Source organism: Equus caballus, chromosome 20, assembly GCF_041296265.1.
Source record: "Equus caballus isolate H_3958 breed thoroughbred chromosome 20, TB-T2T, whole genome shotgun sequence".
Taxonomy (NCBI): domain Eukaryota; kingdom Metazoa; phylum Chordata; class Mammalia; order Perissodactyla; family Equidae; genus Equus; species Equus caballus.
The window spans coordinates 33,923,327-33,994,896 of record NC_091703.1 but is presented as its reverse complement, the minus strand read 5'-3'; the positions used below and the strand labels follow the sequence as shown (position 1 = coordinate 33,994,896).

Sequence of the window (71,570 nt, the reverse complement as noted above, 5' to 3'; positions counted from 1 at the left end):
CTCAGGGGTCCTGGGTCCCATCCTGGGAGACTGAGGGCACCCAGTTTGTTTTGGGGGTCCATTCTGCACCTGGGAACCAGCTGTTAGGGCCTGGAGACCTCCCTGTGCCCTGAGGCAGAGTCTACAGTGACTCATTGGGGAGGAACATCTATGTCAGTGTGGATTTGGGGAAACACTTCACACTCTGAACCCAATACGGGACAGGGGCACCCCCTTGTGTGCAGAGCCCAGTCCTGCTACTGGGGGCCCAGGGAGACACTGCAGAGGTCCTGGCTTAGCAGGAAAAAAGGCAGCTGGCTCTTCTGTCCTCAACACTGTGGCCACACGGGGGCGCCACTGCTGTGCTTTCAGATTGTGACTGACCTGCAAGGAGGGTCTGAGCTTTAAGTTGGTCAGAAATGAAGGACCTCGCGGCTTGGCATCAATGAGGGGCAGAAGCTTCTAAGCCACCCTGGACTCCACAGGTGTCAAGGTCAGGGATGGACACGGATTGAAGGAGAAGAGAGCTCCGGAGCCCTGTGCCCTCTCTGAGGTTCCCATCCCCTCCCTGGGACCCTTCTCCCAGCCCTTGATGACAACACCCGGGAAACTGAGAAGAAACATTTTCTTCCACTTTCCATTTCTTTTCAGTACTCCTCCTTGATTTAGAAACAATAACAATATCTGTATAAATTTTTCTCAGGAGGATACACGAGAAATTGGTAACATGCTCATCTCTGGCAGGGGACCTGAAGGGAGCCTGGGGAGGGAGGAAAATTTCCCACCTTACACTCTTTGGAATGTCTTGAATGATCTTTTCAAAATATGTTACACTAAGAATCTCTTTCATTTGCACGACACTTTCCAGTTAACGCTTTCAGTTTACACAGATGCGGCTGTGTGATGGGCCTCTTCCCGCCTACAAACACTGGTTCTTTACCCACCACACAAGAGCGGCCCAAGGAAAACTGAAACGCCAGGCTTATGGCAAGGAAAGGGCTTTTATTTCGGGTGACGTCAGCCGGGAGACAAGAGTGAGCCCTGATATTTGTCCTGTTTTATCTCATCTTCCCGGAAGAGGGAAGGTGAAGGGTCTTAAAAGTTTTTGAGGAATGTGGCTGCTTGTAGACAGGCAGGAGGAGTCAGTGGGCTTGCTGGTCAGAGCTTTCCCACCAGCCTGCATTAGGCCTTGGGAACTGCTCATAGGGAGAAGGAGATGATAAGGAATCCAGGTGGGCGACCTTGGCTGTTTGTCTCCATGGCAGATAGTGGATTCTGAAGCCAAGGATCCCGGGAGTAAGCAGGGAAGGAGTGCTTTGGTTTTAATCCCATATATGCTGGATTTAATGTGGGGGAAATGATATCAGGGCCGGCAACAGGCCGAGATGCAGGCCCTCCACTGTATGGTTCCTCCAGCACGCCCAGGGTGCTCACACTCAGAGCCTTCACTGCTGTTCCCCTGCCTGAAAACGTGTCTCCCAGGCAGCTCTTCCCTCCCTGACATTCTCTCCAAACGTCCTCACTCAGAGGCCCTCCCTGCACCCCCCCTGCACGTGGCACCTTCAGCCTCCCCCCACCCCTGCCCTGCTTTGCCTTTGTTCACACCCTGCTCACTAACACACATTTTTACATGTGCTTATTTAATTGTTTATCGTCTGTCCCTCCCGTAGAAAATGAGCTTCCTGAGGACAAGGATGGGGATTTGACTGTTCATGGCTGTGTTTGCACTGCCCTGGAAGTGCCTGGTTGTTGATTTTAAAAATATTTGTTGAATGACTGACTGGATGAATGTGTGAATGCACACGCAGACTGACACACTCACACACACTGCCAGACACAACACACAGACACTGTCACACACACTGACACATTCATACACGGAACACACGTACACACACATTGGCACAAAACTGACACACATTCTTACACATGCATACTCTTGAAGCCTAATCTTCATTCAATATTATATTGTGAGCATTTTTCATGTCATTATGCATTGTTATTTTAAAAATTTTCTCCAAATTATTGGTAAAAAATTTCAACCATACTTCAAGTTTGAAAGAATAGTACAATGATTGCTCTAGTTTTAATCATCTTAATATTTTCCTGTATTTTCTTAATGTGTGTAATAAATAATATGGCTATAATTTTTGCTGAAATACTTGAAAATCATTTGCCAACATCATGACACTCATCCGTAAAGAGTTCAATATCCATCTATTAAAAAATAACCTTTTCATTCATACAATATTATTATTACACTGAAGAAAATAACTATATTTCCCTAATAATGAAAAATGTCAAAACAATATAAAATTCTTTTAATTTCCTTCCGAATGTCTTTCATTTGGAGAAGAGGAGAGCTCAGGGTCGCCTGTGCTGTCTCTGAGGTTTCCTTCTCCTCCCTGCACCCCCTCTCCAGCCCCTTGATGTCAACACTCCAGAAAACTGAAAAGTGGAAACATTTTCTTCTGCCGCCTATTTCTCACTTTTGTGAATAAAATCATCTGTTATTTGAGAACATATCAGTGTCTACATAATATTCCATAGTGTGGATATGCATACTAGGACTATTGAAACTAGGAGCACAGCTGCCCTAGACTTTCTGTCCTCCCTAGTAGGACAGAAGAGTGACTCCTGTGCCAGGGGTCACACGTGGTGCCCCAGAAGTCACATCTCCAACAGCAGGTGTCAGGCAGACCTGAGACCAGGTGGGAGCACACTCGCCTCCCTCAGGGTGAAGAGTGAACATATGCCCATCCTCTAGACCCCTCCTCTCCTTCAGGCGCTCCATCCCATAATCAGGGGGTTGAGAAATGGTCCACAGACTAAAACTAAGACCCAATCACCCCGAGTCTCCTTATCTCCTTTGACAGAGTCCAAGTGAGAGCCCCAAACCGCTGCTCCTCCCCACCTTCATCTCTCACAGACTCACCCCCATCATCTGCCTTGAATCCACCAGGACTAATATCACTATGTCCTTTTCTCTGTTTGTGTCAGTCACTTCTGGTCCCCCAAATATCCTTCACTCTCACCTCCACAAGGCTCTGCACATCCCTATTCTGTCTCCTCTCACACCCCCTCGCCAGCTCCTGAAACCTGTGCACTGCGCCCCCTGCAGTTCTCAGCCCATGATCAGCAAAATCTCCAAAGACATCTCATGATGTTCCCTTCACGTCTCAGCTCTGACAGAAACCTGGGTCTCCATGAGGACATGGTTCCCTCTGGAGTCCTCTCCCACGAGGTGTTTCCTCTCCACAGGCCTTGCATCCCTGGACCTGGAGATGAGTGGGGCCCTTGCTCCTCATTGCTGCTCTCAGACCTTTGTTCCTCCCTCTTTTCCAAACATCTTCAGATGTGAATCTTCTGTCATCAGATCAGCGCCCCCAGTCCCCTCACTGTATGTGTTCCCTATGGACTTCCAGACCATGCCCCTCATTCCTCCTCTCTTAGGTCCTGGCTCACTGTGACTGTCTCCAGCAGTGCTATTGCCTTGATCCTTGATGGTTTCAACACAAGATGTGTTAAGCTGAATAGTGCTCCCCAAAGATGCCCATGCCCTAATCCTTGGAACTTATGAATAGGTTGCCTTACATCTCAAAAGGGATTTTGGCAATGTAATTAAGGCTAAGCCAGCCCTGGTGGTCAAGTGGTTAAGATTCGGTGCTCTCTGTGATAGCCCAAGTTCATTTCCCGGTCAGGGAACCACACTACCCGTATGTCGGTTGTCACACGGTGGCAGCTGGATGTTGCTGTGATGCTTAGAGTTATGCCACCAGTATTTCAAACTCCAGCAGGGTCACCCATGGTAGACAGGTTTCTGCAGAGCTTCCAGACTAAGACAGACTAAGAAGAAGGACATGGCCACTCACTTCTGACAAGAAGTGCCCACGAAATCCCTATGAGTAGCAGTGTGAACATTGTGTACTACAGCACCAGAAGGTGAGAGGATGGCTCAAAAAGACCAGGCAGGGTTCTGCTCTGCTGTACGCAGGGTTGCTAGGAGTCAGCCCAACTTGATGGCACTAACAACAGCAAATTCAGTTTAAGGACCTTAAAATAGAGGGATTATCCTGGTAGGGAGATTATGGTGGATTATCTGGGTGGGCCCAAACAAATGACATGAATCCTTAAAGAAGAGAATTTTCTCTGGGTAAAATCAGAGGGATGCTCTAGAGGAGATGTGGCAGAGGGGAAATCAGAGAGGTCTCAAGTGGGAGAAAGACTGGTGTGCTGTAGGGGCCTATGTTGAAGGACTGAAGAGATCCTCTATGGGCTAAGGGTGGCTCCAGCTGACAGCCAGCAAGGAAATCAGACCTCAGCCTTACATCTGCAGTGAAGTGAATTGAGAGAACAACCTAAACCAGCTTGGAAGTGGATTCTTCCAGAGCCCCCAGTAAGGAACACAACCTGCGACACCTTGATCTCAGCCCAGTGAGAACCTGGACTTGTAACCTATGTAACCATGAGATAATAAATGGGTGTTGTTTAAAGCCACTAGGTCTGTGGGAATCTTTATGGCAGCGATAGAAACCCACACAGCAGAGAGGATGCTCTCACTCCCTGGCCTCTCGGTTCCTTGAACTCCTCTCTTCCATGACCTTCTACTCTGCTCTCCCTGGGCCCCCACTCCCTTGTACCTCCTAGACCTTGTCATTGCCAATAACCCAGCCCTTTCAAGGTCTCCACTTCATGCTTCCCGCTCCCTGACCTACATCTTTCCTACTCATCTCCTTGCAGGGTGGCCTAAGGTCTGGAAACACTGATACTATTAATATATTGCCCCAGAAATTGCATTGATATCCACAGCATCAATCATGTCCCTCATTACAGTGGGGCCTATAGAGGCCAGGTAATAAATGGAGTCCTGGACAAAGTGTGGCTCAGAATGGGACCTCAGGGTCCATGGACCCACCAGCAATCATCCCCCTTCCACGAGTGCATAATTGGCATTGATATGCTTGGCAGCTGGAGTAACCTCCATGTTGGGTCCTTGGTCTGTGTAATAAGGTCTCTCTTTGTGCTGAAGACCAAGGAAACTTCTGAAACTGGCCCAATCCCGGTCAAACCAGAAACGATACTGTGTCTCAGGGCAGGTATTGTAGAGGTTTTGCAGTTATTTAGGAGTTAGCACCACCACTAGAGACCTGACAGATGCTGGGGCCGTGGTGGTGTTGCCTATTATCTCCAGTTAATTCAGCAATCTGTCCCTGCAGGAGCCTGATGTGGTCTAAAGGATGCATGAGCTACTTCAGGCTCAACCAAGTAGTGGTCCTGATGCTGCTGCTGTGCTGGATGTGATGTCACTGCTAGAGCAGGTTAGTAAGGACTCAGGCACATGGTATGTGGCTGTAGATTTGGCGAGTGTGCTCTTTTTTATTCCTGTTGGAAGGTGGAGGTGGAATGATTAGCATCGAAGGAGCAACATTTATATATGGTTTGCCTCAGGGCTTTTTTAACTCTCCACTCCTCTACGATATCGTCTGAAGAGATCTGGACCTCCTGGACATCACATAGAATATCACGTTAATTCATTTCATTGACAACATCATGTTGACTGGGATGGATGAGCAATAGGTGGAAAGTATGCTGGAGGGCTCGGTGAAACTCGTGCACTCCAGAGGGTGGAAGGTAAACCTGACGGAGACTCAGGGAGTGGCCGCCTCAGTTCGGTTCTAGAGGTCCAGTGGTTAGGGGCATGCAGGGATGTCCCCTCCAAAGTCAAAGACAATCAGGGCATCTTGAATCCCTCACTGCAAAGAAGGAAGCACACTGCCTGGTATGCCTATTTTGGGTTCTGACAACACATTCCACACCTGGTTATATTGTGTGGTCATGTTCTGGGTGACATAGAAGGATGCCAGCTCTGAGTGGGGCTTGGACATGAAAGGACACTGCAGCAGTTCCAGGCTGTGGTGTAATCAGTCACCGTCCATCAGACCCGATGGTGTTGGAGGTGTCAGTGGTGGACAAGATGCCGTGTGGAGCTAAAGGCAAATCCCAGTGGAAGAATCACATGCTGGCAGCTGGGATTCTGGAGTAAGGCCATGCTATCCACAGCACAGAAATGTTACCATCCAATCCTTGGTTTCTGGATCACATAAGTGTTAGAGGCCGTTGGCAAGTGAAGAAGCCACAAGGGGAATTCCCCAGGTGGAAAAATAGAGAAAGCAAAAGCCACCAGACAGCCCCAGGGAAAAATCCCAAAACCACCTCCTCCAAGTTGACTAACCACTGGCAGAGGCTAGGGTCCCATCTGAGTCTCCAGAATTGATACTGAGCAATGGGCCCACTCTGCTCACCACAGTCTGAGCCAATTAATGACAACGAGTTAGGGATCGAGAAACAGAGACAAATTAGATTAGATTAGCCAGCAAAGCAGAAGAAGGTAAGTAATGTCTCAAAAACCCATCTTCAAAGATTCCAGAATCTGGAGGCAGTTATATAGGGGAAATGGACAGTAATGAAGGGATTTCCTTCAGGCAGGACAGAACAAAGTTTTAATTTATGAAGCTATTGGGGAGTATGTATGTAAGTGGAGGCCATGAATCAGAAGAGCCTGTGAATTTGCTTGGAGTAAGTGCAGAGCAGGGAGTAGTCACACAGAGGAGGGGCTGGGGCCATTCAGCATAACAAGATGGCCTCACTATGCTCACTTACATGACCAGCAGGTGAGGAGAGCAGTCACATCTTCTGAAGGGAGAAGTAATGGACCCTGATCCACAGGAGTGGGTGGGCCTGTGTCAAACATTGGGGCCGGAGGAATACCTGTGGAAGCCTAGTGATAGACTTTGGCACCTCCTGGTTCTCCCTCTGCTGTAACTGGACTGAACACGTGCAGGCCCCAGCCTGAGAAGGGTTTGAGTTCCAAGAGCCCAGATCCCTCAGGTAGGCGGTTTCAGGTCACATCCCCCAGGAAAGCCACAAAGGCCCCCTCCTGGGCTCTGAAATCCGTGGCAGCATTTGCACAGAGGCTCTACTTCCCATGGGCTGTTTCCAGAATGACTAGTCACAGCAGGGACACTAAGGCAGGCTACTGCTTGGAGACATGGGGCTCCTCTGAGAGCTGAATGTGGCTGAGGACCCCCTGCGGCCTTGCTCCATTCACTTAGATTGCCTAGTGGTCTAGGATAGCCCAACAAACCCTCTCTCCTTCTGACCATCACTTGGGACCAGACTTGCATCTCAGTCTGCTGCCTCTCCCAGCATTTTCTGGCTCCCTCTCCATATTCTCTCCTGGATGTTTCTAATAATAAAATACTGTTTAGTTTAATCCCATCTTGGTGTCTGCTTCTTGGAGGACTGGACTAACAAAATCATTTTCATCTGTATACCGACAACCCATTACTTATTCCATCTTGTAAAATCCTCTATCCTACCTTTATCTGCTCTGTTTTGATTGTCTTTGTATTATCTCTTTGAGGTAACAGATATTTATTGTTGTTAAGTCACTAAATTCTGGAGTAGTTTGTGGCACAGCAATAGATAACTAATAACTCTCCCTTAATTTCTATTACTCTACATCCTTTGATTTCCTCGGAAATGTCCTCTCCCTTTGCTATGTCTAATTCCTCCCCTGTCCTCTGTTTTCTTTTGTCTTTTCTCCTTCTCTCTCTCTCTCCTCCTTTTTTTCTTTTTATTATGGAAGAATTCAAACATATAAAACAACACCATGTGGTTATGCCGAAAGGAAGAATTATCTGGACCTATATGCTAAAAGTATAATGCCAACATACATGGAATAAAAGTAAATAAGGTTATTAATAGAATCTGAAAAAATGCCTAGGTGATTCTGCAGCCAAAGCAGTTGCTTTCAACTTTTTTCTGTTTTTAATGTTTTATTGGGCCAGCCCTGGTGGCCGAGTGGCTGAGTTTGGTGCACTCTGCTTTGTGGCCTGGGTTCGGTTCCTGGCACCGACCTACACCACTAGTCTGTCAGTGGCCATGCTGTGGTGGTGGCTCATGTACAAAATAGAGGAAGATTGGTGACAGATGTTAGCTCAGGGCAAATCCTCCCAAGCAAAAATGAAACAATAAAAAAAATTTCTGTCAACAATCTTCCTCTGTTTTGTATGTGAGCTGCCACCACAGCATGGTACTGACAGACTGGTGGTGCAGGTCCATACCAGGAGCCCGACCCAGGCCACCGAGGCAGAACATGCCAAACTCAGTCATGAGGCCACTGGAGGCTGGCCCCGCTTTCAACTTTTAATTCCTCCTCTTCAGCTGAGCTTTTTATTTTCAGAACAATCACATTAGCAGTGTGAACTCCTACATTCCACATAAAAGTTAAATTGGCACAAGCACTTTGGAAATCAAATTAGCATTATCTCTTGTGGTTAAAGTACACACCTCATATAATCCAGCAATTTTACTCATCATCATACACTCTGGGGAATTGCTTGTCTATGTGCCCCAGGAGACACGTTCACTAATGTTTACAGCAAAAACTGGAATAACACAATATGCATCAAAGGAAAATAACAAAACTGTGGTATAATCATAAAATGTAAAACTTCAGCAGTAAAAATAGATGAATGACAGCCTCACACACGAGCGATAACTCTCCTACGTAAATCTGAGTCATGAAGAGTCTATGCAGCATGAGTTCACTGTACAGGCAGTTCAAAACTAGGCAAAACTAAACACTATTAGGTTTGGGGATATATACACTTATTGTAAAATCTTTAGAGAAACTCAGGGGAATAGTAAACATGAGGGTCAGGGTAGAGGTTACATCTGGGGGATGGGATTGGGGACATGGTGACAGTGGCTTCACAGGTTCTGTTTCATACAGCACTGATGGGCGCCCAGGTATTTGTCTGGTCATAACTCTGTAAACTGGCATTTTTCAAATTGCAGCTTGGGAACCATTTCTGATTAATTTTTTTTAAATGAAAGAGAAAAGAAAATACCAAAATTCATTGAAAGGATCCTTAGCAAGAACACCTACATTGGAACAAAGCCACAGCCAACATTATGAGCTGTGTTGAGAGAGAGGGCCAAGATTCCATAAAAAATTAGCACCAGCTAGAAATAGGCCATTTGATCTTTTGCTCACTGGCATCTCTGTAGATTTTCTGGTCTACTGCGTCCAACCTGATGTCAATGTAATTCTATCTTGAGAAGGATTTGATGTGTTACATTTAACCTCACATATAACTAAATAAACTAATTTTACAGAAATGGAAAAGCACATTGTTGATCAATATAAACTAAACTGGAAAACCTTATAAAGGGATACCCAACCAGTGATAGAACAGAAAGAAACGTGAATGGAAGACACAATGGAGCTGCTTTAAAAAAAAATTAGAGGCACATATGAACGGTGCTTTTTAGAAGGACGTTGGTGTCCAAATCACTTGTATCAAATCTCATTCCAAAACACAGGGAAAGACGTTAAATTTCTTATAGGATGCCAACTGAACAGCCAGTGTTTAGAAAACCTTGTTCCCAGATTGAAGTGAAGCATTTCTGCCTACTGCATCCCACCAACATTGTCGTCATGATGCTAAGCTAGATGTACAGACTGAGGTATGAGATTCACATTTTTCTAACTGAAAAGCAATTTCATTAGGAAACTATATTTGAATATGATCTTGAGGAAGAAAGTCGGTATTTTAACCAATATTTTTGACATTCTTAAACTAATTTGAAACTTCTAAGGGAAAACAAAGATATTTATTATTTTAAAGGTGTTATTATTACAGCACTCACTTCTCAGAAGTACAGTATTTGGTGTAACTACTATATGTTCTTAACTTTGTTGCAGCTTATTGAAGGGAACACTATTATTAAAGGTATTTGGAAGAAAAACTTACAAATATTTTTGTATCTCCTTTCTCTGTGTCAAACTTTTAATCATTATTTTCCAAAAGAGAAATGTAAAGCATTAAAAAAAATCAGATAAAAGAAGTATTGATTTACAAAATTCTGAAAAAAATATCTAATTTAAATGTTGGTATTAACATGTATGTAAACTCATTGATATTCCTCTCTTCTAGAGGTGGAGCTTAATTCCTTCCTTTTGAGTGTGGGCTGCACTTAATGACTCATTGCTAACTGGTAGAGTAAGGCTGATGGAATGACGTGTGACTCTGGGTCTAGGACATCAAATACATGGTAGCTTCCATCTTGGTTGCTCTCTCTCTTGGATCACCTGCTTTGAGAGAAGCAAGCTACGTAGTCATCAGCCACCTTGTGGAAAAGTCCACATGGCTAGGAACTGAGGCCTCCTGGGAGCATCCAGCAAGGAACTGAGGCCTGTTCCACCAGCCATGAGTGAGCCATGTTTCATGGGAATGTCCCAGCCCCAGTCAAGCCATCATCTGATGCAGCCCTGGCTGACAACTGGACTGCAACCTTGAGAGAGGCCCTGAGCCAGAGGCACCCAGGCAAACATTTGCCAGACTGCTGACCCTGGGAAATTGTGGGAGATAATACCTGTTTGTTGTTTTGCGCTGCTAAATTTTGGGTAATTTCTTATCCAGCAATACATAACTCATACTAAGTCCAAACAGAGAGTGAATTATTGCACTTTAACTTTTGCTTGCTCTAAATTAATTACACTAGTTCCCTCTCATCTGCACTTTTGCTTTCCACAGTTTCAGTTACCTGCTGTCAACTGTAGTCTGAAAATATTAAATGGAAAATTCCAGAAATAAACAGTTCATATATTTTAAATTGCATGCCATTTTGAGTAGCTTGATGACATCTTGCAGCATCCTGCTCTGTCCTGCCTGGGATGTGAATCATCCCTCTGTCCAGTGTATCCACGCTGTGTATGCTATCCGCCCATTACTCACTTAGTAGCCGTCTCATTATCAGATCAACTGTCCTGGTATCACAGTTCCTGTGTTCAAGTAAACCTTATTTTACTTCATAATGGCCCCAAAGTACAAAAGTATGCATAGGAAAAAACACAGTATATGGGGTTTGATACTATCCCTGGTTTCAGGCATCCACTGGGGGTCTTGGAAGGTATCCTTGTGGATAAGTGGGACGACTGTATTAAATAGTAAACCCACCATTTGGTTTTAAGATTTAAGAAAAATTTCCCTGGTTAATAAACAGGATGCATTTTATTACCATTCACAACAATCTATTTATTTTAACTGCAATTTCCAACCATGACCCAATGAAACACAAAGGAATAACCAGGCTGTGCTAGGCTGATTCCATGATGGTCCACAATCACCATCTTCTGGTTACTCTCCTTCCCCCCAGTTATTCAAGCAAACACTAACATAGATGCTGCTGAGAAGGGATTCTGCAGATGTAACTAAGATCTCAAATCAGTTGATCATAAGACAAGGGGATTGTCCTGGGTGGGACTGTCCTCATCAGGTGAGCCCTTAAAAGCACTGGGTTCTTCCTGAGCAAAGAGATTCAAAGGTGAGAGAGATTCAGTGTGAGGGGTTTTCTCCATTGTGGGCTTTGAACATGGAGGCCGCATGGCAAAGAATGCTGGTGACCAGTAGGTGTTGGGAGCAGTCCTGCTCTGGCTCCTCACTGACAGTTGTCAAGGAAAGAGGGTCCTCAGCCCTACAACTGGAAAAAAGTGAGTTCCACTAACAAGCTCTGTGTAAGCTTAGAGGAAGATCCTGAGCTCAAGATGAGAAAACAGCTTTCCGAGACCCTGAACAGAGAACCCACACACACCACGCATGGATTTCTGACTAAGGAATTGTAAGCAAATAAGTGGGTGTTGTTTTGAACCACTAAGTTGTGGTTTTGTTACGCAGTAACAGAAACTAATACGCAAGCTCACTGTGCAACAGATAAGCATATAGCACTTTTTCCAGTGGCATGAATTTATGAACTGATAAGCCTGCTAGTCCCATAAAATAAAATCTTTTCAAATTTTTTTCTATTTTTCATTTTATCATTTTGAATAACATAATTAAATTTTAAAACAATCAGTTTATTCAATGACAGCTAATTTAATCCCTACTATGTATAAGAATGGCTGTATATGCTGGGGATACCGCTTTGACCTAAACAGCACAAAGCCCCTGTGCTCATGTGTCTTACATTCTAGAGGCTTCCCAAGAGTGAGACGGAGCCAGTGGAGTGTTTTAGTGAAGAAATGACGCATCCTGACTCACACTAGCAGGATCCCTGACCCCTGTGGGGAGAATAGTCCATGGGTGGCAGGTGCCACAGTTTAGGCCTGAGAGGGTGGTGGAGACGAAGGGGAGAAAAGGGGTGAGAGGGACAGAGAGAAGGGCTGGAGAAACAGGCGTAGGAAAAGAAGCAGAGGGAAAGAATTCTAAAGCAGTGGAATCCTCAGACTTAAACATACGTATTGTTTCATAGATGTTTAGTAAACATATCTACAAGCCCAGCAGGGTAGCCTTTGCATTTGGTGTTGACTATATTTTGTGGTGCTGCCTAAAAACTAATGCCCCTTATGTTAATCAGTTTAAAAAATAAGTGTCCCAATAAAATATTCACACTGCTCACATGTGAAGAACTCATAAAAAGAGGCAGTGCAGGGGCTCTGGTGAATGGCATTCTGACTGCACGAGCACTTGCAACTTTGAGAAAATTAATGCACAGTAACAAACTGTGCTTCCTCGTGCTTCGTTGTACTGAGGACATGTCAGGGACTCACAGGGAGAAACGAGGGAATGAAGATCATTTTAAAATACAACAACCTGGAGTCACAGATATACTGACTGGAAAGTAACAGGAGCTTTGTGAGTCTGACTGCGGGGCTGTGCAGAGACATTTCTGTACGAAGGGGCCCAAATCACTGCTTTTACAGACTGGATTTCTGATGTTCAGGGTTTTCAAGATCGTGTTACCCACTGTGGCTAATAAACAGAAAGGAAGCTGGTCTCCATGAGAACCTCTATCTGGTGTTTTTAGGCACAACTTCTCCAGGTTTAAAGAGAAAACCCCAGTCCCTCCCCCTCCATTCCCCAGGGCGAGCTCACTCTCTGGCATCAAGTTCCCTGGGGCTGAGTTTTCTTCTAGAAGAGTCCAGGGGAGAGGTGAGGGGTGGGAGTCAGCGAGTCCATTTCAGGGGGAGAGATTCCAGTAAGAGGAGGAAAAGGGGCTGAGCCCAGCCTGGGGGTCTCTCCCTGGTTTCCTCTGACAGCCCCTGGGCCAGGACTCAGGGAGACGTTGTGACAAAGAGCTCTCGTGCAGGAGGAGAGGGGTCAGGGCAAGTGGTTCTCAGGGTCTCAGGCCCCGAGGGCGGAGTCTGGGGCGGTTTCTGCGGCTCAGTGTTGGGGCGACCCTGTCTCCCTGAGATTCACTTCTCCCTCTCACAACCTGTGTCAGGTCCTCCTGCCTGGAGATTCATGACGGGGCCCCAGTTGTCACTCCCATTGCGAGTCCAGTTTCTAGGGAAGCCCATCAGCGTGTCTGTCGTTCCTGGTTATAAAGTCTCCACCACCCTCCGGGGCTCAGGTTCTCCTCAAACCCTAAGAATAAGGGTCATGGCGCCCGGAACCCTCCTCCTGCTGCTCTCGGGAACCCTGACCCTGACAGAGACCTGGGCAGGTGAATGCGGGATCGGGAGGAAACTGCCTCTGCGGGGGGCGGAGCGAGGGGACCACGCGGCCAGGAGCAGGACCCCCAGGGAAGGGGCGCCTCCGTGGACCCAGCCCAAACACGCTCACCCCGCCCCTCCTCGGCCCCGCCGCGTCCTGACCCATTTCCTTCGCTCCCCAGTCTCCCGCCCTCTCCTCTTACCCACTGGGGTCTCCCGCGCTACTCCGTCCGCCGCCTCTTTTCCGTCTCCAGAGCCCCTCCCCTCGCCCCCTCCTGGCCCCATCATCCTTGGACCCAGACCCGCGCCGGGAGGAGGGTTGGCCGGGTCTGAGCCCCTCCCCGCCCCCAGGCTCCCACTCCATGAGGTATTTCTACACCGCCGTGTCCCGGCCCGGCCGCGGGGAGCCCCGCTTCATCGCCGTCGGCTACGTGGACGACACGCAGTTCGTGCGGTTCGACAGCGACGCCGCGAGTCCGAGGATGGAGCCGCGGGCGCGGTGGATGGAGCAGGAGGGGCCGGAGTATTGGGAGCGGGAGACGCGGACCGCCAAGGGCAACGCACAGACTTTCCGAGTGAGCCTGAACACCCTGCGCGGCTACTAGAACCAGAGCGAGGCCGGTGAGCGACGCGGGCCCAGGTCGCGACCCCCTATCCCCACGGACGGGCCGGGGTCTCCCCGAGTCTCCGGGTCCGAGATTCACCCCAAGGCTGCGGGACCCGCCCGGCCCCCGACCCGGGAAGAGCCGGCGGGGACTTTTCCGCGGTTTCATTTTCAGTTTGGGTTTAATCTCTGTGGGGGGGGGGGGGGCGAGTGGTCTGGGCTGACCTCGGGGCGGGGTCAGGGTCTCACACCCTCCAGGAAATGTATGGCTGCGACGTGGGGCCAGACGGGCGCCTCCTCCGCGGGTACTTTAAGTCCGCCTACGATGGCGCCGATTACATCGCCCTGAACGAGGACCTGCGCTCCTGGACCGCGGCGGACGCGGCGGCTCAGATCACCCGGCGCAAGTGGGAGGCGGCCGGTGTGGCGGAGCAGCGCAGGAACTACCTGGAGGGCACCTGCGTGGAGTGGCTCCTCAGACACCTGGAGAACGGGAAGGAGACGCTGCAGCGCGCAGGTACGAGGGGCCGCGGCGCCTCCTGATCTCCCAGTGGGCCGAGCCTGCCATCCCGCAGAGAGAGGAGGGAAATGTGATCCACCCCTGAATGTGCCCAGCCCATGGGTCGGCAGACTGAGTCTGCCAGGGTTTTCAGATGCAGTGCCAAAGAGTGACTCCCCAGAGGGCTTGCCTTTTTCTCAGGGACGTTAAGGGGTCCAGGCTCTCCGGGGATGGAGGGAGAAGCTGTCTCTGAAATGACTGACAGGGTTCCCTCTGACTCTGGCGGCAGCTCTGGGACTTTCTCTCTCAGGCCTTGTTCCAGGCCCCACACCCTAACCGTGTTTGAGGTCTGACCAGGTTTTCTGAGTCATTTCGCCTCCACCCAGCTCAGGACCAGAAATCCCTTTACTCTTCTTCAGAGACCTGCCTCCTACCCTGTGCTGACTCACTCTGATTCCAGAAATTTCCAAGGAGTGGAGTTATTTCAGGTTCCTGTGTCCAGGCTGGTGTCTGAGTTTTGTGAGCCCTTCCCCCACCCCAACTGTCCCGTCCATTCTCAGGATGGTCACGAGTGCTGCTTCAGTGGTCCAAACGGATGCAAAGTTCCTGAATTTTCTGATCCTTCTCCTCAGATCCCCCAAAGACACATGTGACCCACTACTCCATCTCTGACCGTGAGGTCACCCTGAGGTGCTGGGCCCTGGGCTTCTACCCTGCGGAGATCACCCTGTCCTGGCAGCGTGATGGGGAGGACCTGACCCAGGACATGGAGCTTGTGGAGACCAGGCCTGGAGGGGACGGGAACTTCCAGAAGTGGGTGGCTGTGGTGGTACCTTCTGGAGAGGAGCAGAGATACACATGCCGTGTGCAGCATGAAGGGCTGGCTGAGCCCATCACCCTGAGATGGGGTAAGGAGGGAGCCGTGGGCTCAGAGCCTCTTCTCAGGGAAATCAGGAGCCCTTCTGGAGACCTGCAGCAGGGTCAGGGCCCTCACCTTCACTTCCCTTCCCAGAGCTGCCTCCTGAGTCCACCATCCTCACTGTGGGCATTATTGTTGGCCTGCTTCTCCTTGGAGCTGTGGTGGTTGGTGTTGTGATCTGGAGGAAGAAGCACTCAGGTAGGGAAGGTGGTGGTCTGAGATTTCTTGTCCTGTTGGGGTGTTTCAAGCCCAGATAGAAGTTTGTCCTGCCTGGTCAATGGGAAGTCCCATCCACAGGCACATGTGCTTTCCTAGTCTGGGACCCTGTTTGCTAACACTTACTCTTTAGTAAAGCACGTGTGAGAATGAAGGATAAATTTATCACCTTGATGAGTCTGGTGATGGGGACCTGATTCCCAACAGTCACAGGACAGAAGAGATGGTGAGGGGAAGTCACAAGTCACAGGTCACGAGGTGGTTGGTCCAGTCTCCACACATGTGCTTCCCTCGTGTTTCCTGATCCTGCCCTGGGTCTGTAATCACAGTTCTGGAAACTTCTCTGGGCTCCAGGACTAGGGGGTTCCTTTAGGACCTCATGGCCCTGCTTCCTCCATGGTTTCTCACAGGATGTTTTCTTCCCTTAGGTGAGAAAGGAAGGAGCTATTCTCAGGCTGCAAGTAAGGATGGAGTGAGTGTGTTGCCTGGGACCCTTGTAATAGTGTAGACGGGAGCCCATGGGGAGCTCACCCACCCCATAGTTCCTCCATTAGTCTCAAATCCTGTGGGCTCTGACCACATCCTGTTTTGTTCTACTCCAGACAGTGACAGTGCCCAGGGCTCTGATGTGTCTCTCAAGGCAGGTGACACTCTGGAGGCCTCAAGTGGGGAGATTTTTGGGTGGAGGGGCCTGGACTAGGTTATGGATACTCTTTGATTGGGACATTCTTAGCATGTGGTGGGCTGTTCAGAATGTCATTAATTATAGCGAGTGCCTTAAATTATTCATAATTGTTTTCTGCTATAGCGTGAAACAGCTGTCTCGTTGGAGACAGTGTGATGCAAGATTTGTTCCTGTCCTGCTCCCATTATGACTTCAGGAATCTCTGACTTCTGTATCTGCAAAGGGCATCTGAGGGTGTCTGTGTTCCTCTTGGCATAATGTGAGGAGATAGGGAGACTAGTCTCCCCCGTGACCCCCTCCCACACTGCCTTGTGTTCTGTCCCCTGATTGACTTTCCTGTCCCAGCAGAGGTGGGGCTGGTTCCATCCCTGTCTTAACTTCGTGTTGCCCTGAGCTGCAGCTTCTTCCTTCCTTATTGAGAATAAACATCTGCATATGAACTTGTTTTTTCAGATTCTTGCCATGAGGGATTGATGGGTTAATTAAAGGAGAAGATTCCTAAAATTTGAGAAGGGAAATAAATGGAGGTCTGAGAACTTTCCAGAATCTGCCTGTTCACTGTGCTGAGTCTCTTGCAGGTGGGGACAGGAGAAGGCTGTGAGGAGCTGAGCATAAGACTGAGGCCTTTGCCAGTCGATGTTCAGTGCATTGTGGTCTTTGACATGGTGACTCCTTGGTGGGGACACCTTCTCTGCTTCTTTGGCCTTGTCCTTTCAGGAGACTCTTGTCCCACCAGGATCTATGACCGCAGGGATTCGGACATCACCTGGGCCTTGTGTCTCCAGGACAGCGTGCAGGGGGTGCTTCATGTGGCCGAGTCAGCCTGGGCTCAGGCCTGGGTCCGGCCCTCAGCCCCCATTTGGGTGTTTATTTGTTGTTCCTTTGTTTCTATAGCGGATTGTGCCTGTACTTGTTCTTCTGTATAAGTTCTGGTCATTCTCCTCTGGGTGTCCCCCATCTCTGACAGCAGCAGGAGTCATTTGGTCTGTCATGGTCCCCACAAGGCCAGGTGGCCCTGCACACAGACATCTGTGCTGTCCAGAGATGAATTTTCAGACTCGTCCAGTTCTGTCCTTCTTCTAGGGCTTGATTGTCATTTCTACCTTCCCCAACCTTCTCAAGGGAGCCAGATTCTGGAATTAGAGAGGAGAGACCCTGTAATTTCCCATCCTAGGCAAGTTCCTGTTGGAATTCTACTCTGCGGCCTGCTCTCCCTCCCCGCCCTTAGTGCTGATTCTCCCAGTGCTGGCTCCAGTCTGAACACACGATGTATAAAGCAGAGTCTAGGTTCATACTTGGTTGTAAAATAGGACTCAAGTTAAGGATCATTGTTTTCTGAAGAGAGAAATGTAATTGTGTGCTGGGGTGTGCAGGAGGGTTGTTGTGGGAAGGAGAGATGGAGGGAGGAGCGGGGAGAGCAGCCTTGTGAGAAAAGTGCAGGTGGTGTTGATGTCAGGATGAGTGGACATTTTGCTGTAGCTGCCACAAAACAACATGTGGCCTCAGGTTACATTATTAAAGATGCTGTGTCTAGAAAAGGGAGATGCTGTACGCTGAACAGTCATTCAACGATACTGGTTGTGTGCTGGTTGTGTAATATACTATTTTTGTATCTGGGTAACATCATTGAAGTAAAAACAGAAACGTTGCTGGACTTGTGGAGCGTATGTTGTAGTGGGAAGAGACAGGCTATATACTACGAGCATAGTGAATAAGGACAGTGTTTATGATAGAAGGTGGTAAGTGCTATGGAAAAATTGCAGTGGGCAAGGTGATCCAGAGAGTGCAGGTGGGGCCAGGGAAGATGGCTGTTTTAATTTGGGTGGTTGATGGGGGCCTCCCTGGGAAGGTGCCTCTGAGGAAAGATGTGAAGGACATGGGGAATTATCCACGAGGATGTCTGGGGAAGTTCTTTGCAGGCAGAGCAACCTCCAGTGCAAATGATCTAGGGCAGGAGTGTGTCTCTTTTTTTCTGGGAAGAGCAAGAAGGCTGGTGTGCCTGGAGCAGAGAGCAATCGAGATGAGATAGAGGTGCGGCCAGACCAGGTAGGCCTGGAGGATGTTAGAAGGGTTTTGGCCTTTGCTCTGAGTGAGATGGGGAGTTACATGACAGTTTAGAGCAGGAGAGGGACATGGTATGACCTCTCCTTTAAAGGATCACTGTGGCTGCTGTGCTGAGAGCAGAACTTGGAGGCAAAAGGTGGGGGAGGCCCTAGGGAAGCAGCAGGAGGCAGGGCAGGGTTCCAGGCTGGAGGAGGCCATGGCTTCCACTGGTGTGAGCGGTGGAAATAGTGGGAAGAGATTGGATTCTGGAGACATTGTGAAGATGGACTTTCCAGCATTTCCTAATGGATTAATCTGGGAATGAGGGAGAGGAATCAAGGAGGACACCCCACATTTTGGACTGTGGGAATAGAAAGATGGAGTTGCTGTCAGCCAAGATGGGCAAGATTCTGGAAGGAGCATATTTACAGGCATTGACTTTAAGAACTGTTGGAGCTGAGATGTCTATTAGAAATGCAAGTGAGATAGCATATTGGCAGTTGGACAGATGAGTCGAGATTAGGAGAAATGTCTGGGCTAGAGAAGTAGATTTGGGAGATAATATCATATAAATGACATTTAAAGCCTTGAAAAGAGATGAGATCACCAAGGGAGTGATGGCTACTGAAGAGAAAGGAACAAGGACTGAATCCTGGACCCCCCCAGTGCTAAGGGATCTGATCAGACTACCTACCCAGGGCAGACACACTTCTGGTTCCATGTCTAGAAGGCATGGAGACCAGAGAGTCCCAGACTTCCTGTGCACAAGAATCCCCTGCACATCTCATTAAGATTCAGAGAATCTTGAACAGAGCATGAAAGTCTGTTTTAATAACAAGGTTGGTACTGATGCGGTCTTCAAATCACACATTTAGTAGCAAGAATGTAGACCAGAGGGGCTGGTCCAGTGTCATAGTGGTTAAGTTGCATGGTCTGCTTCAGTGGCCCAGCATTTGTGGCTTTGGATCCTGGACCTGGACAAACACACCACTCATCAAGCCATGCTGTGGCAGTGTCCCACATGTAAAATAGAGGAAGATTGGCAGATTTGCCGAGACGTTAGCTCAGGGACACTCTTCCTCACCAGAAAAAAAGGAATGTAGATCAGGATTCCCTCATAGCTGGGCATCAGCCTTACCTGTAGGGCTTGTTAATTAAGTGATTCCTTGGTCTTGTGCCTAATATTCTGAGATGATGGGTCTTGGGAGAGGCCTGAGTATTTTGTAAGAAGCCCCACAGCACTGCTGGTGCTCAGCCCTCATCACTGGGGTCTTTCTAGTGACCAGCCCCCATCCTGAAGCTATCTGGGACTCCTCAGACATCTCATTAGCATATGAAAATCACTCATCACTCAGGAGATTCCAAGGGTTTTAGGAGCTCTATGCCAGGAACCAGGGACAAAGACTAAATATTTTTTGATTATACTACAGGCTACTCTCTGCTCTTTGACCACAGATCCCTTATAGCAAAAAGAGCATAAGAGTTAGAAGATGCTGGCAGATTACTGGTTCCCATTCAGTCATGAACAATTAGTCCAGTCTGTCATCCTCTTGTGTGAGAATGTCTCCCAGGGTGAGGTCACTCAGGTTTGCAGGCTTCCATTTGATCTTGTCAGGTTCCGGAAGCAGAAATAGTCTCAGCAATATATGGCTACACCTTTTCAGACATCTGGATAATTGAGCTAAGAGACACTATCATCTGTTGTTCACGCCTCTTTTGTGGTGTTAATGTAATATTGTGTTTCTCTCATTACGTAACCCATATATTCATTGCTTTACCTTCAGCTGCTATTTTTCCTTCTCTCCATTTATACCTAACCTTTCCACCTTTGGAAGGGACATTAGGTTTGGCTGCGGTGCTGGTCTAGACGCAGGCAGCAATACTAGTGTAGCAGTCCCTCCTCCTCAGTGCTCTCCCTTTCATAGAGGGGTCGCATAGGTACAGAACTGGTGGGCTAACTGACAACAAGGCAATATTGCTGCATTCACTGTCAGCCCCGATTTGCCAGATGGGGTGAAGGCACTCTCTGCCCCTTCCGGCCCTTAGGAATTCTGACACAGGGGTTAAAAATACAGTTACGGTTTCTTGCTTCGGAATCATTCCTGTTTCTGGCACTTGTGGGCATCCCAGACCTGAGACCACTGCATCAGGCAGGAAGAAAGAGAGTCGAGGTGGATATAGTCATACCAACTTCCTCCCCATTTCCGAAGAATTGTACAGTCATACCAGAATTCTCCTCCACCCCTCCTTCGCACATCTTCCAGGAAAAACAGAGGAAACTTTCTAGCAGGGACATTCCTTTAGCCCCACTCATGTTGAGTGTGAGCACACACTTGTGAAGATGTGTAAGCCAGCCTTTTGTGCCTCTTTATCCCCCACCACCCCATTTTAGACAACCAGTGTTCCAATGGTGCATTCAAATTCTCTATCACACTATTCCCCTGAGGAGGATGTCTCTGCCCATTGTTGGACTTTATGGGCTGTAAAGTTTGTTCTTTGGCCTAAAGAAATGTGACTCAGCAGTGCAAATTGGTGTACTATCTTCTGTTCTGGTTCTTTTATAGCGCTCTGTGCATTTGTATCTACCCCTGGGTAAGCAAAGCCTGATCCAGAGTCAATATCTACTCCTGTCAAGACCCATTTGTAGCCCACCCTGGGCCACCAGCATCAGTCTGATTTGCCAGCTATGTTCAAGGCATTGCCACCAGGCAATCTGTCACATAGCCCTCTATGGTCTCTGGTTGGCGGCCAGAACAGTTCTTTTTGTTTTTTTTTCTTCAGAGGATGCAAGTGGAATATGTCTAGACTCAGCCCGTCTCTGCGTTGCTGCAGCCCCTCAATGTCCACTTATTTCATGGATCCAGGTAGCCACATCAAGGGGGACAACAGATTACCCGCTCATTGATTCCAGTCTCTTCCCAACCCAGAGGGGTTCTTGTGATGGGCATCAAGATGTCCTACTTTACACACCCCTGAAATTCCCATAGTGATTTCCATAGGACTGTGCTCCATATGGGCATTCCTTTAAGAGACCAGGTTTCCCTTGCCCTTTGCCTAACCATATGGCCTGGCTGTTGACTACTGTCCATGAGTTTGTAAAAATCAAACTATAAGGGCTTTATCATTGTTCAATTCTTCCATCACTGCTAGGAAATCTGCCTGCAATTCAGCTCATTGGGCTGATCTGTTTTGACCTTCCTTGATCAGAGAGGTGATGTTCCAAACAGGATGTTGTCCGCTCACCTTGGAACTGTCATCCGTAAACCAAGCAGCTCTTCGTAGGTCAGTTGAGAACTGTTTATAGGACATTGTCCAAGTGACGAAACAATGCAGCAGCTCCTCCTGCAGTTCCAAAGTTAGTCCGAGGGGAAGAGTCAATGCCCAGTGGACTCTGGAAACTTTGAGATTCTCCTTCATGAAGAACAAAAGGGAAATACTGTATATTCATAAATATGATGATGATGATGCTGTGTGTTTATTTTCTTAGTTGGCAAAAGGAACTCAGGTGGCTTATGTTACAATGCATAATTTAAGTGGGGCAGTTAAAAATGAACACAACAAAAGTCAACATATTATAGCAAAGATCTAGATGCCCTATTTATGTGGGATACAGTCAAGCCTTATGTCCAGTAGTGATCGGGTCCTCAGCTTTCTGCACCTCAGCCCGTAAGAGAAACAAGTGGGGAATGTGCTAAACCACCTGGAGAGAAAAACAAATTCTTATGATGTATTTAAGGAAGAACTTATCATGTACAATTGTGTGCAAATGTCCTAGCTTACAAAAATGAAAATTATTGATAGGTGTAATCTTGAAAAGATACAAAATTGGCTTTTAAATGTCTACTTGAAATACCTCCTAGAGGAAGATTGAGATCAAATAATTAACAATTTAAAGAAGCCCTTTTCCTGCAGATCTAAGAAAATGTGGCCTGGGAAAATCCCTTTCCGATAGTCTAAACAAATACACAGGAAAGGGAGCTTCTGGAGGGGAGAGTGCCTAGAGGAATGGGCAGTTTCATGGAGAGCATCTCTCCCACTGACCAGGAATCCTAACCAAGAAAACTGCGGAGCTGCCAATCACTTGTGAAAACCCTATATGTTCATCCATATTCTTACCCAGAATAAATTTTCACTATATTTGGGGGGAAGAGAGCAAAACAAGGGAGCCTGAATGTAGGGCTGAGTTTTCATTAAATATCCTTGTCTGGGTTAATGTTCAAACACAGCTTTAGATCCCAGACTCCAAGTGTCAGAGGCGCATGGCTGTGTACAGAATATTTCCCAATTAATTGCTTTACCTGGAAATTAAGCTGAGCAGCCCCAGCTCAGGACCTTTGCACTTGCTACTCCTCTTACCTGGGATGCTTCCACCTCACTGCTTTCATGTCTTTGTCCTCAGTGATGCCTGCTCTGTTTAGACTTCCAACCCCCGGCACCTACTACCCTCCACACACTTTCCCTACCTCTACTTTCTCCATAGCACAGATCATAACCTGACATGCCACGTAATTTATTTATTTAACTTAATGTCAGTCTCCTAAAAGTATAATGAAAATTTCACGACAGCCTATATTTTTGTCATTTGCTGTTTGTCACTGCTTCTACTCAGCACTCACACTATTTCTTGGCAAATTGTAGTTTTAGTAAATATATGTTGAATGAATGAATCTGAATATATTTTTATTTTTATTAAAGTCACATTCTACAGGACCCATCCAGATAAATAGCTATAGAGTATATCTTCAAATTTGCTAAACAAGTTAGTCTCTTTCAGTGTAAGAGATCTCTTTGGTTTGTTTTTGTTGAGTTCAATTATTGGTCATTGTTGCTGTTGATGATGCTGCTACAAAACTGTTTACAGACTCCCTTGAACCTGCTTCAATTCATCCTTCATTAGCCTTAGACACACTCCTGAGAGTCCCCTGTATCCATGGTCTCCCAATACCATCCATTTTCTATGTCTTCAGCCCTCAGAGTTCTGACTTGATCTTCATGGTTAAGGCCAGAGATACTGAAGTCCTGAGCTCTTGTGTGATGGTGCTTGGCTGCCCTCAGTGTCTCCTTATTCCCATGCTCTGTGGGAGGGGCAGAGTGGAGCACCTAGAACACAGAAAGGACCTCTCTCTTGCTAATATTGATCATCTCACAGCAGAAACTGCCTATACTCCACAATGGGGGTGAGGTATAACAGATGTGGTAAGAGGCTGACAAGGTGCTTGTCATCATTTGGGAGCTCACTCATCCCTGCCTTGTCAGAGAACATTTGGATTGGAGCAAGCTGTGAACAGAGAGTTATTGAACCACCTTAGAAATGAAAAAGTGTAAATGAGAGCAAGAGGGAGAAAGTCCATGTAGAACCAATCAGTAGACAATATTGAGAAGACGGCAAATAATAGCTCTAGAAAATATCTTTCAAGTTGTTGATAAGTGGATTCTTGACTGGGGAAGTAGAATAATGTAATTCTATTCATTTAAAGGTTGGGAAGTGGAATGCATATTAGTTTCCCCACAGGTGATGTGTGGACAGGCCCAAGTGCCATCTGCAACCCAGGGCAGAGCAGCAATTGTCACAGGAGAGTGGGTAGCAACCCCGACATGCTTCCATTGAAGATTGTTATGCCAGAGCTGGGCCGTCTTGTCTTACAGTGTAGTTTTCTTCTGTTGTTGTTATATTGTTATTCTATTTCATTTTTATTAGACAATAGTTTCAAATTTTCAGAAGTTTAATACTACCCAAAGCATACTGTGAAAATATTTTCAAAATGGTCTCCCCTTCTCACAGTTCCTACTGCTCTCCCCTTAGAGACCATTATCACTAAGTACTTGGATGTCTTTCTAGGCATGTAGGTGCATAGGGGTGTGTACACACCTATGTACATAAATTCTTGTTCCCCTCTTAAGGAAAATATAGCGTAGTATACACAGTTCTGCAACTTGATTACTTTTGTTAATAATTTCATTTGGAGATCTTGTCAACACGTGAAGAAATTCCCCTTTTCCTTTTTTAATAGCTTTATGGTGTTCTACTATGTGGATGGATTTAACTGGTCCCCTATTTATTGACACTTGAGTAGTTTTATCTTTTGCTATTAGAATAGTGCTGCAATGCATAATCTTCTTCTCTATGATTTCTAGGCATGATGATCTACCTGTAGGATAAATAATCAGAAGTGGGATTGTAACATGGATCAATATTTTACCTCCACGGGAGTTATAAGGAAGTGGGTTGATCTTCATTATACATTTGGGCAAATTTGGAGAAGTGTTGGTTCCACATCACTGAGAATCAGACTTCTCAGTTCCTCACCTCAAACCTAGACAGAGCAGCCACTCCTAGTTCACAGTCAGGGAGGGCGGTTCCTAGTTGCAGGTGGAGACTTGGGATGAGCAGAGCTGCTGTATCGCTAAAGGAATAATAGGCTCGGCTCAGGTTTTGAGCAAAAGACAGCCCGGCTGTACTTCCCTCTCCAGAAACTAATGAGTCAGCCTTACAGACTGAAGGAGAGACAGTAGAGGACTCTGGCAATGGGAGGATAAGGTCCATGACGGCAGGGGTGTGTTCACACCTGTAGCAGCAGAGCCTGATGCACTGAGAGATTCAGACATATCTGTTACATCTTGCCATTGGGTGGTTTCACTGCTCCTTTTCCTCCCTGTAAAGTTCCCTTCCCATGACAGTTTTCAGCTGGGCAATCTTAAAACTCAACTGATAGGAAGGAAATTACGTCTAATGTGGAAGAGACCACATAAAAATGTAGGTACTTCGGGGGGTGGGGAGTGGTGTTCAATCTTTTCTCTTCCCCCATCTCCCCCCATGGGGTGTATTGGAGATCAACTTCCTCCACCCCACCAAGGTCACACCCCCCCACTCAGCCCTCCTCCTTTCCCCCACCCCCTTCCTCCCCCTACTTCCCCCAGCCAATGGAGATCATGGATGATGAGACGAAGCTGAGGCTGCATGGGTTGCAGCAGTGCTACATGAAACTGAAGGATCAGGAGAAGAAGCAGAAGCTCTTTGACCTTCTGGATGTCCTTGAGTTCAATGAGGTCAGTTGTTCAACGTCCAGTAGGGGGATGAACATATCTCCAGCTGTAGGAGAAACCTGTATTGTACCCTTTTATTGAGAAAACCATGTATGTGATTTGAGAGAGAATGGTGGAGAAATTCTCTTACATGTAATTCTTTTAAATGAGAAATTTAAAGGTCTTTATTGGGGCTGAGCATGAACAAGGTGGAAACTGCTTTTGTGTTCCATGGCTGGCGCCAACAGGTACTCAATAAATAAGAACCTCAATAAATAAACCTCAAAATATGAAAACCCTTGAGGGGTTTAGTAAGTTCGTAAAAGTCCCAAAATATCTTGGGGCTGTTAGGTCCTTAAATTTGTTTGTTTTCTCTTGTGTTACTGAGTGAGGAAAAGCCTTCCATCACTGTACCTGTTGTGTGGTTTATCATTACTAAAAACTACTTTCTGGAATAGGGTAGGTTGCTTATGTTTGGTATTTTGATGAGCAGGTATATTGGTCATGGTCTTTCTAGACTAGTTCTAATTTTTACTACTTCTTTGAGAGGTGTCCTCATCCTTGTCTCCACCGTATCTGGTAATTTCGGTTACTGTTCTCTGCATCTTCGCTGTAACGTGTCTGCTCCTGAAAAATCAGAGCCGAGAGAGAGAAGCTAAGTTATATTTAGAGAAGAAGAGGAAATATGTGATGGAGACTAAGGGGAATTCCTTTAGAAGAGTGTAATCACTGAAAACTCTCTCGCCCATAATCTCTCTCATACACCCATGAACATACATCCCCCTTCTTACTCACACACACAAACACCCCCACACACACACGCACACACACACGTGGTGATCTTGTGAAGTCTATGCAGCATTGCATTGCCTGACCCAGTGCCTGGTGGAGCAGAACTTCCCAGCCATTGCCATCCACTGAGGAATGCCCCAGAAGGAGAGGTGAGTCGGATATGGGGAAAATGTTTTGTGTCCTTGGAAGGAAAAGAGGCCCTGGAGAGAAGGGACTTTCAACATTTTTCTAATTTCCTTTCTCATGAAGGCTTTCTCGGTATCAGCAGTTTAAAGATTTTCAATGATGAATTCTTGTGGCTACCAACCTATTCAGCTGAGGCATGGACATGGAGCAGGTGAACATTGCCTTTAACTGTGACAGCCTGAGCATTCTGACACCCACCTGCATCGGGTAAGCCCCACACCAAGAAGAACACCCCATTGTCCTCCCCCAACCCTCTATTTTCTGTATCTTTGCAACCTTCCTTCTTCATCCCTCCTTTTGGGTGTCTTCCCTTTTTGGGGGTCTTCCAGTTCTATCCTCTGTGTCCTTCCAGGTGGCCACAGCAGGCCAGTTTGGCCCCTAAGGCTCGGCCATCACATTTGTGTCACATGAGAATGATGCCAAGATCCTCAGTGATGTGCAGGATCGCTTTGAGGTCAATACTAGTGAGCTGCCTGAGGAGATAGACATCTCCTACAGTGAGTACTGAAACTGGCCTCCCCAACTCTTTAGATTCCCCTTGTTCTTTTGTGTGTTTGTTATAAATCCTATTACTTAGCAAAGCCTCTCCTGCATATTGGACACTTGACAGGTTCATGGCCCCCTGGTCTTGATGCCCTGTTGGGATGTTAGTTGACCTCTATATTGGGTGTCTTTCTTTTCTTGTCACATTTCTTTTTCCCACCCTCAAGTCTATCCTCTGAACCCACACACCACATAAACAACTGCATGTATGGGTGCATGTGTCTCTGCCAACCTCACTTTTTCTTTTCTGTGGCTTATCCTAACCATGCCCTGTTTTCTCTTCAGTTGAACAGACGTGGTAGAGGACTTCCCCACCCATTCTGGAATGTGACAGCTGTCCCTCTTCAGGAGCTAACACCATGAGTAGTACCAAAGGAGACACTCTGGCCACGTACCCCTGACAACCCCCAACCCCCATCTCATGGCTTCCCTCTTTTGCGTCACCACCACTCCTAAACCTCCATTTCCTGATTTGTCAGAACTTTTTTTGAACAAAACTAAAAAACACATGCGTCTGTGATGTCTGTAAATACTCCATCTCTTTATTGGATTTGGGGTGAGGTTGTTTTAGGGCATGATCCAGGGTATATTCCTGCAAGGACTGTGTTCCCTGCTGTGGGGCAGAGGTCAGTGGGAGGGGTCAAAGTGGGGGATGTGACTAAAAAGACTGCAGAGACCATGGCTCCCCACTACTTTCCAATTTCTGGCCCTTTGTGGAGGTGTGTTCCGTTTTTCTTAGTGGCCTGGGAGAGGCTGGGATGTTTCTGATTAAGAGCTCAGGGGTGCTGGTCATAATATTTCCATTGTTGGAGGGTGAAGTGGGAATTGGTGGAAAGCTTAGGCATCTCCTCTCAGGCTCTCTCTGTGTCTCCTCTTCTGTTCCCTCAGCTTCTGGGTCTTGAGCACCAGGGCATGGGCTTCCCAGGCCCCTTGTTGCCCTTCCAGTAGGGCCTGGGACAGCTCCAGCTGCTGCTCCAGCAACTCCTCAGCTTGGGTCAGCTCAGCTGAGGGGTGAGGCTGGGGATCCTGGATGAGGGGAGCATTGGGGACGGAGCCAGGGCAGGGGGTTGGAGCTCACTGTAAGTCAGGAATTAGGCCTCTCCCATTTTTGGACCCTATTTAAGGTCATCTGTACCATGCTGCCAAGCTAGCTTCCTGTCTTAGGTAAGGGCCTCTGGTGGACAGAGATCCCTGGCCCATGGGCTGTGACTGGCCTTGGACAGGATATAGGGCTACGGGAAAGAAAAGACTAGTTGTCCCTACCCCCTAAGAAACAATGACCTCTTAGATGGGAACTCTTCATGGACTGTGCAGGGAGGGAAGCTTGTGGGAAGAGGGAGCCCTGAGGCCTGGAGTGAGGCCTGGGTGGGGAGCTGAGAGTTGGAACTAGGCAACAAACTCCAGGAGTGTAGGAGGGTGGTATCTGCAGGCCTGTGATGCAGGATAAGTTTGAAGGGATCCCCTCACAGTACAAATAACCCCCACATGCCCCTCACAACCTCCACCCCCACCCTTGGGGCTGCTTACCTGAGGGCATGACTTCATCTTTCACCAATACCACACTGTGTTGGTTACTGTAGCTTTACAGTAAGTCTTGAAGTCCGGCTGTGTGAGTCCTCTGACTCTGTTGTCTCATGGTCTGCTGGCTACTCTGGCTCTTTTGCCTCTCCAGATAAACTTTAGAATGAGTTCATCAATGTTCTTGCTGGGGTATTGACAATATCAGCTGTCAATATCTAAAATAACCTGCTGAATTTTAATTTGGATTCTGTTGAATCTAGAGATCAGGTTGGGAAGAACTGACATCTTGACAAGATTGAATTTTTCTGTCCATGAACATGGAATATTCTTCCATTTATTTAGTTCGTTGATTTCTTTCATCAGAGTTTTGTAATTTTCCTCATATAGATCTTGTACATATTTTGATAGATTTATACCAAGTATTTAATTTTTTGTGTGCTAATGTAAATAGTATTGTGTTTTTAGTTTCAGCTTCCAGTTGTTCATTGCTGATCTGTAGGAAAGTGATCGACTTTTGCGTATTGCCCTTGTGTCCTGCATTTTGCTGTAATTGCTTAGTTGTTATTCCAGGAGTTAGTGGTTGTTGTTGTTGGTTCTTTGGATTTTCTACAGAGACAATCAAGTCGTCTGCCATCAAAGAAAGTTTTACTTCTTCCTTCTGCCTCTGTATACATTTTATTTCGTTGTTTTTTTTTTTTAATTTTTGATCTTATATTAGCTAGGACTTCCAGTCTGATGTTGAAAAGGAGTGGTGAGAGGGGACATTCTTGCCTTGTTCCTGATCTTAGCAGGAAAGCCTCTCGCTCTCACTTCTCACTATCTAGTATGATGTTAGCTGTGGGTTTTTGGTAGATTTTTTAAAAATCAGATTGAGGAAGTTCCCTCTCTATTCCTGGTTTGCTTAGAGGTTTTATCATGAATGAGTGTTTGATTTTGTCAGATGCTTTCTTGGCATCTATTGGATGGTCCTGTGAATTTTCCTTTTGAGCTTGTTGATGTGATGGGTTACATTAATTGATTTTCTAATGTTGAACTAGCGTTGTATACTTGGGAGAAACCCCAGTCGGTTATGGCATGTGGTTGTTTTTATACCTTGTGAGTTATATTTGCTAATATTTTGTTGAGGATTTTTGCGTCTATGTTCATGAGATATTGGTCCATAGTTTTCTTTTTTCGCAATGTCTTTGTCTGGGTTTGGTATTAGGATAATATTGGCCTTTAGAATGAGTTAGGAAGTATTCCTTCTGCATTTGTCTTCTGGAAGAGATTGTCGAGAATTGTTATAATTTCTTCCCTAAATGTTTGGTAGAATTCACCAGTGAACCTATGTGGGCCTGGTGTTTTAGAATGTTATTAATTACTGATTCAATTTCTTATGTAGATCTAGATCTATTTGGATTGTATATTTCATTTCAGTTTTTAAAATTATGTTTTGAATAATATTAGTTTGCAGAAGAGTTGTAAAGCTACAACACAGATTTCCCATATACCCTTCACCCAGCTTCCCTTCATGTTAATATCTTACAAAACCATGTCAAGACGAAGAAAGTAAGAAACTAACATCGGTGTAATACTACTAAGTAAACTATAGATTTTATTTGGACTTTACCAATTTGTGCACTATTGTCCTTCTTATTTTTTGTTCCGTGATCCATCCAGGGTAGCTTAATACGCATGAAGTTATCATGTCTTGTTAGTCTCTTCTGATCTGCTGAGTTTCTTACCTGTTTTCATAACCTTGAAAGTTTTGAAGATTATTGGGGAGATAATTTGTAGAATGTCACTCAGTTTGGGTTTGTCTGATGTTTTCTCATGATTAGACTGGGGTTATGGGTTGGGGGAAGAATGCCATAGAAGTGAAGTACCCTTCTCATCACATCATGTCAGGGGGAGCATGATGTCAACATGACATTTATCTCTGATTAAATTACGTCTGCCAAGTTTCTGTAACTTTTCCCTCTCCATATTCTATTCTTTAAAAGTGAGTCGCCATGTCCAGCCCACTTTCAAGGGGAGAGAAGGTAAGCTCCACCTCCTGGCAGGAGGATCCTCTTGCATCTATGTTCATGAGAGACATTATTTGGAATTCTTCTGTAAGGAAGATTTGTCCCTTCTCCCCCATTTAAAAATTTTCAATCACTTATCTATTTCAGTGTGAACTCAATATTTATTTAATATTTTTGGTTATAATCCAAGACTATTGTTATTTTACTGCCCAAATTTTTCCAGCTTTGTTCATAGGGAGCTCTTTCAGGTCAGCCCCTGTGACCCTTTGACCTGCACCATTTTGGGGAGTTGCACTTCTCTTCTGGCTTTATAAGATGTTCCAGGTTCATCTTGTGTTGTTTCTGTCTCAGCTCTAGGATCAGCTGTTTATCTAAGGATCCCTGCTTCCTTTTATTGGAGAACGATAGTTAGAGACTAAGATCTGGACACTGGGTGATGATTTCACTTTCTAAAGGGGACACAGAGGTTCTAGAGCCGTCCAAGCTCACACAGGCAAACAGGTGGCTCTCACTTCAGCACCACGTTCGAGTTTCTTCAGTGCAGCCTAAGGACCCAACACACTATGGCCAGTTCTCCATACATGCCTTTCTTTGTTAAAGCTGCTGTTTTTTCAGTCTGCAGTGCTGAGACATTAACAATTTAATTTCTTAATATTTGGAGACTTTCCTAAAAGAAAAACTTTGATCTTACAAAATTGACTAGAATAGGCAAGAGAAATAAAAAAGCATACGGAGAAATGTCTTGTATTTTTCTTCCATGTGGAATATTTTCCTCTTCCTGCTGCTCTTTCCATGTCCCTGGGCCTGGGGGAAGGATGGCTCCCTTGGATCATGAGAGAAAAATGATGATGTGGAAACATGTTCCTTCATTGCCTCCCCCAGCTCTTCAGCTTCTCCTCTGGCTGTGCCCATCCTCACCCCCACCCCTGGCCCAGGAGCCCTTCCTGCCTTCAGCCTCACCTAGAGCCCAGTCTCTCCCCTAGAGCTGCCCCTCAGTGAGACGTGAGCCATTCCTACCGCAGGAGGGCAGAGGAGGAGAGAGAGAGGTCAGAGCCTGGGAGTGCAGGAGAAGGAACAGCAGGAAAGAAGGAGGTTAGAGAGAGAAGGACTTCTGAATGAGGGTGAGATGTGAGTGATCAGAACGGGACTGAGGACATTGCTGGCATCTCCATTTAGGAGGGAAGCATTGGGTACAGGGGCACGGAGCATGCGCAGGATCTGGATGAGATTCACCCCCACCATCACCCCTGTCCTCTCAAACCCCAGGTCACACCAGGGGGCCCTTTAGGCCCAGGTCATCCATCAGACAGGTGTATCTCAGCTCCTCTCTGGGGAGGACCCCCACAGCTCCCCAGCTCTGGTGTGTCTTGTCCCCCCCGTGTCAGCTTCCCCTGGGTCCTGAGTCCACAGTTAGCTCCTTCCCTTCCTGCAGCCAGGTCAGCATGGTGTTGGCAGGTAAAGAGTCAAATGCTCAGCCTCCACAGTGTGATGGCCCTCAGAATCTTCCTTGTCAGTCATCACGACCTTGGAGGACACTGGTGAGAGACAGTAGAGAGATGGAGTGAGGTTGGGCCCCACCTTCGCTTCCTCCCTCTTCTCCTAGTCTTCCTCCACAGCAGCGCCTCCTCCCTCCCCCAGCCCCAGGACTTCTGAAAGCCCAGGCAGGGAGGGGGGAAGCCCACTTCTGTGCCAGGAGTCTCTCCACAGTGTGCGCACTTCCACTCCCACTCCCACTGCAGTTGTAGGGCCTGCTCACTGCAGAGCCCCGGGTACTTGCAGAAGGCGATCCAGGAATGTTCTTCCTTCAAATATCTGCATGGCTCAGTGCCTCACCTGTTGCAAGTCTGCACAAGTGTCATCTCAATGAGGCCCGTCCTGACCGCGTCATTTAAAAGTGCCACCTCTCCCATCACCTTGCATCACCTTGCATTGCATTGTCGACTTCGCATTGTTTTTTTTCTCCCTCTCTCTTTTATCACTTTCTAACACATGAAGAAGGTTTCTTTTTCCAAGGATGGCCTCAGCGTTATCCCCCATCCCACATGCTCCTTTGCAATGTGACCTGGCAATCTCCTCTCTAGAAGTGGGGCCTAATTCCCTTCTTCCTGAATCAATGTCCAGCTCTGACGACTAGAACATGGAATGGTGACATTGCTTGAGTTCTGAGGTTCTGATGTGAGAAGCCTTGTGGTTTCTGACTGGTCCACTTGAAACACTCCCTCCTGGACCCCAGGTGCTGAGCTGAGAACAGCTAAGCCACATGGAGAAGCAGGCGGAGGAGAACCTAGGTCACCCTGTTAACAGCCCCACTGAGCTCCCAGCCAACAGCCAGCATCACCTGCAGCTCCATGATGGAGCCCTCTTGAATGTTCTGGATCAGTTGGGCCTCCAGATGACTGCAGTCCCAGCCCATGTCACATGGAGCAGAAGAGCTGCCTGACTCAGCCCTGTCAACCCACAGAATGAGAGAGAACAAAAAGGTTATTTGTGTATTTTAGGATTGTTTGTTACCCAGCAATAGATAAGGGGAACACATTTCATATAATGTATTACTATTATGATGTTTTCATTTATTGTCTGTCTGTCCTGTCAGACTATAAGCATCCGGAAAGCAGGTGTTTTGTCTGTTCTGGTTAAATGATCCCCAGGCCTGGAACAATGCCTGGTACAGAGGTACTCACGGAATATTTGCGAGGGAATGAGGAAATGCTGGGCCCACGTTCCTTAGAGCTGAGTCTGAGACTGAAAGGGAGAGTTTATGGTGTTGGTTTGGAGGTTGTCTTCCTCTGCTCCAGCTGCTGTAACAAAATACCACAGACTAGGGAGTTTAAACAGCAGAAGTTTATTTTCTCACAGTGCTGGAGGCTAGGAATCCAAGATCAAAGTGCCAGGAGATTTGGTTTCTGATGAGGGCTCCCTCTTGGATTGTGGATGGCTGTCTTCTTCCTGTGTCCTCACATGGCCTTTCCTCTGTGTGCAGAGAGAGATCTCTGGTGTCTCTTTCTCATAACCACCAGTCCTGTCAGACAGGGCCCCACTCTTATGACCTCATTTAACCTTAATTCTCTCCCTAAATGCTGTATCTCTAAATACAATCACATTTGGGGGTAGGGCTTTGACATACAAATTTTGGGGGACACAACTCAGTCCATAACAGGGGTCTCCTGTGATGTGTGTGTGTTTGGATCCTACCAATTGGTCTTGGTTTCTGGAACCCCTGGACAACACAGTGCTCAACACTGCCCCAAACTCATGTCTCACCACAAGAGCACAGCAGATGGGAGGTGCCTGGCCACCAACTGTTCCAGATGTCTCTTGGGCCAGAAGGGGTCTGTCTAGGTTGTGGGGTCATGGCTGACTGCTGCCCAGATCACAGCTATGGCTTAGCTGCGGCATGTGGGGCTCTGAGACACCCTCCCCTGGCTTGTGGAGCCCATGTCTGTCAGCTGCTCTAACAGAATACCATAAATTGAGCAGCTTATAAACAACAGAAAATTATCTCTCACAGTTCTGGAGGCTGAGAAGACCAAGATCAAGGTGCTAGCAGCCTGGGTGTCTGGTGAGAACCCTCTTCTTGGTACATAGATGGCCGTCTTCTCACTGTGTCCTCACATGGTGAAAGGGACTGTGGGATGTCTTTTATAAGGATGTTAATCCTACTCCTGAGGGCTCCATTCATGACCTAATCACCTCCCAGAGGCCCCACCTCCCAACACCGTAACATTAGGGATTACGTTTCAATATATAAATTGTGGGGGGAACACATTCAGTCTATAGCACCCCCAAATTCCTGGGTAAGTTGTCGGGGTAGAAATGAGATTTAGGGCTGGGGCTGCAGAGCTCCTAAGTTCAGGATTTGGGGCAGCAGAGAGCAGGGCCAGAGGAGTCCAGTCTGAGGATGTGGGTGCTTGTGTCACCAGAGAGGAAAGGGATGGGATCCCCAGAGTCCTTGGCCAGGGAGCTGCAGAAGGTGTACTGGCCACTACTGGAGATGGGTAGTTGGTTGCCTGGGTCCTTTTGTTGAGATCCTTGTAGCCCCACCACATGTTCATCAGCTGGTGCTCAGGGGCCCCTTGGCCTGGTTCTCAAAGAGGAGGAAGGGACAACTGAAGGCTGGAACCACTGGCTGCTCTGGGCTGAGTTCAGACATGGCTGTGATGTCCTAGCGCAGGGAGTGAGAGCCTGGAAATTCTGGGAATTTGGGATCAGGGCTGGTCCCTAGAGGGGCAGCACAGGCACTTGTTCTTTGCTCTCTATGGTCCAGTACTCAGAAAACCCTCTCCACACACAACCCCACAGGTGTCCCCTAGGCCAGTCCTTCCCACGCCCCTCCCTTCCCTGGCTCCTTCTTCTCCCCTCCTTGTAACCTCTACCCCTCTGATGTCCTTATTTCTGCCCTGTCCTCACTTCCCCAGGAACATCCTCTCATTCCTGGACCTAACGCACTGGGGCTTCTCTCCCCGACCCCATCCCATATCGTGAGACTCACTGGACAGAGTCCAGCCCCAGAGGCAGCTGCAGGAACAAGTCATAAGGACTCAGGAGTCCTGGGTCTCATCCCGGGAGACTGAGGGCACCCAGTTTGTTTTGGGGGTCCATTCTGCACCTGGGAAACATCTGTTATGGCCTGGAGACCTCCCTGTGCCCTGAGGCAGAGTCTACAGTGACCCAATGGGGGAGGAACATCTATGTCAGTGTGGATATTGCAAAACACTTCACACCCTGAACCCAACACGGGACAGGGGCACCCCCTTGTGTGCAGAGTCCTGTCGTGCTACTGGGGGCCCAGGGAGACCCTGCAGAGGTCCTGGCTGAGCAGGAGAAAAGGGAGCTGGGTCTCTGTCCTCAGCACTGTGGCCACATGGGGACGCCACTGCTCTGCTCTCAGATTGTGACTGACCTGCCTGGGAGGGTCTGGGCTTTAAGTTGGTCAGACATGGATGACCGCGAGTCTGGGCATCAATGGGGGGAAGAAGCTTCTGAGCAGCCCTGGACTCCACAGGTGTCAAGGTCAGGGATGGACAGGGATTGAAGGAGAAGAGAGCTCAGGAGCCCTGTGCCCTCTCTGAGGTTTCCATCTCGTACCTGCCTCCCCTCTCCCAGCTCTTGATGACAACACCTGGGACACTGAAAAGTGGAAACATTTTCTTCTACTCTATTTCTTTTCAGTACTCCTCCTTGATGTAGCAACAATAACAATATGTGTATAAATTTTCTCAGGAGGATATAGGAGAAAGTGGTAACATGCTCATTTCTGGCAGGGAACCTGGGGGAGCCTGGGGAGCGGGGAAAATTTCCCACCATAAACCCTTTGGAATGTCTTGAATGATCTTTTCAAAATATGTTACACTAGGAATCTCTTTCATTTGCCCGACACTTTCCAGTTAACGTCCAATTTACACAGATGCGGCCGTGTGATGGGCCTGTTCCCGCCTACAAACACTGGTTCTTTACCCACCACACAAGAGGGGCCCAATAAAAACTGCAACGCCAGGCTTATGGCAAGGAAGGGCTTTTATTTCAGGTGACGTCAGCCGGGAGACGACAGTGAGCCCTCATATTTGTCTCTTTTAGTCTCATCTTCCCGAAAGAGGGGACATGAGGGGTTTTAAAGGTCTGTGAGGAAGGTGGCTGCTTGTAGACAGGCAGGGGAGTCCCTGGCCTTGCTGGTCAGAGCTTTCCCACCAGCCTGCATTAGGCCTTCGGAGCTGCTTGTAGGGAGGAAGAAGAGATGATAAGGAATTCAGGTGGGCGACCATGGCTGTTTGTCTCCATGGTAGATAGTGGATTCTGGAGCCAGGGAGCCAGGGAGTAAGCAGGGAAAAAGTGCTTTGGTTTTAACCCCATATATGCTGGGTTTAGTGTAGGGGAAATGATATCAGCCAGCATCAGGCCGAGATGCAGGCCCTCCACTGTGTGCTTCCTCCAGCACGCCCAGGGTGTTCACACTCAGAGCCTTCACTGCTGTTCCCCTGCCTGAAAATGTGTCTCCCAGGCAGCTCTTCCCTCCCTGACATTCTCTCCAAACGTCCTCACTCAGAGGCCCTGCCTGCACCCCCCCTGCACGTGGCACCTTCAGCCTCCCTCCACCCCTGCCCTGCTTTGCCTTTCTTCACACCCTGTTCACTAACACACGTTTTTACATGTGCTTATTTAATTGTTTATCGTCTGTCCCTCCTCTAGGAAATGAGCTTCCTGAGGACAAGGTTGGGGGTTTGACTGTTCACAGCTGTGTTTGCACTGCCCTGGAAGTGCCTGGTTGTTGATTTTAAAAATATTTGTTGAATGACTGACTGGATGAATGTGGGAATGCACATGCAGACTGACACACTCACACACACTGCCAGACGCAACACACAGATACTGTCACACACACTGACATATTCATACACAGAACACACATACACACACATTGGCACACACTGACACACATTCTCACACAAACATACTCTTGAAGCCTAATTTTCATTCAATATTATTTTGTGAGCATTTTTCATGTCATTATCCATTGTTATTTTAAAAATTTTCTCCAAGTTATTGTAAAAAATTTAAAACATACTTCAAGTTTGAAAGAATAGTACAATGATCACTCTAGTTTTAATCATCTTAATGTTTTCCAGTATTTTCTTTATGTATGTAATAAATAATATTGCTATACTCATTACTGAAATACTTGAAAATCACTTGCCAACATCATGACTCTCATCCCTAAAGAGTTCGATATTAATCTATTAGAAAATAACCTTTTTATTCATACAATATTATTATTACACTGAAGAAAATAACTATATTTCCCTAATAATGAAAAATGTCAAATAATATAAAATTCTTTTAATTGTCCTCCGAATGTCTTTCATTTGGAGAGGAGGAGAGCTCAGGGTCACCTGTGCTGTCTCTGAGGTTTCCTTCTCCTCCCTGCCACCCGTCTCCAGCCCCTTAATGTCAACACTCCAGAACACTGGAAAGTGGAAAGATTTTCTTCTGCTGCGTATTTCTCAGTTTTGTGAATAAAATCATCTCTTACTTGGGAACAACATCTCAGTGTCTACATAATATTCCATAGTGTGGACATGCACATTGGGACTATTGAGACTAGGAGCACAGCTGCCCTAGGCTTTCTGTCCCCCCAGTAGGACAGAAGAGGGACCCCTGTGCCAGGGGTCACACGTGGTGCCCCAGAAGTCACATCTCCAACAGCAGGTGTCAGGCAGACCTGAGACCAGATGTCAGCACACTCGCTTCCCTCAGGGTGGGAAGAGTGAACATATGCACATCCTATAGGCCCTTGCTCTCCTTCAGGTGCTCCATCCCATAATCAGGGTGTCAAGAAATGGTCCACAGACTAGAACCAAGACCCAATCACCCCGAGTCTCCTTATCTCCATCGACAGAGTCCAAGTGAGAGCCCCAAACTCCTGCTCCTCCCCACCTTCATCTCTCACAGACTCACCCCCATCATCTGCCTTGAATCCACGAGGACTAATATCACTATGTCCTTTTCTCTGTTTGTGTCAGTCACTCCTGGCCCCCCAAATATCCTTCACTCTCACCTCCACAAGGCTCTGCACACTACTATTCTGTCTCCTCTCAAACCCACTCGCCAACTCCTGAAACGTGTCCACTGCGCCCCCTGCAGTTCTCAGCCCATGATCAGCAAAATCTCCAAAGACCTCTCTCACGATGTTCCCTTCATGTCTCAGCTCTGACAGAAACCTGGGTCTCCCTGAGGACATGGTTCCCTCTGGAGTCCTCTCCCACGAGGTGTTTCCTCTCCACAGGCCTTGCATCCCTGGACCTGGAGATGAGTGGGGCCCTTGCTCCTCATGGTTGCTCTCAGACCTTTGTTCCTCCCTCTTTTCCAAACATCTTCAGATGTGAATCTTCTGTCATCAGATCAGCGCCCCCAATCCACTCACTGTATGTGTTCCCTGTGGACTTCCAGACCATTCCCTTCATTCTTCCTCTCTTAGGTCCTGGCTCACTGTGACTGTCTCCAGCAGTGCTATTGCCTTGATCCTTGATGGTTTCAACACAAGATGTGTTAAGCTGAATAGTGCTCCCCAAAGATGCCCATGCCCTAATCCTTGGAATTTATGAATAGGTTGCCTTACATCTCAAAAGGGATTTTGGCAATGTAATTAAGGCTAAGCCAGCCCTGGTGGTCTAGTGGTTAAGATTCGGTGCTCTCTGTGATAGCCCAAGTTCATTTCCAGGTCAGGGAACCACACTACCCGTATGTCGATTGTCACACGGTGGCAGCTGGATGTTGCTGTGATGCTTAGAGTTATGCCACCAGTATTTCAAACTCCAGCAGGGTCACCCACGGTAGACAGGTTTCTGCAGAGCTTCCAGACTAAGACAGACTAAGAAGACGGACATGGCCACTCACTTCTGACAAGAAGTGCCCACGAAATCCCTATGAATGGCAGTGTGAACGTTGTCTACTACAGCACCAGAAGGTGAGAGGATGGCTCAAAAAGACCAGGCAGGGTTCTGCTCTGCTGTACGTAGGGTTGCTAGGAGTCAGACCAACTTGATGGCACTAACAACAGCAAATTAAGTTTAAGGACCTTAAAATAGAGGGATTATCCTGGTAGGGAGATTATTGTGGATTATCTGTGTGGGCCCAAACAAATGACATGAATCCTTAAAAGAAGAGAATTTTCTCTGCCTGAAATCAGAGGGATGCTCTAGAGGAGATGTGGCAGAGGGGAAATCAGAGAGGTCTCAAGTGGGAGAAAGACTGGTGTGCTGTAGGTTCCCATGTTGGAGGACTGAGGAGATCCTCTATGGGCTAAGAGTGGCTCCAGCTGACAGCCAGCAAGGAAATGAGGACCTCAGCCTTACATCTGCAGTGAAGTGAATTGAGAGAACAACCTAAACCAGCTTGGAAGTGGATTCTTCCAGAGCCCCCAGTAAGGAACACAACCTGCGACACCTTGATCTCAGCCCAGTGAGAACCTGGACTTGTATCCTACGTAACCATGAGATAATAAATGGGTGTTGTTTAAGCCACTAGGTCTATGGTAATTTTTATGGCAGTGGTAGAAACCCATACAGCAGACAGGACGCTCTCACTCCCTGGCCTCTCAGTTTCCCGAACTCCTCTCCTCCATGACCTTCTACTCTGCTCTCCCTGGGCCCCCACTTCCTTGTACCCGTAGACCTTCTCATTACCAATAACCCAGCCCTTCCATATTCTCCACTTCATGCTTCCCACTCTCTGACATCCATTTCTCCTCCTCATCTTCTTGCAGGGTGGCCTAAGGTCTGGAAATACTGATACTATTATTTTATCATATATTGCCCCAGAAATTGCATTGATACCCACAGCATCAATCATGTCCCCCTATTACAGTGGGGCCTATAGAAACCAGGTAATAAATGGAATCCTGGACAAAGTGTGGCTCAGAATGGAACCCCTGGGTCCACGGATCCACCTGGCAATCATCCCCCTTCCATGAGTGTATAATTGACATTGATATGCTTGAAAGTTGGAGTAACCTCCACACTGGGTCCCTGGTCTGTGGAATAAGGTCTCTCTTTGTGCTGAAAACCAAGGAAACCTCTGAAACTGGCCCCATCCTGGTCAAATCAGAAGCAATACTGTGTCCCAGGGCAGGTATTGCAGATGTTTTGCAGGTATTGTAGGGGTTAGCACCACCATTAGAGACCTGACGGATGCAGGGGCCGTGGTGGTATTATCTCCAGTTAATTCAGCAATCTGTCCCTGCAGGAACCTGATGTGGTCTAAAGAGCTACTTCAGACTCAACCACGTAGTGGTCCTGATGCTGCTGCTGTGCTGGATGTGATGTCAATGCTAGAGCAGGTTAGTGAGGCCTCGGGCACATGGTATGTGGCTGTAGATTTGGTGGAGTGTGCTCTTTTTTATTCCTGCTGGAAATGTGGAGGTGGAATGATTAGCATGCACATAGAAAGAACAACATTTATTTACGGTTTGCCTCAGGGATCTTTTAACTCTGCATTCCTCTCAAATACTGTCTTAAGAAATCTGGACTCCTGGACATCACATAGAATATCACGTTATTTCATTTCATTGATAACCTCGTGTTGATTGGGCTGGATGAGCAATAGGTGGAAAGTATGCTGGAGGCCTCAGTAAAGCATGTGCACTCCAGAGAGTGGAGGATAAACCTGACAGAGACTCAGGGAGCGGCCGCCTCAGTTCAGTTCTAGAGGTCCAGTGGTTAGGGGCATGCAGGGATGTCCCCTCCAAAGTCAAAGACAATCGGTGTCATCTTGCATCCCTCACTGCAAAGAAGGAAGCACACTGCCTGGTAGGCCTATTTTGGATTCTGAAAACCCATCCCACAGCTGGGTATATTTTTTGGCCATATTCTGGGTGACGTAGAAGGATGCCAGTTCTGAGTGGGGCTTGGACATGAAAGGACACTGCAGCAGTTCCAGGCTGTGGTGTAATCAGCCACCATCCATCAGACCCAATGGTGTTGGAGGTGTCAGTGGCGGACAAGATGCAGTGTGGAGCTAAAGGCAAATCCGAGTGGAAGAATCACATGCTGGCAGCTGGGATTCTGGAGTAAGGCCATGCTATCCACAGCAGAGAAATGTTACCATCCAAACCTTGGTTTCTGGATCACTGAAGCGTTAGAGGAAGTCAGCAAGTGAGGAAGCCACAAGTGGAATTCCCCAGGTGGATAAAAAGAGAACGCAAAAGCCACCAGACAGCCCCAGGGAAAAATCTCAAAACCCTTTCCTCCAAGTTGACTAGCCTCTGACAGAGACTAGGGTCCCATGTGGGTGTCCAGAATTGATACTGAGCAATGGGCTCACTCTGCTCACCACAGTTTGAGCCAATTAATCACACTGAATTAGGGGTAGGGAAAGGAAGTTTAACTAGATTAGATTAGCCAGCAAATCTAACCACCAGCCACCAGCCAGAAGATAGGTGACTAATGTCTCAAAAACCCATCTTCAAAGATTACAGAATCTTGAGGCAATTATATAGGGGAAACGGGCAGTAATGTAGGGGTTTCCTTCAGGCAGGACAGGGCAAAGTTTTAATTCATCAAGCTATTGGGGAGTACGTATGTAAGTGGAGGCCATGAATGAGGAGAGCCTGTGAATTTGTTTGGAGTAGGTGCAGAGCAGTGAGTAGTCACACAGAAGACGGGCTGGGGCCATTTAGCATAACAAGATGGCCTCACTTATGCTCACTTACAATCCCCACCCACCCCCATCTGTAGTAATCCATAATCTTATGGTCAAGGGAGAGACAGGGCATCATACTTTCTCTAGCTACTTCCTGCTGAATGAGGATGTTGTAGGGGGACCATAGCGTGGAAAAGAGTTACTTTGCTTTTGAATCCATCAGAGGGGTCCCTTAAGGGGAGCTGTTGTGTCGTTGACTTGATCAATTTGGAGTTTATGGAAGATAGGCATTTAAGAAAGATTAATATCCAACTGTAAGAAGAAGGGTTAGATAGAAGAGATCAAAGATTTTTTTTAAAAGGCATATTTTAGTTCTCAAAGGGGTTCTGCCACTCACTTTCCCCTCAATCCAGGTGGGATACTTTCCTGTGAATTGGGGGCTGCCTTGATCCGGGAGTGATGTATCCAGGGTTTTATGCCTGTAAGTTTAGTGACGAGTGAGTGGTGAGAAGAATCTCAAAGGGGCCCATGCATTTGAGTGACAACTCTTTTCCGGGTCCCTGGTCTCTCCAAGTTTTCAGCAAAATATGATCATTATATTGGATGTGTAGAGGGATATGAGACAGATATGCAGACCTATGAGAAGCAAACTCGTGGATAGAAGTTAATACACAGCTTAATGATTGAACATAATTAGCAATCATGACATTCCTTAAAACGTCCAGAGATTCAGTCCCAGGGGAAGATGCCTGAAACAGTCTCTCACATACAATTTTGAACGGACTCAATGTAAGTTCACTTCGGGGAGCTGCTCTAACCCATAGCAAGGCAAGGGGCAGAGCCTTATCCCAAGTTAGTTGTGTTTCCTAACAGACTTTGGCAATGGTCTTCTTTAAGGAGTGATTTATTTTCTCCATCTTTCCAGTTGATTGAGTATAATATCTATCTAAGCTTCCAGACACTTGTTGGGTTATTTGGAAGACAAAGCTGGTCCATTATCACTCTGCAAGGTATCAGGCAGACCAAACCTAGGAATGATTTCTTTTAGCAACATGTGAGTGACTTCTGATCTTTTCTCAGTCTGAGTGGGAAAAGTTTCTACCCACCTGGTGAAGGTGTCCACAAACACTAATAAAAACCTAAAATTCCTAGATGCCCAGGGCATCTGGATAAAGTCTATCTGCCAATCTCCAGCGGGCCAATGTCCTTTGTGCTGGGTGCCCCGATGTGGGATCTGGAAGTGGTCTTGGGGTTGTTCTTCGTAGAGAGGATATAATTTTTAGTCACCTGTTATATAGTCCTTGGTAAGTGAGGCCCTATGATGTATGTTTGGACCCATTAGATTTTCCCTCTGGTGGCCAGGGCAATGTGTGATAGCTACCTGAGCAGGCTCATTAATAGCACCAAGCAGTTTCAAGATTTTAGGGCCGTGTCTGATTTCCTTTTTTCCTGCTGTAGAGGCTCCTTTCTTTCCTTTCAGATTGCCCCGAGAGTATGACACTTTTTTCTCCTTGAGATAGATGTAGAGCCCGCACGAGGGTGATTATTTTTACCTTTTAAGCCGATGACGCTGTGAGCAGGGCTTTGCCTCTAAAGTCTCTTGTGAAGTTATGACTGTGTACCCCACACATTGCTCACCTTGATCCATGAAGCTGCTGCCATCTGTGAAGAGTTCCAAGTCAGGCTCTTCAGGCAGACAGTCCAACAAATCAGCTCAGCTAGCATACAGTGTCTCCATAACTTGTAAGCAGTCATGTTCTAAGTGTTCTGATGTCTCATTAGGGAGCAAGGTGGCGGGGTTCAGGGAGGATGATACTTGCATCCATACATTTGGATTGTCCAAAAGCATGGCCCGGTATTTGCGCATCCTTCCTGTAACGAGCCAGTATCCTCCTTTTTATTCCAATAATGTCAGTACTTGATATGGCACATATACTGTGGTGGGTTGGCCCAGGGTAAAATTTTCAGCTGTCTGCAAGATGTCACAGGTAGCAACCATTATCCTGAGGTGGTGGGGGCAGTGTTGGGGGGAGGCATCCCTTGACAGTCTTATCCAATTGCTTGGAAAAATAAGCCATTGGTGGTGGTGGTGGGGGGTGTCATGCCAGTTTTTGAGTTAAAACCCCCAAGCTTGTTCCCTGCCTTCCATGTACTTATAGGCTGAAGGACTTGTCCAAGTTAGGAAGCCCCAAGGCTGGGGCTGAAAGTAACTTTGTGTCGATGATATCAAAGGCCACCTGACATTCCTTTGTCCATTCTAGTGGCTCCCGTTCTAGCCCTTTTAGAATCTCATAGAGGGGTTTTAGTATGAGACCATAGTCAGAATCCAAATCCCACAGAAACCAGCCATGACCAAGAATCCTCGCAGCTGTTGCCAGTTGGTGGGAGGGCTCAGCATGCCATAGCCCTGTCTTTGGTCTGGCAGCAGTTCCCTCTGCCTTTTGATAATGCAAACCCTAAGTATGGAACTTTTTGTTTGGAGCTCTGTGCTTTCCTTTGTGAGACCTTGTACCCACATTCAGCCAAAGGATTTAAGGTCTTTATTGTGTTGGCCAGACACTGCTCACAAATGGTGCTCACTATCAGCGTGTCATCCACATACTATAACAGTAATCCTTCTTATACTCGTAAGTGGCTCGGGTCTTTAGCTGGGGCCTCCCCAAATAGTGTAGGGGAGTTTTTGAAGCCCTGGGGCAGCACTGTCCAACAATATTGTTGAGTGGCCTGATTATCTGGGTCACATCACACAGAGGGAAAGAGTTGTTGTGATTCTTCCACGAGCGGTATGCAGAAGAATGCATCTTTTAAGTCAAAAACTGAAAACCAGCCAAATTCACCCAGAATGTTGGTTAGCAAGGTATAAGGGCTGGGCACCACAGGGTGTAGGTCCTAAACCAACTCATTTGTGACACAAAGGTCCTGAACAAACCGATATTTGTCTGAATTGTTTTTTGTTTGTTTGATCGGGAGATTAGGAGTATTATGTGGAGACTGGCAAGGTCTCATCAATCCTGCCACCAGGAATTTCTGCAGAACTGGCTGAATGCTTTTCTGAGCCTCCTGTTTTTAGTAGATATTGTTTCAGGCTATATGAATTGCCGGGACATGCTTTGTTTTCCCAGGCTTCCCCTCTGCCCACCCATCTGGTCTTACCTCCTTGAGAATCTCCGGTGGCAGTGGGTCAGGCAGCGTGTCTGAACATCTAGCTGGACCATCTGGAACCGTAAAGATGATTGTTCTGGTGACAGTTGCACCACTAGCTGGCCTGGAGCCAAAGTCACTTGAGCATTCAGTTTACATAGAACGTTTTGTCCCAGAAGAAGAACATGACATTCAGACATACAAATTTTTTTTCAGTTAAAAAGATCTGAGATACAGAGAGGAGAGTGCATCCCAACAAAGCCAGCCAGTTGCCCTTGTCCCTTTATGCCTATGGGATATTGCCACAGTGGAAAATGCCCTGCTCCGGGAAGGGCCCCTGAGTGAAGTGTGTCCCTTCCTGGGTTTGAGAAGGAGAGAGTCCCTCTCTTAGACCTGGCAATCCTTCAGGCATTTCCCACCGGGCAACCAATGGGCCTGGGAAAAGAGGGAGGAGGAGGCGGAGCCCGGGGACTCCTCGGTCCATTGTCCCTCCTTCCCTGATCTAGACAGAGCAGCATAAAGGTTTGCACATAGGAGACTTTACCTTCCTTTCCTTCCTTCTTGTAGAACAATTCTAGCTGCAAGACAGTATCCTAATTGAGTGATCCGTTTGGGGGCCTCTTTTCTCCTGACGCCAGTGTATACTTGGGCCAGGCCACATCACAGTAAAAAATCCTTTCTTTGTCATGGGCTCATAACTGAAGCCAGCCCCATTTGCCAGCATGCCCCCTAGTGGACCTTTTTATGCGGGGTGATGGATGGAGTGGTGCCCGTGGAGAAAAACTGGCACACAGTCAAATCCCACTCCACCCAAAGGCACAGTTTTGCTCTAGTGCAAAACAAGCCAAAGAAGCAAGAGGTAATGGTTTAAGGTGGGCTAAAGATCTAATTTCCCAACTGGTTATCGGGGGTCAGGTGCCTGGCAGAAAGTTTTTAAATCTTCTATTTTGCAAAAAGCCCAAGTCTGGTTTACTTTAAGCTCAAACATAACTTCCACACAATGACAGCAATGAAGGTACTGGACAAGACAGAAAAGCGGGGGGAAAGGATGATCGGGCTGTGTTCATGACTTCCTCCCAAGGGTTAGCACACAAACAGCAGTGCCCACATTGAGGCATACAATTCCATGTTGACACTTGACAGTAAAGCTCGCAAACTTCACGTCCCCACAGATGATGTAACAAGCCCTGGAGGCTGTGGGATTCTGACACAGGCAAGAACTGGCACACAGACTAGTGGAATGACACACACACTCAGGAGAACAGACCATAGAGGTGTGCACAGCACGGAAAAACCAGAGGCTAGTCTTCCAGATAATATGCTAGGCAGTCTGTACTTTCCTTTATTCTTAAACAATGGCACCTAAACCAGATGGATCCTGGCCTGACCAAGGCCCCAAGACAAGGAAAAAGGAAAAAATAGTACCCAGGAGTGCACTTTGTACACCTCACCTAGCTGCAGACACAAGCTCGTCAGTTTACCATTCAATCCTTGGTTTCCGGATCACTGAAGCGTTAGAGGCAGTCTGCAAGTGAGGAAGCCACAAGGGGAATTCCCCAGGTGGAAAAAAAGAGAAAGCAAAAGCCACCAGACAGCCACAGGGAAAAATACCAAAACCACCTCCTCCAAGTCGACTAGCCTCGGGCAGAGGCTAGGGTCCCATCTGGGTCTCCAGAATTGATATCGAAGAATGGGCTCACTGTGCTCACCACCATCTGAGCCAATTAATCACACTGAATTAAGGGAAGGGAAAGGAAGCTTAACTAGATTAGATTAGCCAGCAAATCAGAGGATGGTGTCTAATGTCTCAAAAACCCATCTTCAAAGATTACAGAACCTTGAGGCAGTTATATAGGGGAAATGGGCAGTAATGAAGGGATTTCCTTCAGGCACGACAGAACAAAGTTTCAATTAAGCTATTGGGGAGTACGTATGTAAGTGGAGGCCATGAATGAGCAGAGCCTGTGAATTTGTTTAGAGTACGTGCAGAGCAGGGAGTAGTCACACAGAGGATGGGCTGGGGCCATTTAGCATAACAAGATGGCCTCACTTATGCTCACTTACAAGACCAGCAGGGGAGGAGAGCAGTCACATCTTCTGGAGGGAGAAGTAATGGACCCTGATCCACAGGAGGGTGGGGCTGTGTCAAACACTGGGGCAGGAGGAATACCTGTGGAACCCGAGTGACAGACTTTGGCACCTCCTGGTTCTCCCTCTGCTGTAACTGCGACTGAACACAGGCAGCCCCCCAGCCTGAGAAGGGTGTGAGTTCCAAGAGCCCAGATCCCTCAGGTAGGAGGTTTTAGGTCACATCCCCCAGGAAAGCCACAAAGGCCCCCCTCCTGGGCTCTGAAATGCATGGCAGCATTTGCACAGAGGCCCTGCTTCCCATGGGCTGTTTCCAGAATGACTAGTCACAGCAGGGACACTAAGGCAGGCTACTGCTTGGAGACATGGGGCTCCTCTGAGAGCTGAATGTGGCTGAGGAGCCCCTGCGGCCTTGCTCCATTCACTGAGATCGCCTAGTGGTCTAGGACAGTCCAACAAACCCTCTCTCCTTCTGACCATCACTTGGGACCAGACTTGCATCTCGGTCTGCTGCCTCTCCCAGCATTTTCTGGCTCCCTCTCCATATTCTCTCCTTTCATAAAATATTGCTGAGTTTAATCTCATCTTGGTGTCTGCTTCTTGGACGGCTGGACTAACAAAATCATTTTCATCTGTATACCAACAACCTATTACATATTCCATCTTGTAAAGTCCTCTCTTTATCCTCTATCTGCTCTGTTTTGCTTGTCTTTGTATTGTCTCTTTGAGGTACCAGATCTTTATTGTTGTAAGTCACTAAATTCTGGAGTAGTTTGTGGCACAGCAGTAGATAACTAATAACTCTCCCTTAATTTCCATTAGTCTAGATCCTTTGATTTCCTCGGAAATGCCCTCTCTCTTTACTATGTCCAATTCCTCCCCTGTTCTCTCTTTTCTTTTATCTTTTCTCCTTCTCTCTCTCCCTCATCCCTTTTTTCTCTTTATTACGAAAGAATTCAATACATAAAAAACACCATGTGGTTATGCTGAAAGGAAGAATTATCTGGACCTATATGCTAAAAGTATGATGCCAACATACATAGAATAAAAGTAAATAAAGTTATTAAGAGAATCTGAAAAAATGCCTAGGTGATTCTGCAGCCAAAGCAGTTGCTTTCAACTCTTTTCTTTTTTAAATGTTTTCATTGGGCCAGCCCTGGTGGCCGAGTGGCTGAGTTTGGTGCACTCTGCTTTGGTGGCCTGGGTTCGGTTCCTGGCATGGACCTACACACTAATCTGTCAGTGGCCATGCTGTGGTGGTGGCTCGTGTACAAAATAGAGGAAGATTGGTGACAGATGTTAGCTCAGGGCAAGTCTTCCACAGCAAAACTAAAAACTAAAACAATTTTCTGTCAAGAATCTTCTTCTGTTTTGTATGTGACCATGCCACCACAGCATGGTCACTGACAGACTGGTGGTGTAGGTCTGCACCAGAAACCCAACCCAGCCTGCTGAAACAGAACATGCCAAACTCAGTCATCAGGCCACTGGGGGCTGGCCCCACCTTCAACTTTTAATTCCACCCCTTCAGCTGAGCTTTTTGTTTTCAGAACAATCACATTAGCAGCGTGAACTCTTACATTCCTGGTAAAAGTTAAATTGGCACAAGCACTTTGGAAATCAAATTAACATTATCTAGTATGGTTAAAGTACACACCCCATACAATCCAGCCATTCTACTCGTCATCATACACTCTGGGGAATTGCTTGCCTATGTGCCCCAGGAGACACGTTCACTGACGTTTACAGCAAAAACTGGAATAACCCAATATGCATTCAAGGAAAATAGCAAAATTGTGGTATAATCATAAAGTGTAAAACTTCAGCAGTAAAAATAGTTGAATGACAGCCTCACACACGAGGGATAACTCTCCCACATAAATCTGAGTCACAGAGGAATCCATGCCGTAGGACTTCACTGTACAGGAAATTCAAAACCAGGCAAAACTAAATACTAATTGGTTTGGGGATATATACGCTAATTATAAAATCTTTAGAGAAACTCAAGGGAATAGTAAACATGAGGCTCAGGGTAGAGGTTACATTTTGTGGATGGAATGGAGTTGGCCATGGTGGCTTCACAGGTTCTGTTTCTTACAGCACTGATGGGCGCCCGGGTATTTACCTGGTCATAATTCTGTAAAACCGGCATTTTTCAAATTGCAGGTGGGAACTATTTCCGATTATTTTTTTTTAAATGACAGAGAAAAGAAAATGCCAAAATTTATTGAAAGGATCCTTAGCAAGAACACCCACATTGGAACAAAGCCACTGCCAATCTTATGAGCCTTCTTGAGAGAGAGGGCCAGGATGCCATAAAAAATTAGCACCGGCTATAAATAGGCCACTTGATCTTTTGCTCACTGGCATCTCTAGATTTTCTGGTCTACTGTGTTCAATCTGATGTCAACATAATTCTATCTTTAGAAGGATTTGATGTGTTACATTTAACCTCACATAGAACTAAATTAACTACTTTTACAGAAGTGGAAAAGCACATTGTTGATCAATATAAACTAAACTGGAAACCCTTATAAAGGGATACCCAACCAGTGATAGAATAGAAAGCGTGAGTGGAAAACACAATGGAGCTGCTTTAAAAAAAACCTTAGAGGCACATATGAACAGAGCTTTTTAGAATCATATTGGTGTCCGAGTCACTTGTACGAAATCTCATTCCAAAACACAGGGAAAGTCGTTCAATTTATTATAGGATGCCAACTGAACAGCCAGTTGCTAGAAAACTTTGTTCCTAGATTGGAGTCAACCTTTTTGCCTACTGCATCCCATCAGAATTGTCGTCATGATGCTAAGCTAGGTGTACAGCCTGAGGTATGAGATTCACATTTTTCTAACTGAAAAGTAATTTCACTAGGCAACTATATTTGAATATGATGTTGAGTAAGAAAATCAGTATTTTAACCAACATTTTTGACATTCTTACCAAACTAAACTTGAAACTTCTAAAGGGAAACAAAGATAGTTATTATTTTAAAGGTATTATTATGGCACTCACTTATTAAAAGTACAGTATTTTATGTAGCTACTATGTGTTCTCAAATTTGTTGCAACTTATTGAAGGGAACACTACTATTAAAGGCATTTGCAAGACAAACTTACAAATATTGTTGTATCTCCTTTCTCTGTGTCAAACTTTTAATCATTATTTTCCAAAAGAGAAATATAAAGCACTAAAAAACATCAGATAAAAGAAGCATTGATTTACAAAATGCTGAAACAATATCTAATTTAAATGTTGGTATTAACACGTATGTAAATACTTTGATACTCCTCCCTTCTACAGGTGGAGCTTAATTCCCTCCTTTTGAGTGTGGGCTGCACTTAATGACTCATTGCTAACTGATAGAGTAAGGCTGATGGAATGATGTGAGACTCTGGGTCTAGGACATAAAACACACTGCAGCTTCCACCTTGGTTCCTTTCTCTCTTGGATCACTTGCTTTGGGAGAAGCCCGCTACCTAGTCACTAGCCACCTTGTGGAAGAGTCCACATGGCTAGGAACTGAGGCCTCCTGGGACCATCCAGCAAGGAACTGAGGCCTCTTCCAACAGCCATATGAATGAGCCATGTTTCATGGGAATGTCCCAGCCCCAGTCAAGCCATCAGCTGATGCAGCCCTGGCTGACAACTGGACTGCAACCTTGAGAGAGGCCCTGAGCCAGAAGCACTCAGGTAAACCTCTCCTGGATTGCTGACCCTGGGAAATTGTGGCACATAATACCTGTTTGTTGTTTTGCGCTGCTAAATTTTGGGTAATTTCTCATCCTGCAGTACATAACTCATACTCAGTCCAAAGAGAGAGTGAATTATTGCACTTTAACTTTTGCTTGCTCTAAATTAATTACAGTAGTTCCCCCTTATCTGCACTTTTGTTTTCCACGGTTTCAGTTACCTGCTGTCAACTGTGTTCTGAAAATATTACATGGAAAGTTCCAGAAATAAACTGCTCATAAGTTTTAAATTGCATGCCATTTTGAGTAGCTTGATGACATCTTGCAGCATCCTGCTCTGTCCTGCCTGGGATGTGAATCATCCCTTTGTCCTGTGTATCCACGCTGTATATGCTATCCGCCCATTAGTCACTTAGTAGCCGTCTCAGTTATCAGATCAACTGTCCTGGTATCATAGTGCCTGTGTTCAAGTAAACCTTATTTTACTTCATAATGGCCCGAAAGTACAAAAGTATGTGTAGGAAAAAAACACAGTATATAGGGTTTGATACTATCCCCGGTTTCAGGCATCCACTGGGGGTCTTGGAAGGTATCCTTGTGGATAAGCGGGACGACTGTATTAAATATTAAACCCATCACTTGACTTTAAGATTTAAGAAGAATTTCCATGGCTAATAAAAAGGATACATTTTTTCTTATTACAATAGATTTTTTTACTTTTTATTAAGATTATGATAGTTTACAACCTTGTGAAATTTCAGGTGTACATTATTGTTTGTCAGTCATGTTGTAGGTCCACCACTTCACCCTTTGTGCACACCCCTCACCCCCTTGTTTCGCCTGGTAACCACTAATCTGTTCTCTTTGTCTACATGTTTAACTTCCACATATGAGTGGAGTCATACAGAGATTGTCTTTCTCTATCTGGCTTATTTCACTTAACATAATATCCTTAAGGTCCATCCATGTTGCTGTGAATGGGATGATTTTATCCTTTTCTATGGCTGAGTAGTATTTCATTGTATATGTATATGCCATATCTTCTTTATCCAATCATCAGTTGATGGGCACTTAGGTTGCTACCACGTCTTGGCTATTGTAAATAATGCTGAATGAACATAGGGGTGCATGGGACTTTTGGAATTGCTGGTTTCAAGTTCTTTGGATAGGTACCCAGTAGTGGGATGGCTGGGTCATAAGGTATTTCTATTTTTAATTTTTTGAGAACTCTCCATACTGCTTTCCATAGTGGCTGCACCAGTTTGCATTCCCACAGCAGTGTATGAGGGTTCCTTTTTCTCCACAACCTCTCCAGCATTTGTCACTTTTTGTTTTGTTTATTTTTGCCATTCTAATGGATGTAAGGTGATATCTTAGTGTAGTTTTGATTTGCATTTCCCTGATGATTAGTGATGATGAGCATCTTTTCATGTGTCTCTTGGCCATCCATATGTCTTCTTTGGAGAAATGTCTGTTCATGTCCCCTGCCCACTTTTTGACCAGGTTGTTTGATTTTTAGTTGAGTTGTGTGAGTTCTTTATATAGTATAGAGATTAACCCTTTGTCAGATATATGACTTGCAAATATTTTTTCCCAATTGGTGGGTTGTTTTTTTGTTTCAATCCTGTTTTCCCTTGCCTTGAAGAAGCTCTTTATTCTGATGAAGTCCCATTTGTTTATTCTTTCTATTGTTTCCCTTGTCTGAGAAGACATGGTGTCCGAAAAGATCCTTTTGATACTGATGTCACAGAGTGTACTGCCTATATTTTCTCCTAGAAGCCTTATGGTTTCATGGCTTACCATTAGGTCTTTGATCCATTTTGAGTTTATTTTTGTGAATGGTGAAAAAGAATGGTCAATTTTCATTCTTTTACATGTGGCTGTCCAGTTTTCCCAGCACCATTTGTTGAAGAGACTTTCTTTTCTCCATTGTATGCCCTCAGCTCCTTTGTCAAAGATTAGCTGTGCATAGATGTGTGGTTTAATTTCTGGGCTTTCAATTCTGTTCCATTGATCTGTGCACCTGTTTTTGTACCAGTACCATGCTGTTTTGATTACTGTAGCTTTGTAGTGTGTTTTGAAGTCAGGGATTGTGATGCCTCCAGCTTTGTTCTTTTTTCTCAGGATTGCTTTAGCAATATGGGGTCTTTGGTTGCCCCATATGAATTTTAGGATTCTTTGTTCTATTTCTATAAAGAATATCATTGGGATTCTGATTGGGATAGCATTGAATCTGTAGATTGCTTTAGGTAGCATGGACATTTTAATTATGTTTGTTCTTCCAATCCATGGGAATGGGATATCTTTCCATCTCTTTATGTTGTCATCAATTTCTTTCAGGAAAGCCTTGTAGTTTTCGTTGTATAGGTCTTTCACTTCCTTGGTTAAATTTACCCCAAGGTATTTTATTCTTTTTGTTGCGATTGTGAATGGGATTGTGTTCTTGAGTTCTTTTTCTGTTAGTTCATTGTTAGAGTATAGAAATGCTGCTGATTTATGTATGTTGATTTTATACCCTGCAACTTCGCTGTAGTTGTTGAATATTTCTAATAGTTTTCCAATGGATTCTTTGGGGTTTTCTATATATAAGATCATGTTGTCTGCAAACAGCGAGAGTTTCACTTCTTCATTGCCTATTTGGATTCCTTTTATTTCTCTTTCCTGCCTAATTGGTCTGGCCCAAACCTCCAGTACTATGTTGAATAAGAGTGGACACCCTTGTCTTGTTCCTGTTCTCAGAAGGATGGTTTTCAGTTTTCCCCCATTGAGTATGATGTTGGCTGTGCGTCTGTCATATATGGCCTTGATCATGTTGAGGTACTTTCCTTCTATACCCAGTTTATTGAGAGTTTTTTTTTTATTTTATCATAAATGGATGTTGGATCTTGTCAAATGCTTTCTCTGTGTCTATTGAGATGATCACGTGGTTTTTGTTTCTCATTTTGCTAATGGGTGTATCACGTTAATTGACTCGCAGATGTTGAACCATCCCTGTGTCCCTGGTATAAATCTCACTTGATCATGGTGTATGATCTTTTTAATGTATTGCTGTACTTGGTTTGCCAGAATTTTGTTGAGGATTTTTGCATCTATGTTCATCAGTGATATTGGCCTGTAGTTTTCCTTCTTTGTGTTGTCCTTGTCTGGTTTTGGAATCAGGGTGACGCTGGTTTCATAGAATGCGTTAGGAAGTGCTCCATCTTCCTCAATTTTCTGGAATAGTTTGAGAAGAATAGGTATTAAGTCTTCTTTGAATGTTTGGTAGAATTCTCCAGAGAAGCCATCTGGTCCTGGACTTTTATTTTGGGGGAGGTTTTTGATTACTGTTTCAATTTCTTTACTTGTGATTGGTCTATTCAGATTCTCTAGTTCTTCCTGCTTCAGTTTTGGGAGGTTGTAAGAGTCTAAGAATTTATCCATTTCTTCTAGGTTGTCCAATTTTTTGGCATATACTTTTTCATAGTATTCTCTTATGATCTTTTGTATTTCTGTGGTATCTCTTGTGACTTCTCCTCTTTCATTTCTAATTTTATTTATTTGAGTCTTCTCTCTTTTTCTTAGTGAGCCTGGCTAAGAGTTTGTCAATTATGTTTATTTTCTCAGAAAACCAACTCTTTGTTTCATTGATCCTCTCTATTGTCTTTTTTGCTTCAATTTCATTTATTTCTGCTCTAATGTTTATTATTTCCCTGATTCTACTGACTTTGGGCTTTGTTTTTCTTCTTTTTCTAATTCTGTTAGGTGTCATTTGATATTGTTTATCTGAGATTTTTCCTGTTTACTGAGGTGAGCCTGTATTGCAATGAATTTCCCTCTTAGGACTGCTTTTGCTGCATCCCAAATGAGTTGGCATGGCATGTTTTTATTTTCATTTGTCTCCAGATAATATTTGATTTCTTCTTTAATTTCTTCAATGATCCATTGGTTGTTCACTAGCATGTTGTTTAATCTCCACATTTTTGCCCCTTTCCCAGTTTTATTCTTGTAGTTGATTTCTAGTTTCATAGCATTATGATCAGATAAGATTCTTGATATTATTTCAACCCTATTGAATTTGTTGAGGCTTGCTTTGTTTCCCAAGATATGGTCCATCCTTGAGAATATTCCATGCGCACTTGAGAAGAATGTGCAACCTGCTGTTTTTGGATGGAGTGTTCTATATATATCTATTAAGTCCATCTGGTCTAGTTTTTCATTTAATTCTACAATTTCCTTGTTGACTTTCTGTGTGGATGATCTATCCATTGGTGTTAGTGGGGTGTTGAGGTCCCCTATTATTATTGTATTGTTGTTGATATCTCCTTTTAGTTTTGTTAATAGATGCTTTACATACTTTGGTGCTCCTGTGTTGGGTGCATATGTATTTATAAGTGTTATGTCATCTTGCTGGAGCGTCCCTTTTATCATTATAAACTGCCCCTCTTTGTCTCTCTTTAACTGTTTTGCTTTGAAGTCTACTTTGTCTGATATAAGTATGGCAACACCTGCTTTCTTATGTTCATTATTAGCTTGGAGTATCGTCTTCCATCCCTTCACTCTGAGTCTGTGTTTGTCTTTGGGGCTGAGATGTGTTTCCTGGAGGCAGCATATTGTTGGGTCTTCTTCTTTAATCTATCCTGCCACTCTGTGTCTTTTGATTGGAGAGTTCAATCCACTTACATCTAGAGTGAGTATTGAAATGTGAGGGCTTAATGCCATTTTATCGCTTGCTTTCCAGTTCTCTTGCATTTCCTTTGATTCTCATCTCATGATTTTTGGACTACCAATTCAGGTAGGTAGTTTTCTATATTGGCTTTTTTCTTGTTTGGAATTTGTGTTTTTATTCTTGTTATTTGTTTAGTGGTTACTGTGTGGTTTGTATAAAATGTCCCATAGATGAGATAGTCCATTTTCTGCTAGGCTCTTATTTCCTTAGATTGAGTCATTCGAACCGGATGCATTTTATTACCATTCACAACAATCTCTTTATTTGAAATTCTCTTTCCAACCATGACCCAATTAAACACAAAGGAAGAACCAGGCTGTGCTAGGCTGATTCCATGATGGTCCACAACAACTACCTTCTGGTTATTCACCTTCCCCCCAGTTATTCAACCAAACACTAACACAGATGCTGCTGAGAAGGGATTTTGCAGATGTAACTAAGATCTCAAATCAGTTGATCTGAAGACAAGGGGATTGTCCTGAGTGGGACTGTCCTAATCAGGTGAGCTCTTAAAAGGACTGGGTTCTTCCTGAGCAAAGAGATTCAAAGGTGAGAGAGATTCAACGTGAGGGATTTTCTCCATTGTGGGCTTTGAAAATGGAGGCCGCATGGCAAGGAATGCTGGTGACCAGTAAGTGTTGGGAGCAGTCCTGCTACAGCCTGTCATTGACAGTTGTCAAGGAAAGAGGGTCCTCAGTCCTACAACTGGAAAAAATTGAATTCTGCTAACAAGCTCTGTATAAGCTTAGAGGAAGATTCTGAGCTCAAGATGAGAACCTAGCTTTGTGAAACCCTGAACAGACAACCCACACACACCATGCATAGATTTCTGACTAAGGAACTGTAAGCAAACAAGTGGGTGTTGTTTTGAGCCACTAAGTCATGGTTATTTGCGACGCAGTAACAGAAAGTAATACACAAGCTCGCTGTGCAACAGATAAGCACATAGCATTTTTTCCAGTGGAATGAATTTATGAACTGATAAGCATGTTAGTCCCATAAAATAAAATCTTTCCAAATTTTTTGCTTCTCATTTTATCAATTTCAATAACATAATTAAACTTTAACACTATCATATTTCATTCATTTATTCAGTGACAACTAATTTAATCCCTACTATGTACCAGGAACAGCTTTATCTCCTGGGGATACAACTTTGACCTAAATAGCCCACAGCCCCTGTGCTCATGCACTTTACATTCTAGAGGCTTCCAAAGAGTGAGACGGAACCATTGGAGTGTTTTAGTGAAGAAATGACGCATCCTGACTCATGCTAGCAGGATCCCTGACCCCTGCAGGGACAATAGTCCATGGGTGGCATGTGAGTGGGTGGCACTTGTGCCACAGTTCAGGTCTGAGAGGGTGGTGGAGACGAAAGGTAGAAGGGGGTCTGAGGGGTGAGAGGGACAGAGAGAAGGGCTGGAGAAACAGGCGTGAGGAAAGAAGCAGAGGTAAAGAATTCTAAAGCAGCGAAATCCTCAGATTTAAACATATTGTTTTATAGATCTTTAGTAAATATATCTACAAGCCCAGCAGGGTAGCCTTTGCATTTGGTGTTTACTGTATCCTATGGGGCTGCCTAAAAACTAATGCCCCTTATGTTAATCAGTTTAAAAAATGTGTCCCAATAAAATATTCACACGGCTCAGATGTGAAGAACTCATAAAAAGAGGCAGTGCAGGGGCTCTGGTGAATGGCATTCTGACTGCACAAGCACTTGCAACTTTGAGAAAATTAATCCACAATAACAAACGGTGCTTCCTCATGCTTCATTGTACTGAGGACATGTCAGGGACTCACAGGGACAAACGAGGGAATGAAGATCATTTTAAAATACAACAACCTGGAGTCATAGATATACTGACTGAAAAGTAAAATTTACGAGCTTTCCAAGTCTGACTGCTGGGCTGTGCAGAGACATTTCTGTACGAAGGGGCCTAAATCACTGCTTTTACAGATTAGAATCCGGATGTTCAGGGTTTTCAAGATTGTGTTACCCACTGTGGTTATTAAATCAAAAGGAAGCTGGTCCCCATGACAACCTCTATCTGGTGTTTTCAGGCACAACTTCTCCAGGTTTAAAGAGAAGACCCCTGTGCCTCCACCTCCATTCCCAGGGCGAGCTCACTCTCTGGCATCAACTTCTCTGGGGGTGAGTTTTCTTCTAGAAGAGTCCAGGGGAGAGGTCAGGGGTGGAATGTAAGGAGTCTATTTCAGGGAGAGGGATTCCAGTAAGAGGAGGAAAAGGGGCTGAGCCCAGCCTGGGGGTCTCTCCCTCGTTTCCTCAGACAGCTCCTGGGCCAGGACCCAGGGAGACGGTGTGACAAAGAGCTCTCGGTGCAGAAGGAGAGGAGTCAGGGGAAATGGTTCTCAGGGTCCCAGGCCCCGAGGGCCGTGTATGGGCGGTTGTCTGCAGCTCAGTGTTGGGGAGTCCTTGTCTCCCTGAGACTCACTTCTTCCTCACATCTGTGTCAATCCTCCTGCCTGGAGACTCATGACGCAGCCTCAGTTCTGACTCCCATTGCGTGTCCAGTTTCTAGATAAGCCCATCAGCATTTCCATCGTTCCAGGTTATAAAGTCTCCACCACCCTCTGGGACGCAGATTCTCCTCATACCCTAAGAATGAGGATCACGGCGCCAGGAACCCTCCTCCTGCTGCTGTCGGGGGCCCTGACCCTGACCGAGACCTGGGCGGGTGAGTGCGGGGTCAGAAGGAAACGGCCTCTGCTGGGGGAGGAGCGAGGGGACCACGCGGCTGGGGGCGCAAGACCCCCGGGAAGGGGCGTCTCCGCAGACCCATGCCCAGACTCCCCACCTCGGGCCCCGCTATCCTGAGCCCTCCCTTCTTCTGCCCCGCCTGCTTCTCACCCCAAGTCCCTGGCTTTCTCCGTCTGCCACTCCTTTTCCATCTCACGAGCCCCTTCCCCCTCCCGGCCTCATCACCCTCAGACCCGGGACCCGCACGAGGAGGAGGGTCGGCCGGGTCTCAGCCCTTCCCCGCCCCCAGGCTCCCACTCCATGAGGTATTTCTACACCGCCGTGTCCCGGCCCGGCCGCGGGGAGCCCCGCTTCATCGCCGTCGGCTACGTGGACGACACGCAGTTCGTGCGGTTCGACAGCGACGCCGCGAGTCCGAGGGTGGAGCCGCGGGCGCCGTGGGTGGAGCAGGAGGGGCCGGAGTATTGGGAGCAGCAGACGCAGAGCATCAAGGACCACGCACAGAGTTTCCGAACGAGACTGAACACCGTCCGTGGCTACTACAACCAGAGCGAGGCCGGTGAGCGACGCGGGCCCGGATCCAGGTCACGACCCCCCATCCCCACGGACGGGCCGGGGTCTCCCCGAGTGTCCGGGTCCGAGATTCACCCCGAGGCTGCGGGACCCGCCCGACCCCCTACCCGGAAAGAGCTGGCAGTAACTTTTCCGCGGTTTCATTTTTAGTTTGGGTCTAATCTCTGCGGGGGGCGGGGCGGGGGCGGGTCAGGGTCTCACACCCTCCAGTGGACGTATGGCTGCGACGTGGGGCCGGACGGGCGCCTCCTCCGCGTGTACGGGCAATCCGCCTACGACGGCGCCGATTACCTCGCCCTGAACGAGGACCTGCGCACCTGGACCGCGGCGGACGCGGTGGCTCAGATCTCCAAGCGCGAATGTGAAGCGGCCGGTGGGGCGAAGTACTGGAAGAACTACCTGGAGGGCACGTGCGTGGAGCGGATCCTCAGATACCTGGAGATCGGGAAGGAGACGCTGCAGCGCGCGGGTAGGAGGGGCTGCGCGACCTCTTGATCTCCCCTTGGGCTGAGCCTGCCATCCCGCAGAGAGAGGAGGAAAATGGGATCCACACATGAATGTGCCCAGCCCATGGGTCGGGAGACTGAGTCCCCCAGGGTGTCAGATCCAGTGCCAAAGAGTGACTCCCCAGAGGGCTTGCCTTTCTCTCAGGGGCATTAAGCGGTCCAGGCTCTCTGGGGATGGAGGAGGAAGCTATCTCTGAAATAACTGACAAGCGGTTCCCTTTGACTCTGGCAGCAGCTCTGGGACTTTGTCTCTCAGGCCTTGTTCTTCGTCCTCACACCATATGTGTTTGAGGTCTGACCAGGTTTTCTGAGTCATTTCACCTCCACCCAGCTCAGGATCTATCTTGGGCTGTTTCACTTTGATTCCAGAAATTTTCAAGGAGTGGAAGTTATTTCAGGTCCCTGTGTTTAAACTGGTGTCTAGGTTTTGTGATCCCTTCCCCTGCTCCAGTTGTCCTGTCCGTTCATAGGATGGTCACATGAGCGCTGCTTCAGTGGCCCAAATGGATGCAAAGTTCCTGAATTTTCTGATCCTTCTCCTCAGATCCCCCAAAGACACAGGTGACCCATCACCCCATCTCTGGCCATGAGGTCACCCTGAGGTGCTGGGCCCTGGGCTTCTACCCTGCGGAGATCACCCTGTCCTGGCAGCGTGACGGAGAGGACCTGACCCAGGACACGGAGTTTGTGGAGACCAGGCCTTCAGGGGATGGGACCTTCCAGAAGTGGGTGGCTGTGGTGGTGCCTTCTGGAGAGGAGCAGAGATACACGTGCCGTGTGCAGCACGAGGGGCTACCTGAGCCCCTCACCCTGAGATGGGGTAAGGAGGGAGCCGTGGGCTCAGAGCCTCTTCTAAGGGAAATCAGGAGCCCTTTTGGAGACCTTTAGCAGGGTTGGGGCTGCGGCCTGGGGGTCAGGGCCCTCACCTTCCCTTCCCTTCCCAGAGCCACTGCCTCAGCCCACCATTCCCATCATTTGCCTCATTGCTGGCCTGGTTCTCCTTGGAGCTGTGGTGGCTGGAGTTGTGATCTGGAGGAAGAAGCCCTCAGGTAGGGAAGGGGTGTGGTCTGAGATTTCTTGTCCCACTGGGGTGTTTGAAGCCCAGGTAGAAGTTGGTCCTGCCTGGTTAATGGATAGTCCCATCCACAGGCACCTGTTCTTTCCTCGTCTGGGACCCTGTTTGCTAACACTTACTCTTTAGTAAACACATGTGAGAATGAAGGATAAATGTATCACCTTGATGAATCTGGTGATGGGGACATGATTCTCAACAGTCACAGGAGAGAGGAGAAGGTGAGGGGAAGTCATAGGTCACAGGTTAAGAGGTTGGTTAGTCCAGTCTCCACCCATGTACTTTCCTCGTGTTTCCTGATTCTGCCCTGGGTTTGTAATCACAGTTATGGAAACTTCTCTGGAGTTCAGGACTGGGGTTCCTTTAGGACCTCATGGCCCTGCTTCCTCCCTGGTTTCTCACAGAATGTTTTCTTCCCACAGGTGGAAAAGGAACAAGCTATGTTGTGGCTGCAAGTAAGTATGAAGGACATGTGATCCCTGAGACTCTTGTGATAGTGTAGATGGGAGCCCATGGGGGAGCTCACCCACCCCATAGTTCCTCCTTTAGTCTCATCTCCTGTGGACTCTGACCACATCCTGTTCTGTTCTACTCCAGGCAGTGACAGTGCCCAGGGCTCTGATGTGTCTCTCAAGGCAGGTGAGCCCCTGGAGGCCTGAAGTGGGGAGACGTTGGGGCGGAGGGGCCTGGACTAGGTTATGGAGATTCTTTGATTGGGACATTCTGAGCATGCAGTGGGCTGTTCAGAATGTCACTAATTACAGCGAGTGACTTAAATTGTTCATAATTATTTTCTTCTATAGAGTGAAACAGCTGCCTGTGGGGGACAGAGTGATGCAAGATTTGTTCCTGTCCCACCCCCATTGTGACTTCAGGAATCTCTGACTTCTGTATCTGCAAAGGGCATCTGCAGGTGTCTGTGTTCCTATTAGCATAATGTGAGGAGATAGGGAGACTAGTCTCCCCCACGACCCCCTCCCACACTGCCCTGTGTTCTGTCCCCTGATTGACTTTCCTGTCCCAGCAGAGGTGGGGCTGGTTCCATCCCTGTCCTAACTTCATGTTGCCCTGAGCTGCAGCTTCTTACTTTCTCATTGAAAATAAGCATCTGGATAAGAACTTATTTTTTCAGATTTTTGCCATCAGCGATTGATGGGTTAATTAAAGGAGAAGATTCCTAAAATTTGAGAGGGGAAATAAATGGAGGTCTGAGAACCTTCCAGAATCTGCCTGTTCGCTGTGCTGAGTCTCTTGCAGGGGGGACAGGAGAAGACTATGAGGAGCTGACGGTAAGACTGAGGCCTGTGCTCAGTCGATGTTCAGTGCATTGTGGCCTTTGACGTGGTGACTCCTTGGTGCGGACATCTTCTCTGCTTGTTTGGCCTTGTCCTTTCAGGAGAATCTTGTCCCAGCAGGACCTATGACTGCAGGGATTCGGACATCACCTGGGCCTTGTGTCTACAGGACCGCGTGCAGGTCGGGCTTCATGTGGCCGGGTCAGCCTGGGCTCAGGCCTGGGTCCGGCCCTTGTCCCCCCTTTTGGGTGTTTATTTGTTGTTCCTTTGTTTCTGTAGCGGATTGTGCCTGTTCTTGTTCTTCTGTATAAGTTCTTGTGATCTCCTCTGGGTGTCCCCCATCTCTGACAGCAGCAGGAGTCAATTGGTCTGTCATTGTCCCCACAAGGCCAGGCAGCCCTGCACACAGACATCTGTGCTGTCCAGAGATGAATTTTCAGACTTGTCCAGCTCTGTCCTTCTTCTAGGGCTTGATTGTGACTTCCACCTGACCCCAACCTTTCAAAGGAGCCAGATTCTGGAATTAGAGAGGAGGGGCCCCGTAATTTCTCATCCTAGGCAAGTTCCTGTTGGAATTCTACTCTGCGGCCTGCTCTCCCTCCCCGCCCTTAGCGCTGGTTCTCCCAGTGCTGGCTCCAGTCTGAACTCACAGTGTATGAAGCAGAGTCTAGATTCATACTTGTTTGTAAAATATGACTCAAGTGAAGGATCATTGTTTTCTGAAGAGAGAAATGCCATTGTGTGCTGGGGTGTGCAGGAGGGTTGTTGTGGGAAGGAGTGATGGAGGGAGGGAGAGGGGAGAGCAGCACTTGTGAGAAAAGTACAGGTGGTGTTGATGTCAGGATGAGTAGACATTTTGCTGTAGCTGCCACAAAACAACATGTGGCCTCAGGTTACATTGTTAAAGATGCTGTGTCTAGAAAAGGGAGATGCTGTACGCTGAACGTCATTCAACTGATACTGGTTGTGTGCTGGTTGTGTAACATACTATTTTTGTATCTGGGTAACATCACTGAAGTAAAAACAGAAAAATTACTGGACCTGTGGAGCATATGTTGTAGTGGAAAGAGACAGGCTATATACTATGAGCATAGTGAGTAAGGACAGTGTTTATGTTAGAAGGTGGTAAGTGCTATGGAAAAATGCAATGGGGAAGGCGATGCAGAGGGTGGCAGTGGGCATGGGGAAGATGGCTGTTTTAATTTGGGTGGTCAATGGGGCCCTCACTGGGAAGGTACCTTTGAGGAAAGATGTGACGGACATGAGGAATTATGCACGAGGATGTATGGGGAAGTTCTTTCCAAGCAGGGGAACCTCCAGTGCAGATGCGCTATGGCAGCTGTGTGTCTATGTTTTCTGGGAAGAGCAAGGAGGCCGGTGTGGCTGCAGGAGAGAGCAATTGAGATGAGACAAAGGTGCAGCCAGACCACGTAGGCCTGGAGAATGTTAGAAGGGTTTGACCTTTGCTCTGAGGCAGATGGGGAGTTGCACGACCGTTTAGAGCAGGAGAGGGAGATGGTATGACTTCTCCTTTAAAGGATCACTGTGGCTGCTGTGCTGAGAGCAGAACTGGGAGGCAAAGGGTGAGGGAGGCCCTAGGGAGGCAGCAGGAACCAGGGCAGGGTTCCAGGCTGGAGGAGGCCACGGCTTCCGCTGCTGTGAGTGGAGGAAATAGTGGGAAGTGATTGGATCTGGATACATTCTGAAGATGGACTTTGTAACATTTCCTAATAGATTAATCTGGGAATGAGAAAGAAGAGCCAAGGAGGACACCCAGAATTTTGGATTGTGCGAGTAGAAAGATGGAGTTGCTGTCAGCAAAGATGAGAAAGATTCTGGAAGGAGCATATTTACAGGCATTCACTTTAAGAAATGTTGGAGCTGAGATGTCTATTAGAAATGCAAGTGAGATAGCAGATTGGCAGTTGGACAGATGGGTCTGGAGATTAGGAGAAATGTCTGGGCTGCAGAAATAGATTTGGGAGATGATACCATGTAAATGATATCTAAAACCTTGAGAACAGATGAGGTCACCAAGGGAGTGATGGCTATTGAAGAGAAAGGAACAAGGACTGAACCCTGGACCCCCCAGTGCTAAGGGATCTGATCAGACTACATACCCAGGGCAGACTGCACACTTCTGGTTCCGTGTTTAGAAGGCATGGAGACCTAAGAGTCCCAACTTCCTGTGCACAGGAATCCCCTGGACATCTCTTTAAGATTCAGAGAATCTTGAAGAGAGCATGAAAGTCTGTATTTATAACACGGTTGGTACTGATGCTGTCTTCAGATCACACATTTAGGAGCAAGAATGTGGACCAGAAGGGCTGGCCCAGTGTTAGTGTTTAAATTTGCATGGTCTGCTTCAGTGGCCCGGAGTTCGTGGGTTTGGATCCAGGACCTGAACCTACACACCACTCATCAAGCCATGCTGTGGCAGTGTCCCACATATAAAATAGAGGAAGACTGGCAGATTGGCAGAGACATTGGCTCAGGGACAATCTTCCTTAACCAAAAAAAAGGAATGTAGATCAGGATTCCCTCATAGCTGGGCATCAGCCTTACATGTAGGTCTTGTTAATTAAGCAATTCCTTGGTCTTGTGCCTAATGTTCTGAGATGGTGGGTCTGGGGAGAGGCCTGAGTATTTTATAAGAAGCCCCACAGCACTGCTAGTGCTCAGCCCTCATCACTGGGGTCTTTCTAGTGACCAACCCCCATCCTGAAGCTATCTGGGACTCCACAGACATCTCATTAGCATATGAAAATCACTCATCACTCAGGAGATTCCAAGGATTTAGGAGCTCTATGCCAGGTACCAGGGACAAAGGCTAAATATTTTTTGATTACACTACAGGCTACTCTCTGGTCTTTGACCACAGATCCCTTATAGCAAAAGAAGCATAACACTTAGACCATGCTGGCAGATTACTGGTTCCCATTCAGTCATGAACATTTAGTCCAGTCTGTCATCCTCTTGTGTGAGAATGTCTCCCAGGATGAGGTCACTCAGGTTTGCAGGCTTCCATTTGATCTTGTCAGGTTCCAGAGGCAGAAATAGTCTCAGCAATATATGGCTACACCTTTTCAGACATCTGGATAATTGAGCTAAGAGACAATATCATCTGTTGCTCACACCTCTTTTGAGGTGTTAATGTAATATTGCATTTCTCTCATTACACATCCCATTTATTCATTGCTTTACCTCAGCTGCTATTTTTCCTTCTCTCCGTTTATACCTAACCTTTCCACCTTTGGAAGGGGCATTAGGTTTGGCTGCGGTGCTGGTCTAGACGCAGGCAGCAATACTAGTGTAGCAGCCCCTCCTCCTCAGTGCGCTCCCATTCATAGAGGAGTCACATAGGTACAGAGCTAGGGGACTCACTGACCACCAGGCAATATAGCTGCATTCACTGTCAGCCCCGATTTTGCCAGATGGGGTGAAGGCACTCTCTGCCCCTTTGGGCCCTTAGGAATTCTGACATAGGGGATAAAAATACAGTTACAGTTTCTTGCTTAGGAATCATTCCTGTTTCTCTTCCTGTTCCTGTTTCTTGTGAACATCCCTGACCTGAGACCACTGCATCAGTCAGGAAGGAAGAGAGTCGAGGTGGATATAGTCATACCAACTTCCTCCCCATTTCGGAAGAATTGTACAGTCATACCAGCATTCTCCTCCACCCTTCCTCCACGGATCTTCCAGGAAAAAGAGAGGAAATTTTCTAGTAGGGGTATTCCTTTAGCCCCACTCATGTTGAGTGTGAGCAGACACTTATGAAGTTGTGTAAGCCAGCCTTTTGTGCCTCTGTATCCCCCACCACCCCATTTTAGACAACCAGTGTTCCAATGGTGCATTCAAATTCTCTATCACACTATTCCTCTGAGGAGGATGTCTCTGCCCGTTGTTGGACTTTATGGGCTATAAAGCATGTTCTTTGGCCTGAAGAACTATGACTCAGCAGTGCAAATTGGTGCACTGTCTTCTGTTCTGGTTCTTTTATAGCGCTCTGAGCATTTGTATCTACCACTGGGTAAGCAAAACCCGTCCAGAGTCAATATCTACTCTTGTCAAGACCCATTTGTAGCCCCCGTGGGCCACCAGCATCAGTCTGATTTGCTAGCTATGCTGAAGGCATTCCCACCAGGCAATCTGCCACATAGCCCTCCTTAGTCTCTGGTTGGCAGACAGAACAGTTCTTTTTGGTATTTTGCTTCAGAGGATGCAAGTGGAATATGTCTAGACTCCACCCATCTCTGCATTGCTGCAGCCCCTCAATGTCCACTTATGTCATGGATTCAGGTAGCCACATCAAGGGGGATAACAGGTTATCTGCTCATTGATTCCAGACTCTTCCCAACCCAGAGGGGTTCTTGTGATGGGGCATCAACATGTCCTACTTTACACACCCCTGAAATTCCCATAGTGATTTCCATAGGACTGTGCTCCCCATATGGGCATTCCTTTAAGAGACCAGGTTTCCATTGCACTTTGCCTAACCATATGGCCTGGCTGTTGTCTCCTGTCCATGAGTTTGTAAAAATCAAACTATAAGGGCTTTTATAGTTGTTCAATTCTTCCATCACTGGTAGGAATCCTGCATGAATTAGCTCATTGAGCTGATCTGTTTTTACTTTCCTTGATCAGAGAGGCGATGTTCCAAACAGGATGTTGTCCGCTCACCTTGGAACTGTCATCCATAAACCAAGCAGCTCTTCGTAGGTCAGTTGAGAACTGTTTATAGGATATTGTCCAAGTGACGAAACAATCCAGCAGCTCCTCATGCAGTTCCAAAGTTAATCTGAGGGGAAGACAGGCTCCCTGCTCATGCGTCCATCCTTCCTGCATTTCCCTGGTAGCACGATCCTGTATAAACTATTTCCACTTTTTAGTGGAACTCTTTTGGGCATAGTATATATATTCTACTGGTTTTGTTTCTCTGGAGAATGCTTACTGACATGGATTTGTACTGAGAGTGGTTCTAAAGGAAGAGAATCTTAATGAGTTTTCTGGATTGGTTTTGGAGTCTCTAGAATTGGTTCTCTAATCTGATTTGACTTAAAAGCACTAGTGACTGTTTCCAGTAGTAAAGATGGCAGGGATAGCCTGTGGTGTGATGTGGCAATTAGAGATACCTGGAATATCACCACTGGATACTCCTACTCAAATCCTTGTAAAAAACAAGGTTCTGGGTGGTCATGTATTTGATATCTTAGAACACTAATGAGTATAGTCAGACTGGCTGGATTGCTACTAATTGTGTTGGACAAACTGGAGAAAGAAGAGGATGAGCTCAGGGCTTCAATTTCCCAGTTCCTGGTTCACATAAATCACCTCAAAGTTTCTCCATCTGCCCTAAAAGAAACTCTTCTCTCCTGTAGCCACAGATCTGAAACTTCTGAAAACCAAATCCAGAGACTCATTTTGTGAGTGGCTGAATTACAACCAAAATGGAATTCCCAACTTTGCATCATGTCTGCTAGAGTAAGGGCATTGACTAGAAAGGAATAGAATCATGAAAATTGGAGTGGGGAAATATGAGCAGATCCTGGTATAGAGGGAGGCATTGAACTCCTAAATTCTGCTGAGACTTCGTCAGTAGAAGCAGCCCTTCAACCTCCACCGGAGGAGGTTAACCTGCTCTGCTTAAGGGCGCTGCAATAGCCTCCCCTGAGGTGGCTGCCTTGTAAGACACTGCTGATCCTCCTCGGGACCCACCCCACCATTCCTATTTGCTCCTAGACTATAACTAGTGCCAGCAGGCCCTGAAAGGTGAGGGAGAAAATGTAAACCACGAGGAGGTGCACTTTATTTTCAAAGAACTGTATGAATTTTCTAATTGATGCAGACAGAAATCTGTGGGAATGGATATTAAGTGTATGGTATAATGTTGGAAGAAACATAAGGTTGGATCAGGCTGAGTTTATTAGTATGGGTTCACTAAGCAGAGATTCTAGATCCAATGTTGTAAGTCAAGAAGTTAGAAAGGACCTTAAGAGTCTGTTTGGTTGGCTGAAATGTGAAATAAGAGGAAATTGAAATGCCAGAACTGCTTTGGTATACTGTAGAGGAAGATGTCCAAAGACTCTGGGAGTTACACTATTAGTGTGGATTTATCATTTAAGACCTGCTCACCCACCCCTGTGAAGATCCAGAGGACACATCTTTCACAATGAGTGTGAGAAATGAATTTGTGAGGGGAGCCCCAAAATGCTTGAAGAGCTCTGGGTTCACTCTTTTCTATAGGTGAGGAATTACAGTGAGAACTGCTGCCACTAAACTGGGATCCTTAAATGCAATGAGGAGAATGGGAACCCTGGGTGGCATAGAGCAAGAAGGGACACTTAACTGCCAAATTCAAGCTGGGTGTGGTTACTGTACTGGACAGCATAGCCAAAGCAGTAATTAGATTAGTCTAACTTGCAGAGACCTGTGGCATTGGCTAGCTGATCAGAACTTCCCTAGAAGTGAAATAAATGGGCAATCTACTAAATTCTTATTTGATCTGTATAAGCAGAAGAATTCTAGATCAAGTGAATGGAGGTCTAACTTGAATCATCAAAACAGCGAGCCTCCTCAATGAATTTCCAGAGTAGAGCCCCTTTGCAGCTTCAGAAACCCTTGCATAAAAGGGAGACCAGGTCTGCTTGAGGAAGGATCCTGCTACACTGCCAAAAATTTATACTGTTAATCTTTCTCCTAGCCTTCCCTAAAGGGAACTGTGGCCTGTTACCAGAGTGTCTGTGCACTGGAGTAAAGAAAATAGTCAGACTTTTAGGAGATAACTGGACTCTGGCTCTGAGCTGACACTTATTCCAAGTGACCTGAAACTTCACTTTGTTCCACCAGTCAGAGTAGGGGCTTATGGAGGTCAGATATCTCTGGAGTTTTAGCTCAAGGCCATCTCACAGTGGGCCCAGTGGATCTCCAAACCCATCCTGAGGTTATTTTTCCATTTCTGAAGCACATAATTGGAATAGACCTACCCAGCAAGCAGCAGAATTTCCACATTGATTCCTTGACCTTTGGAGAGAGGGCTACTATGGTAGGAAAGGCTAAGTGAAAGCCACTAGCACTGTCATACTTAGGAAAATAGTTAATCAAAAACAGTGCTGTATTCCTAGAGGAATTTCAGGGATTAGTGCCACCATGAAAGAATTGAGGGATGCAGGAGAGTGTTTCTCACTGTATGCTCGTTCAATTTGCCTATTTGATCTGTGCAGAAAACAGACGGATTTTGGAGAATGACGTTAGATTATTGTAAGCTTAACTAGGTGTTGATTTCAATTGAGATATTGTACCTGATGTGGTTTCACTGTTTGAGTAAATTAACACTTCCTCTGTTATCTGGAAAGCAACTATTGATCTAGCAAATGCTTTCTTTCCATATCTGTTTTGTAAAGAGCTCCAGAAGCCATTTGCTTTCAACTGGCAAGGCCAGTGATATAGCCACCCTGGCCTACCTGAGGGGTATGTCAACTCTCCAGCCCTATGTCATATATTTTGCAGGGGTCTTGATTTCATTTCCCTTCCATAAGACATTGTACTGGTCCATTACATTGATGACATTATGCTGATTGGACCTACTGAACAATAAGTAGCAACTACTATAGACTTACTAGTAGAGTATTTGCTTGTCAAAGGGTGGAAGTAAATCCCAGAAAAATTCAGTGTTCTTCCATCTCGGTGAAATTTCTTGGGGGTCCAGAGTTCTAGGGCATGCTGAAATATCTTTTTGAAGGAGAAGGATAAGTTGTTGCATCTGACCTCTCCCACAGCTTCAAAAGAGTCTCAATGCCTGGTAGACCTCCTTAGATTTGGACGCAACATATTCCCCATTTGTGTGTGCTACTCTGATTCATTTTTTGAGTGACCTGAAAGTTTTCTAGCTTTATTTGGGGCCCAGAATAAGAGAAGGCACTACAACAGGTCCAAGCCTGTTACATACTTCTCTGCCACTTGTGCTATATGATCCTTTAGCTCCAATGGTGCTCGAATTGTCAGAGGTAGGTAGAGATACTGTTTGGAGCCTTTTGCAGATCCGTATAGATGAATCATGGTGCAGACACTTAGGTTTTTAAAGCAAAGTCCTACTATTCCCTACAGAGAACTAGTCTCCCATCTAAGCTGCTCATCGTGAACTGATTGTTGTCTAACCCAACAAACCATACAGTTGGATGTGTATGGCAGTACTCCATCATTAACTGAAAGTGGTATATATGAGACTGGGCTCAAGCAGGCCCTGAAAAAACTGGTAAGTTACATGAGGAAATGGCTCCAATCCCCAATGCCCCAACTCCTGCTGCACTAACTTCTCTTTCCCTGTCTGGACCAATGGCCTCATGAAGGAGTTCTCTACAATTAGTTGACTGAGGAACAGAAAACTCAGGCCTGGCTTACAGATAGTTCTGCATGTTATGCAAACACCACAAAAGTGGACAGCTGCAACATTTCAGCCCATTTCTGGGACATCCCTGAAATAAAGTAGTTGTGAAGAAAAATCTTTTCAATGGGTAGAACTTTGAGTAGTTTAGCTGGTTGCTCATTTTGCATGGAAGAAAAAATGACAAGCAGTGTAGTTGTATACCAATTCATGGGCTGATGGCCAACAGTTTGGCTGGATGATCATGGACTCTAAAGGAACATGATTAGAAAATTGATGGCAAGGAGATCTGGAGAAGAGGTGTATGGATAGACCTCTCTGAGGCAAAAAAATGTGAAGGTATTTGTGTTCCGTGTGAATGCTCACCACAGGGTGACCTCAGTAGAGGTGGATTTTAATAACTTGGATAAGATGGCTCATTCTCTGGACACTTGTCAGCCTCCTGGCTTGACATGCTCATGAATACACTGGCCGTGGTGGCAGGGGTGAAGATTATGCTTAGGCTCAGCATACAGATTTCTACTCACCAAGCTCAACCTGGCTACAGCAATTGCTGAGTGCCCAGTCCGTCAGCAGCAGAGACCAACACTGAATCCCCATTATGGCATCACTCCTTGTGGTGATTAGCCAGCAATCTGGTGACAGGTTGATTTCAATGGAAAGAGCACTGTTTGATTCTTGTTGGAATAGACACTTTCTCTGGATATGGATTTACCTTCCCTGCATGAAATGCTTCTGCAAAAAAAAAAATTCCATACTACAGAACGCCATATCTAGTGTCATGGTATTCCACACAGCATTGTTCCTGAAGAAGCAACTTATTTCCCGCAAATTTTTGCAAGTTTCACGCAATGTTTTGCAGGAGGCTGTATATGCTGTGGATCAGCGTTCAACATATAGTTTTTTCTTCCATAGCCAGGATTCACAAGTACAGGAATTGAGGGAATAGAAATGGGAGTAGCACCACTTGCTATTACCCTTAGTGATGCACTAGCAAAATTTTTGCTTCCTATCCCTATGGCTTTATGTTATGCTGGTCTAGAGGTGTCAGTTCCAAAGGGAAAAATGCTTTCACCAGGAGACACAGTAATGATTCCATTGAACTGGAGTTAATATTGCTGTTCAGACACTTTGGGTTCCTTATGCTCCTGAATCAACTTACAAAGAAGGGAGTTACTGTCTTGACTGGTGTGATTGATCATGAGAAATTGGGCTGCTGCTACACAATGGAGGTAAGGAAGTGTATATCTGAAATAGAGGAGATCCCCTGGGGCATCTCTTAATACTACCTTGTCTTGTACTTAAAGTCAATGGAAAACTACAACAATCAATTCAGATAGGACTTCTAATGCCCCAGACTCTTCAGGAATGAAGGTTTGGGTCACCCAACCAGGCACAAAGAATCATGATCAGTTGGGATGCTTGCTAAGGGCAAAGGAAATATGGAATGGTTGGTGGGAGAAGGTTGTTATAAAACCAGTTACAACCATGTGACCAGTTGCAGAATGAAGACTGTAATTGTTGTGAATGTTTCTTCCTTATTTTGTCTAGGTTTGTTTTTGTGTGCATATGTATATGTATGCATATATTAAGCTCATATGTTTGTTTTCTTCTCATCCTTAACCCCTTATAATATAACATAAGGTATATTAGTAATAGTTAACTTTACATCATGGTGTTTTGGTTACAGGATATCAAGGAGTAGAGTGAACATCACTCAAGGACTTTGCATCTCCTATCAGGGAAAGTTA

General features: G+C 46.3%; 1 protein-coding gene and 1 pseudogene across 1 annotated transcript; both read left to right on the top strand.

Moving 5' to 3' along the window:
* Nucleotides 1-13,263: 13,263 nt before the first annotated feature.
* Nucleotides 13,264-16,843, top strand: LOC138919625 (BOLA class I histocompatibility antigen, alpha chain BL3-7-like; annotated as a pseudogene).
* Nucleotides 16,844-32,695: 15,852 nt separating this feature from the next.
* Nucleotides 32,696-61,373, top strand: LOC100053918 (patr class I histocompatibility antigen, A-2 alpha chain). Its single transcript, XM_014734669.3, has 11 exons — nucleotides 32,696-32,997; nucleotides 40,253-40,346; nucleotides 57,336-57,426; nucleotides 57,845-57,970; nucleotides 58,283-58,552; nucleotides 58,760-59,035; nucleotides 59,617-59,892; nucleotides 60,017-60,121; nucleotides 60,567-60,599; nucleotides 60,742-60,783; nucleotides 60,948-61,373. Exons 4-11 carry the CDS (start codon nucleotides 57,898-57,900, stop codon nucleotides 60,950-60,952), a joined length of 1,080 nt encoding a protein of 359 aa, XP_014590155.2. The 5' UTR covers nucleotides 32,696-32,997; nucleotides 40,253-40,346; nucleotides 57,336-57,426; nucleotides 57,845-57,897; the 3' UTR covers nucleotides 60,953-61,373.
* The last annotated feature ends 10,197 nt before the right edge of the window (nucleotides 61,374-71,570 follow it).

What these genes read in the sequence shown, in the direction of transcription:
- LOC100053918 (XM_014734669.3), top strand. Translation starts at nt 57,898, where the DNA reads ATGAGGATCACGGCGCCAGGAACCCTCCTCCTGCTGCTGTCGGGGGCC. An exon ending in GGAGACGCTGCAGCGCGCGG is followed by an intron (nt 59,036 to 59,616) that starts GTAGGAGGGGCT and finishes CCTTCTCCTCAG; the next exon opens with ATCCCCCAAAGACACAGGTG. An exon ending in CTGGAGGAAGAAGCCCTCAG is followed by an intron (nt 60,122 to 60,566) that starts GTAGGGAAGGGG and finishes TTCTTCCCACAG; the next exon opens with GTGGAAAAGGAACAAGCTAT.